General features: G+C 44.4%; 1 protein-coding gene across 3 annotated transcripts; it reads left to right on the top strand.

Moving 5' to 3' along the window:
• Window positions 1-341: 341 nt before the first annotated feature.
• LOC120055828 (retinoic acid receptor RXR-gamma-A-like) lies at window positions 342-51,999 on the top strand. 3 transcript variants are annotated; one of them, XM_039003818.1, is made up of 10 exons: window positions 342-550; window positions 34,911-35,206; window positions 41,087-41,234; window positions 42,142-42,321; window positions 42,458-42,615; window positions 49,678-49,807; window positions 49,985-50,117; window positions 50,306-50,397; window positions 50,648-50,753; window positions 51,256-51,999. In XM_039003818.1, exons 1-10 carry the CDS (start codon window positions 520-522, stop codon window positions 51,401-51,403), a joined length of 1,422 nt encoding a protein of 473 aa, XP_038859746.1. In that variant the 5' UTR covers window positions 342-519; the 3' UTR covers window positions 51,404-51,999. The 3 variants fall into 3 exon arrangements, with proteins under 3 accessions (XP_038859746.1, XP_038859747.1, XP_038859745.1); XM_039003819.1 differs by having other exon boundaries at window positions 344-550; window positions 34,925-35,206; window positions 42,455-42,615; XM_039003817.1 differs by having other exon boundaries at window positions 344-550; window positions 42,455-42,615.
• The last annotated feature ends 8,949 nt before the right edge of the window (window positions 52,000-60,948 follow it).

Below are 60,948 nucleotides of genomic sequence, written 5' to 3'. Positions count from 1 at the left end.
TGAATCAATGGGATTCTCATTCAATTCTAATTCAATGCCGTTATTTTAAAGCACAAACTATTTCCATGTAATGTTCTTAATATTGGTGATAAGACAAATAGTAAGCAATTTTAAGATGTTTTAACCCATATCTGCAATTAAAATGTCATACAGTATGTGCACTCTTTTAAACAGTTGGATTTATAAATCTTCAATTTGAGCTTTTATTCTCTCTCATAATAAAATACATTGACAGGCTGCGCGAACTATCAACATCTGTCGCTGTATTTAGTGGACGGTGGCTTTGCATGGTGTATCTGTGTCGGCAGATTAAGCAAATAACGTTATCATTTTGGAGAATCCCATTTTTCAGTCACCTACTCCACTTGGCCCCTCCATGTGTGGTAGTCCAACCAGGCAACTGAGAAGAGAATCAGTCAAGCCGGGAACGGCGTTCACAAAGATGCTGCTCTGACGGCTAAACAAGAACATCCATCGTTGAGAGAAAAAACGGACGACAATAATAACTCCCATACAGTTATGGATAATACTGAATCGTGTCTACATCTAAGTAAGTACGCTTTTCCTCACTCTTTAAAGTCTTCGGACACGAGCGGCAGGCTATAACCCGCATAGGCTGCTCTTGCAGTTAGTTATCCTGCGTTGTTTGGGCAATAACGTGTCGTTTGATAAACGGAATTATTTTTGCACAGCGGACTTTACACCCGCTGGCAATAAATCATGCGTGGCAATGTTATTTATCTATGTAGTTAACACTTGTCCCGCGCCTAATATATAGGTCTATTGACAAGAAGGCAGTGCCAATGCACAAGTCAGGTGATAACTTATCTTAGTCTCGGTCAGGGTTTGGCACTTTAATTGCGCTTATGTAATTTATGGCTATTTTAACGCGCTTCTTGTTAAAACTGCTGGGTCTTATTTATGGGTCTGGCTTGGCAAAGAAGTGCTTATCCATGCGACAGAATGATACATTCACCCACCTCACCGCTGTTCTAGAGGCAAGTTAAACAAGACCACCGTGAGAGAGTCTGACTTTTTTCACTTCACACTTCTCTTTAGTAGGCTACACTTAATTGGCCGAAATTGTTCTGATTGAATCGTCATAATACCTTCTATCAAATAGCCACGAAGTGCCCACACCACAAGCAACGAATACGCAGCCATGTGGTCCCAAAGACCTCTTCTGTCTTTGTATTGGAAATACGTATTATTTTCTATTCAATATTCTATTCTATTGCATGTCCTCGCATGATACAGCCGACTATATGGTTCCCTTATGCGTATTTCGATTTTAGAGTTCTGAAAGTATAAGTCATGGTTACACTACTATAACACCACCTATTGTCAATAAATAATTCATTCAAGGAAAACCACACATTCAAATAAAACCATGAAGAGTGTAGCCATTTACATTTGGGGATAATTATCAGAATAAACATGAATACGTGCATACATTAAACGGCAGCCTACTATTATAGTATGAATTATTCTGAAAGTCTCCAATACATTATTTCCTCGTGCATTTTATGTATGTGTAATCACATGCTCATATTGCTACAGAGGCCTCCTTTTACTTCACTGGTTCTCTCTCTCTCCCACCCCTCTCTCTCTCTCAATTCAAGGGGCTTTTTTGACATGGGAAACATATGTTTACATTGCCAAAGCAAGTGAAATGGATAAACAAAACTGAAATAAACAGTAAATATTACACTCACAAGTTCCAAAATAATAGAGACATTTCAAATGTCATATTGTGTCTATATACAGTGTTGTAACAATGTGCAAATAGTAAAAGTACAAAAGGGAAATGGGAATTTACAATGGTGTAGTGTATGTTCTTCACAGGCTGCCCTGTTCTTGTGGCAACAGGTCACAAATCTTGCTGCCGTGATTGCACACTGGTATTTCACCCTATAGATATGGGAGTTTATCAAAATTGGATTTGTTTTCGAATTCTTTGTGGGTCTGTGTAATCTGAGGGAAATATGTGTCTCTAATCTGGTCATACATTTGGCAGAAGGTTAGGAAGTGCATCTCAGTTTCCACCTCATTTTGTGGGCAGTGTGCACATAGCGTGTCTTCTCTTGAAAGCCAGGTCTGCCTACGGCGACCTTTCTCAATAGTAAGGCTATGCTCACTGAGTCTGTACATAGTCAAAACTTTCCTTAATTTTGGGTCAGTCAGGTATTATGCCACTGTGTACTCTCTGTTTAGGGCCAAATAGCATTCTAGTTTGCTCAGTTTTTTTAGTTAATTCTTTCCAATGTGCCAAGTAATTATCTTTTTGTTTTCTCAAGATTTGGTTGGGTCTAATTGTGTTGCTGTGTTGGGGCTCTGTGGGGCATGTTTGTTTGAGCAGAGCCCCAGGACCAGCTTGCTTAGGGGACTCTTCTCCAGGTTCATCTCTCTGTAGGTGACGGCTTTGTTATTAAAGGTTTGGGAATCACTTCCTTTTAGGTGGTTGTAGAATTTAACGGCTCTTTTATGGATTTTGATAATTAGAGGGTATCAGCCTAGTTCTGCTCTGCATGCATTATTTGGTGTTTTACATTGTACACAGACAATATTTTTGCAGAATTCTGCATGCAGAGTCTCTCTCGCTCTCTCTCTCTCTGTCTCTCTCATGTGAACAAATCAGTGTTAGGCAAGTTTGTCTTTATGGGTTCATCCCCGTTGTGTCTCCTCTGCAACAGTGGACTTTGCTTTATTTGAACTTTGCATTGGTCAGACTCCTGCTCTTATCCCACTGGGCACAAACTGGTTGAATCGATGTTGTTTCCACGTCCTTTCAACAAAATAAATCAATGCGATGATGTTGGATAAATGTGGGAAACTGATTGGATTTGCAAAAAGTCGTCAATGTAAAGTAACTTCTGGATTTTGTATATTTTTTTCACCTACAGTAAATCCAATGACATGGTTGAAAGTCTTGTTGATTTCACGTTGAATTTCCGCTAGTTGACAACTCAATAAAATTACAATCAAAACGTTGAAATGATGTCTGTCCCCAGTGGGATGTGTGTATCAGTGAAGAGGAAAAGGTCCACCGGGTCTACCTGGATAGTCCAACCAAAATGAATATGTGAAAGACATTCAGCAGCTCCTGTAGGACATTGAAAGTTAACTTAGAAAAATACTTTACTAATAAAACCAAAACGTCAATTGATTGATTTAATTGATTAGACAACTAGTAGCACGTATAATCATCATTTTGTGGGTGCTTATCTTTGTCCTATTTCACACATGTACACATGTGTATTTAACACGTGTGAATTGGAAATGTGTTTTTGCGTATCCCAACTCTCCCTGAGACACCCCCAGAGAGTGGGGTCACTGTCACGTTCCTGACCGGTTTTCTGTTATTTTGTATGTGTTTGACGGTCAGGGCGTGAGTTTGGGTGGGCAGTCTATGTTTTCTGTTTCTATGTTGGTTTAAAGGGTGACCTGATATGGCTCTCAATTAGAGGCAGGTGGTTTTCATTTCCTCTGATTGAGAGCCATATTAAGGTAGGTGTTTTCACATTGATTGTTGTGGGTGGTTGTCTCCTGTGTCTGTGTTATGTTACGCCACATTGGGACTGTTTCGGTTTTGTTTGTTCGTTTGTTCGGTTTATGTAGTCTGTTCCTGTTTTCATGCGTTCTTCGTTATACGTAAGTTCTTATGTTCAGGTGCGTCTACGTCGTTTGTTGTTTTGTAGTTAATCAAGTATAGTTCGTTTTGTGTCTTGTTTAAATAAATAATATGTCATCACAAGAAGCTGCATTTTGGTTCAATCCTTGCTCCTCCTCTTCGGATGAAGAGGAGGAGGAAAGCCGTTACAGAACCACCCACCTTTCCAGAACCAAGCAGCATAAGTTCGAGCAGTGGAATACGAAACAGGAATGGACATGGGAGGACGTATTAAACGGCAAGGGTTGCTACACATGGGAGGAGATCCTGGCTGGAAGGGACCGCCTCCCATGGGAACAGCTGGAGGCACTGAGGAGAGCAGAGGCAACCGGACAAGGGAACCGGAGATATGAAGGTACGCGGCTAGCGAGGAAGCCCGAGAAGAAACCCCAAAAATTTCTTGGGGGGGGGGCTAAGAGGTAGTGGGCCAAGGGCAGGTAGGAGACCTGCGCCCACTTCCCAGGCTAACCGTGGAGAGCGGGAGTACGGGCAGACACCGTGTTACGCAGTAGAGCGCACGGTGTCTCCTGTACGTGTACATAGCCCGGTGCGGGTTATTCCACCTCCCCGCACTGGTCAGGCGACGGGGAGCATACAACCAGGTAAGGTTGGGCAGGCTCAGTGCTCAAGGGAGCCAGTACGCCTGCACGGTCCGGTATTTCCGGCGCCACCTCCCCGCCCCAGCCCAGTACCACCAGTGCCTACACCACGCACCAGGCTTCCAGTGCGTTTCCAGAGCCCTGTTCCTCCTCCACGCACTCTCCCTATGGTGCGTGTCTCCAGCCCAGTGCCTCCAGTTCCGGCACCACGCACTAAGCCTCCTGTGCGTCTCCAGAGCCCTGTACGCACTGTTCCTTCTCCCCGTACTCGTCCTGATGTGCGTGCACTCAGCCCGGTGCCACCAGTGCCGGTACCACGCACCAGGCCTATAGTGCGCTTCGAGAGGTCAGTGTGCCCTGTCCCTGCTCCCCGCACTAGGCTTGAAGTGCGTGTCTCCAGTCCGGTGCCTCCAGTTCCGGCACCACGCACCAGGCCTACAGTGCGTCTCAGCCGGCCAGAGTCTGCCGTCTGCCCAACGGCGCCTGAACTGTCCGTCTGCCAAGCGCCGCATGAACTGCCCGTCTGTATTGAGCCTTCAAAGCCGCCCGTCTGCCATGAGCCTGCAAAGCCGCCCGTCTGCCATGAGCCTACAGAGCCTTCCGCCAGACAGGAGCCGCTAGAGCCTTCCGCCAGACAGGAGCCGCTAGAGCCTTCCGCCAGACAGGAGCAGCCAAAGCCTTCCGCCAGACAGGATCAGCCAGAGCCATCCGTCTCCGCAGCGCCATCTGAGCCATCCGTCTCCGCAGCGCCATCTGAGCCATCCGTCTCCGCAGCGCCATCTGAGCCATCCGTCTCCTCAGCGCCATCTGAGCCATCCGTCTCCCCAGCGCCGTCTGAGCCATCCGTCTCCCCAGCGCCGTCTGAGCCATCCGTCTCCCCAGCGCCGTCTGAGCCATCCGTCTGTCCCGAGCCATTAGAGCCGCCCGTCTGTCCCGAGCCGTCAGAGCCGTTAGTCAGTCAGGAGCCGCTAGAGCCATTCGTCAGTCAGGATCTGCCAGAGCCGCCAACCAGACAGGATCTGCCAGAGCCGCCAACCAGACAGGATCTGCCAGAGCCGCCAACCAGACAGGATCTGCCAGAGCCGCCAACCAGACAGGATCTGCCAGAGCCGTCAGCGAGCCATGAGCGTCCAGAGCCGTCAGCCAGCCATGAGCGTCCAGAGCCGTCAGCTAGCCATGAGCGTCCAGAGCCATCAGCTAGCCATGAGCGTCCAGAGCCGTCAGCCAGTCATGAGCTGCCCCTCAGCCCAGAGCTGCCATTGATCCAGAACTGTCCCTCAGTCCAGAGCTGTCTCTCTGTCCGGAGCTGCCCTTCAGTCCGGAGTTGCCCCTCTATCCTGAGCTACCTCTCTATCCTGACCTACCTCTCTGTCTTGAGCTATCTCTCTGTCCTGTGCTACCTTATCCTGGTGCTGCCCCTTATTTTAAGGTTACCAGTTAAAGTAAGTGTGTGTAAGATGAGGGTGGTTATTCTAAGGGGGAGACGTAAGCTGGGATTGACTATGGTGGGGTGGGGACCTCGCCCAGCGCCTGAGCCACCACCGTGGTCAGACGCCCACCCAGACCCTCCCCTAGAGTTTTGGTGGTGCGTTCGGAGTACGCACCTTGAGGGGGGGGTTATGTCACGTTCCTGACCGGTTTTCTGTTATTTTGTATGTGTTTGACGGTCAGGGCGTGAGTTTGGGTGGGCAGTCTATGTTTTCTGTTTCTATGTTGGTTTAAAGGGTGACCTGATATGGCTCTCAATTAGAGGCAGGTGGTTTTCATTTCCTCTGATTGAGAGCCATATTAAGGTAGGTGTTTTCACATTGATTGTTGTGGGTGGTTGTCTCCTGTGTCTGTGTTATGTTACGCCACATTGGGACTGTTTCGGTTTTGTTTGTTCGTTTGTTCGGTTTATGTAGTCTGTTCCTGTTTTCATGCGTTCTTCGTTATACGTAAGTTCTTATGTTCAGGTGCGTCTACGTCGTTTGTTGTTTTGTAGTTAATCAAGTATAGTTCGTTTTGTGTCTTGTTTAAATAAATAATATGTCATCACAAGAAGCTGCATTTTGGTTCAATCCTTGCTCCTCCTCTTCGGATGAAGAGGAGGAGGAAAGCCGTTACAGTCACGGCCAGGGTTAGGCAGTATCAACGGCGAACCTGGAGTAATTAGCGTTAAGTGCCTTGCTCAAGGGCACATCGACATATTTTTTTCACCTTCTCGCCTTTTGGTTGCTGGGCCAACGCTTTAACTGCAAGGCTACCTTTGTATTTTTATTTAACCTTTATTTAACTAGGCAAGTCAGTTAAGAACAAATTATTATTTTACAATGATGGCCTACCACGGCATACTGCTGGGCCAATTGCGCTATGGGACTCCCAATCACAGCCGGTTGTGACACAGCCCAGGATTGAACCAGGGTCTGTAGTGACACCTCTAGCACTGAGATGCAGTGCCTTAGACCGCTGCACCACTCGGGAGCCCTACCTGCTACCCCCCAATACAATGGCAGAACACATCTTAGTTGAGTAGGAACCAGCCATGTTGGCTCTATGGTCACGACTGTGAGTGTGCTGATCTCTTCTTGCAGTCAAAGAGAATGAGAAGTCATGTGGCCAAGTCATTAGGGTTTTTACTGTCAATGGTGATTAGGAAGGCTGACTTGGGATCAGCCCTTTTAACAACACAAGGCTACTAATACTCTCGTCCACTGACTGAGCCTCTCAGAGAATGCAAGAGAATGGTTTGAGGCTATACGATTACTGAAAATATGCATTTAATAGCACAATTCATGCGTTTCAAACGACTTGAAGGTGTATTTAAGCTGCATGTCAACTATCGTGTAATCTTATGCCAGGCTATCTGAGGATAACTTCACTATTAAATGCTACTCTTATTTTCTTTCGGCCAAAATATGACAATACTGTTGGGATTGTAACAGCAGAACTAGAACCAACAGGTTAGTCCGCAACTCTAAACCTGAGTAGTAGAATTTGTAATAGACATATCCTCTCAAATCAAATTTTATTGGTCACATACACGTGTTTAGTAGATGTTATTGCGGGTGTAGCGAAATGCTTGTGTTTCTAGTTCTGACAGTGCAGCAATATCTAACAAGTAATATCTAACAATTTCACAACAATACACACAACGCACACAAATCTAAGTAAAGGAACGGAATTAAGAATATATAACTATATGGACGAGCAATGTCAGAGTGGCATAGACAAATATACAGTAGAATAGAATACAGTATATACATATGAGATGACTAATGCAAAATATGTACACATTATTAAAGTGACTAGTGTTCCATTTATTAAAGTGGCCAGTGATTAAAATCTCTCTTCATGAGTTATTACACCATTGACATCCTTCTCAGTGCTGACCAGGTTTGTTAAAAAAAAAAGCAGGGATGGGCAACTTTGATGGGGGTGGGAGCCACAACAAAAGTGGAACTCATCATGAGGGACCGCAGTGGCTCGTGGGTCTGCGTACCCACATCCATATATGCCCTCCACCTTGCGAGCAAAACATTTTAGCGGCCCCCCTCGTGACAGCGAAGAGAATTTTGCAATTTTATAACTTATTTCATGCAGTTCTACTAATTTTGCCATTGGACGGAGAGAAAAATGTGCAGGTTTACAGCTAATTTCCTACAATTCTACACATTTTGCAGTAAGGTGGAGGCAAATGTTTGCCGTTTTTATACGATAACTGATGATCAATGGGCACCACCTAGATCGGTAATTCAAACATGCTCACTATAAGTTTAGATAGCTGGCTGCTAGACTAACTTACCAATCTAAAAAAAATAATGCCGACATGGGCTAATTGAGTGACTGCTGATACGATAACTGATGATCAATGGGCCCCACCTAGATTGGCAATTCAAGCATGCTCACTACAAGTTTAGATAGCTGGCTGCTAGACTAACTTACCAATCTAAAAAAAATGCCGACATGGGCTAATTGAGTGACTGCTGATAAACAACCAAATTTCAAAATTGCACCTTGTGTATAATATTATTCTAACTCTCAACGGTAAGTTGAGACCACAGTTTTCTTTATTTTTACTATTTTCTACATTGTAGAATAATAGTGAAGACATAAAAACTATGAAATAACACATGGAATCATGTAGTTAACAAAAAAGTGTTAAAAATATATTTAATATTTGAGATTCTTCAAAGTAGCCACCCTTTGCCTTGATGACAGCTTTGCGCTCTCTTGGCATTCTCTCAACCAGCTTCATGATGTAGTCACCTGGAATGCATTTCAATTAACAGGTGTGCCTTGTTAAAAGTTCATTTGTGGAATTTCTTTCCTTCTTAATGTGTTTTAGCCAATTAGTTCTGTTGTGACAAGGTATGGGTGGTATACAGAAAATAGCCATATTTGGTAAAAGACAAAGTCCATATTATGGCAAGAACAGCTCAAATGAGCAAAGAGAAATGACAGTCCATCATTACTGTAAGACATGAAGGTCAGTCAATCCGGAAAATTTCAAGAACTTGCAGTTGCAAAAACCATCAAGCGCTATGATGAAACTGGCTCTCATGAGGACCGCCACAGGAAAGGAAGACACAGAGTTACCTCTGCTGCAGAGGATAAGTTCATTAGAGTTACCTGCACCTTAGATTGCAGCCCAAATAAATGCTTCACAGAGTTCAAGTTCACAGACACATCTCAACATCAACTGTTCAGAGGAGACTGTGTGAATCAGACCTCTATGGTCGAATTGCTGTAACAACAAAAAACACTACTAAAGGACACCAATAAGAAGAAGAGACTTGCTTGGGCCAAGAAACACGAGCAATGGATATTAGACCGGTGGAAATCTGTCCTTTAGTCTGATGAGTTCAAATTAGAGATTTTTGGTTCCAACCACTGTGTCTTTGTGAGACGCAGAGTAGGTGAACGGATGATCTCCGCATGTGTGGTTCCCACTGTTAAGCATGGAGGAGGAGGTGTGTTGGTGTGGGGGTGCTTTGCTGGTGACACTGTCAGTGATTTATTTAGAATTTAAGGCACACTCAACCAGCATGGCTACCACAGCATTCTGCAGCGATACGCCATCCCATCTGGTTTGCGCTTAGTGGGAATATCAACAGGACAATGACCCAAAACACACCTCCAGGCTGTGTAAGGGTTATTTGACCAAGGAGAGTGATGGAGTTCTGCATCAGATGACCTGGCCTCCACAATCAACTGACCTCAACCCATTTGATATGGTTTGGGATGAGTTGGACCGAAAAGCAGCCAACAAATGCTCAGCATATGTGGGAACTCCTTCAAGACTGTTGGAAAAGCATTCCTCATGAAGCTGGTTGAGAGAATGCCAAGAGTGTGCAGAGCTGTCATCAAGGCAACGGGTGGCTCCTTTGAAGAATCTAAAATGTTAAATATATTTTTGGTTACTACATTATTCCATACAGTATGTGTTATTTCATAGTTTGATATCCTTACTATTATTCTACAATGTAATGAGTAGGTGTGTCCAAACCTTTGACTGGTACTGTATATATATATCTTTTTTTGTCCGCAGGCCTACAAGTTTCCCATCCCTGATAAAAAGGTTGTTACATATATGTAATTTTGAAAATCACAGGGAAACGATGTAGTAAAACATTTAGACGCAGGTTTTGAAACAGATGTCACTGAATTATACTCAGCAGCAGCATAATAAGAAGAGGATATGAATAAGTCATTCAGATTCCTCGGAATTCTAAAAAAAAAGTCCCCCAGTTATACTTTGTTCACTATTTATAAATATATAACACTAGCACATTTCCTTCCTACTTACACCCTCTTAATTGCCCCGAAACTGCATAGAACTTGGATGGCAGCGTGATTTCATTACTAGTGTTCTCTGTAGTACTCATTATCATCAATATCAGTGGTGAGACTTCCTAATATCACTGAATAAATCAGCCTCAGTTCATATGGGGCTTCACACCGCAGACAGACAAGACGGGTGGATGGGTGACAGCAGATGAGCAAACATATAGATGGACAGACGGATATAGAAGAGAGCGACTTAAAAATATCTTCAATAGACCAAGTTAGGCTGTGTCTGGGGAGAAGCCACATGAACTGATGTTGATTCCTTCAGTGCTATAGAATGTACAGTGTCTGTAGCACAAGCGGTGCTCAATAAATGTAGTATCCACTTCTGCCTCTCCTCCAGGGAACTAAGACCTGCCGGGAGAGGAGCCATAGCTCTCCCTTCTCAATACCTCTCTCTCTCGCTTTGTTTCTCCCTCTTCCTCCCTCCCTCTCTCCACAGACACAGAGGGATCCAACGGCCCAACATGGGGCTAATGTTTCATTGACAATTATTTGATGATGTCCCTTAATGGGTAGTACAAGACCCGTGTTGTTTTGGGTCCTGGGCGCTGAGAGGCCCTCTATGTGCTGCTGTGTTTGGAAAGGGGTTAGGAGATAAAGAGAGGGAAGAGAGTGGGGAGATCAGGTGGCACCTTCAGTCCTTCTCTCTCTCTCTCTCTCTCTCTCTCTCTCTCTTGCTTGGCATTCAACAACACACCTGTTTCTTATCAGCTATCAGTATGTAGCTTGGTACTTGTCGAATCTGTGTGTGTTTGTGCGTGCACGTGTGTGTGTGTGCGTGTGAGAACGCTGTAGTTGTGTGTGTCTGTGTTTCATTCCCTCCGTCCGCCCAACTATGTCTTATGTGTGTTAGTATCTAGTTTAATTACCCAGAACCCTCTGCTTTCTGTCCAACCCAGATCCATCCCATAGGAACAGCCTCGGGTCTCTGTCTGTCTTGTCGTCATTACCTCGTTCCTACCATGCTCTATGGTTTCCAATGCGCTTGTTGCTGTGGGCTCCACTCCTCCACCTGACTCATTGTGTTTGGATGCTATAACCATCCTCCTCAATCCTACATACACCGTTCTGTTCTTCATTTTTTCATTTTATTGTAATTCGTTGCCCCTCTCTCTCCTTTGCTCTATCTCTTTGTCTTCCTTCCTTTCTTTTTTTCTTTCTGAATGGGGAACTCAGAAATAGTCGGGACAGAAATAGTGTCAGGGCCACTAGTGTCTGTGGCGACTGTTCTATACACTGGCAGGCTTGTGATTCTGAATCAGTTCCCTTATCTAATTGGCATTTTTTCTGCCCCAGTCTGGGCCAATCCTAGTGCTTCAGTATAGTGCAGCTCCACAGATAGAGAGGGGCTCGAGGTTGGCTTTACTCTTTATATAAACTTCATAACGTTGTAGCCTCTTGTAGGATGATTGGGGAATTCAATAGACTAGCCGGTATATCATATAAATAGTCACTATATTACTATGCCATACAGTAACTTCTTGTATTACAACATAACGTCTCAATGTAGAGATGTTTATCAGCTTGTTTTTGTTGTGCGAGTTCAATTGTGGTCAGACATAGCAGCCGGTTTCTTTGAGAAAAAGATAATTGACGGCACAGGAGCCCCAACAGAAGCGTGAAGCCTTGGAGACACATACAGTTATGTACAGTAGCTCTATAGATCAGCATCAATACACTGTGTCCTCCAGGACCCATCCCAAGATAATCCTCTTTAATCCTGCAACAACTGGCACAGTCCACCATCAGACCCCCCCCCCCCCCCCCCCCCCCGCCCTCTACGCAACACACAAAGGCAGCTACATAACGCACATTCACACACACTTACACAAGCACACACACACACACACAGGTACATAACACACACACACGTACACACTCCCTCTCCAAAATCCACAGACGGCAGGCCCGTCCTCTGCTACCCCCTGGCCACATGGCATATGACAGCCCCCTCACGCCCCTCCACCACTACTCCCCCTCATCACCCCCCTCTTCTCTGTTAATCAGTACATGAAATAGACACCAGGATGGAAATGTAAGCCTCCTATGCAGAGAGAGAGAGAGAGAGAGAGAGAGAGAGAGAGAGAGAGAGAGAGAGAGAGAGAGAGAGAGAGAGAGAGAGAGAGAGAGAGAGAGAGAGAGAGAGAGAGAGAGAGAGAGAGAGAGAGAGAGAGAGAGAGAGAGAGAGAGAGAGAGAGAGAGAGAGAGAGAGAGAGAGAGAGAGAGAGAGAGAGCCCCCAGCAGACCAGGGTTTCTGTACAGCAGGAGCCCTTTCGAAATGTAGCTAATGACTTTATGCATTGCAACTGATGTTACACCATACTTAGAAAACGGACTCAATAAAGATCCATGGAATGATGGTGAACATGTATGAAGTGGTGATTCGAACGCCTATTACCACATGCATTTGTAATCGCCTTATGTCACTGTCACATGTCCAAGGCTGTTTGTGTAAATACGTAAACAGCTGTAAGTTACATGTGTCATGCCTGTTATAATGACGGTGCCGCTAAATAGTTATAAAAAAACACAAATTTAGATTGGTATGATTACAGATGTAACGGAGTTGACATGTTTTAAATGTAATGGAGTTGACATTTCTCGCGTGATAATTGAACTATTAAAGAGTCAAACTACAATGTCGTGTAGGTAATATGATAACAGTCAATTGGTGCAGTTTAGTATGATACTCGAGAGGTACTCTGCCTGCCTGGTACTCTGCCTTGGTTACAGTACATTATGCCATATTATACGAGACGTATCCATATTATATGAGATCGAAAATGGAGTGCAGAAAAAGTGCCAACTTCGCATAGACTTCAAGTAGTCTCGAGCCACTACATACACAGTATATCAGTAGTTGACTCTATATTCCCATTAGTAACCATTAGCAACGTTACTGTGTCTTCCCATGTAATACTGAAGTGTTTTACCAATGAATGTGATGCTTTGACTTGGACTGAAAGGACTCGCTATGTCCTTTCTGTCTCCTCACATACTTAGGCCATGCAAGTTAATGATGTCTGCTTGGCTGCATCTTCTGTCATTTCAACAGAGAAAAGTCTGCAAGAGACTTCAATGAAAAAGCAATCCAAGGCCCCACTGGGTGTTTGAGACCCGACAGGATAGAATTCCCTCCTTTTCTAGGCTAAATCCCTGAAGACACATAACAGGGATAGAGACGGTGTGTGCGTGCGCGTGTGCATGCGTGTTTTTTTTACTTGGCGAGAGGTCTTCATGGATCAACCTGTACCCGAACACCGAGACCCTAGCAGGTCCGGATCCAGAATTGTAAATAATGTCACGGGTCTGGGTCAGATCTGATATGATTGTCACGGGTCTCGTTAAGTGTCCAAAAGGATCAATATAGATTCGAACCCGACTACTGCAGTAGAGAGAGAGAGCGAGAGAGAATGTGTATAATTTATGCTGCTGCTCTATGCTTTTCACGAGAGTGTGTAGCTTGTTGTTGTTGTTGGCCAATCATAAATCATCAAAGCGGCAATAGGCTACAGTCATAGAGCCAACCGTGTGTGGAAAAAGTTAGGCGATAACGTTACAGTATTTAATCAATAGAATTCGAAGTTAAAGGAGAAGGATAGGCTATAACGACCAAGAGTGTCACGCTCGTCTGATGAAGACGGAGTGGACCAAAGCGCAGCGTGGTACGTGTTCATGATATTTTATTCAATCAGAACACTAGAACAAAAATAACAAAGAGAAAAACGAACAGTTCTGTAAGGAACTAAACTATACAGTAAACAGCTGCCCACAAAACACAGGTGGGAAAAGGCTGCCTAAGTATGATTCCAAATCAGAGACAACGATAGACAGCTGTCCCTGATTGAGAACCACACCCGGCCAAACACAAAGAAATAGAAAAACATAGAAATAAAGAAACTAGAATGCCCACCCTAGTCACACCCTGGCCTAACCAAAATAGAGAATAAAAGCCTCTCTATGGCCAGGGCGTGACAGTACCCCCCGCAAAGGTGCGGACTCCGGCCGCAAAACCTGACTCTAAAGGGGAGGGTCCGGGTGGGCTTCCTTTGCGGCGGCGGCTCTGGTGCATGACGTAGACCCCCCTCCGCCTCTGGCTCCCCCCACTTAGGTGGCGCCTCTGGTGCGGGGACCCTTGCCCCCGACCCCGGACTGGGGACCCTCGTTGCGGGCCCCGGACTGGGAACCCTCATTGCAGGCCCCGGACTGGAGACCGTCATTGGAGGATCCGGACTGGATACCGTCGCTGGAGGCTCCGGACCGGGGACCGTGGCTGGAGGCTCCGGACCGGGGACCGTCGCTGGAGGCTTCGTGCCATGGATCCTCGCTGCAGGCTTCATGCCATGGATCATCACTGGAGGCTTCGTGCCATGGATCCTCACTGGAGGTTCGTGCCATGGATCATCACTGGAGGCTTCGTGCCATGGATCATCACTGGAGGCTTCGTGCCATGGATCATCACTGGAGGCTTCGTGCCATGGATCATCACTGGAGGCTTCGGGCCATGGATCATCACTGGAGGCTTCGGGCCATGGATAATCACTGGAGGCTTCGGGCCATGGATCATCACTGGAGGCTTCGTGCCATGGATCATCACTGGCTTCGTGCCATGGATCGTCACTGGCTTCGTGCCATGGATTATCACTGGAGTGAGGAGACGTATAGGCAGCCTGGTGCGTGGAGCTGCCACATGGCTTACCAGGCTGGGGAGACATACAGGAGGCCTGGTTCTGGGAGCAGGCCCAGGACTCACCAGGCTGGGGAGACATACTGGAGGCTTGGTTCTTGGAGTAGGCACCGGATACACTGGGCCGTGGAGGCGCACTGGAGGTCTCGAGTCTGCACAACCCGTCCTGGCTGGATGGTTACCTTCGCCCGGCAAATGTGGGGCGCTGGCACAGGACGCACTGGGCTGTGCAGACGCACCGGAGACACAGTGCGCAGTGCCGGCGCAGGATATCCTGGGCCGAAGAGACGCACTGGAGGCCAGGCGCGCTGAGCTGGCACCATCCGTCCTGGCTGGATGCCCACTCTAGCCCGTCAAATGTGGGGAGCTGGAATGTAGTGCACCGGGCTGTGAACGAGCACTGGAGACACCATGCGCTCCACCGCATAACACGGTGCCTGACCAGTACCACGCTCCTTACGGTAAGCACGAGGAGTTGGCTCAGGTCTGAATCCTGACTCTGCCACAATCCCCGTGTGCCCCCCCCCCAAAACATTTTGGGAGTGGCCTTCCAATCTTTCGTGCCAGCCGTGACCCTGTGTAATCCTGGGCCCTTTTTCTCGCTGCCTCCGCCTTCCTCGCTGCTTCCACCTGCTCCCACGGCAGGCGATCCTTTCCCATTCAGGATGTCCTCCCATGTCCAGTCTTCCTTACCACGCTGCTTGGTCCGTTTGTGGTGGGTAGTTCTGTCACGAACGTCGTCAGGGAAATGACCGGACCAAGGTGCAGCGTGGTGAGCGTAGATTTCTTTTTATTATGAATGTCGCCAACAAAAACAAGAAACAACAAAAACGAACGTGACGCTTACTAGGGCTATACAGGCCACTAACAAAGTCAACTACCCACAACTAAGGTGGCAAAACAGGCTGCCTAAGTAGCCCTGATTGAGAACCATACGCGGCCAAAACATAGAAACAGAAAACATAGAAATAAAGAAACTAGAATGCCCACCCTAGTCACACCCTGGCCTAACCAAAATAGAGAATAAAAGCCTCTCTATGGCCAGGGCGTGACAGTACCCCCCGCAAAGGTGCGGACTCCGGCCGCAAAACCTGACTCTAAAGGGGAGGGTCCGGGTGGGCTTCCTTTGCGGCGGCGGCTCTGGTGCATGACGTAGACCCCCCTCCGCCTCTGGCTCCCCCCACTTAGGTGGCGCCTCTGGTGCGGGGACCCTTGCCCCCGACCCCGGACTGGGGACCCTCGTTGCGGGCCCCGGACTGGGAACCCTCATTGCAGGCCCCGGACTGGAGACCGTCATTGGAGGATCCGGACTGGATACCGTCGCTGGAGGCTCCGGACCGGGGACCGTGGCTGGAGGCTCCGGACCGGGGACCGTCGCTGGAGGCTTCGTGCCATGGATCCTCGCTGCAGGCTTCATGCCATGGATCATCACTGGAGGCTTCGTGCCATGGATCCTCACTGGAGGTTCGTGCCATGGATCATCACTGGAGGCTTCGTGCCATGGATCATCACTGGAGGCTTCGTGCCATGGATCATCACTGGAGGCTTCGTGCCATGGATCATCACTGGAGGCTTCGGGCCATGGATCATCACTGGAGGCTTCGGGCCATGGATAATCACTGGAGGCTTCGGGCCATGGATCATCACTGGAGGCTTCGTGCCATGGATCATCACTGGCTTCGTGCCATGGATCGTCACTGGCTTCGTGCCATGGATTATCACTGGAGTGAGGAGACGTATAGGCAGCCTGGTGCGTGGAGCTGCCACATGGCTTACCAGGCTGGGGAGACATACAGGAGGCCTGGTTCTGGGAGCAGGCCCAGGACTCACCAGGCTGGGGAGACATACTGGAGGCTTGGTTCTTGGAGTAGGCACCGGATACACTGGGCCGTGGAGGCGCACTGGAGGTCTCGAGTCTGCACAACCCGTCCTGGCTGGATGGTTACCTTCGCCCGGCAAATGTGGGGCGCTGGCACAGGACGCACTGGGCTGTGCAGACGCACCGGAGACACAGTGCGCAGTGCCGGCGCAGGATATCCTGGGCCGAAGAGACGCACTGGAGGCCAGGCGCGCTGAGCTGGCACCATCCGTCCTGGCTGGATGCCCACTCTAGCCCGTCAAATGTGGGGAGCTGGAATGTAGTGCACCGGGCTGTGAACGAGCACTGGAGACACCATGCGCTCCACCGCATAACACGGTGCCTGACCAGTACCACGCTCCTTACGGTAAGCACGAGGAGTTGGCTCAGGTCTGAATCCTGACTCTGCCACAATCCCCGTGTGCCCCCCCCCCAAAACATTTTGGGAGTGGCCTTCCAATCTTTCGTGCCAGCCGTGACCCTGTGTAATCCTGGGCCCTTTTTCTCGCTGCCTCCGCCTTCCTCGCTGCTTCCACCTGCTCCCACGGCAGGCGATCCTTTCCCATTCAGGATGTCCTCCCATGTCCAGTCTTCCTTACCACGCTGCTTGGTCCGTTTGTGGTGGGTAGTTCTGTCACGAACGTCGTCAGGGAAATGACCGGACCAAGGTGCAGCGTGGTGAGCGTAGATTTCTTTTTATTATGAATGTCGCCAACAAAAACAAGAAACAACAAAAACGAACGTGACGCTTACTAGGGCTATACAGGCCACTAACAAAGTCAACTACCCACAACTAAGGTGGCAAAACAGGCTGCCTAAGTAGCCCTGATTGAGAACCATACGCGGCCAAAACATAGAAACAGAAAACATAGAAATAAAGAAACTAGAATGCCCACCCTAGTCACACCCTGGCCTAACCAAAATAGAGAATAAAAGCCTCTCTATGGCCAGGGCGTGACAGGAACGGGTCTAGTTATCATCGGTCCGTTCGGAACGGGTCTCTATATTGTAAAAAGGAATTGATGCATATTGGGTCTGGATTTTTTATTTTACCATTATTTAACTAGGCATGTCAGTTAAGAACAAATTCTTATTCACAATGACGGCCTACCGGGAAACAGTGGGTTAACTGCCTTGGTCAGGGGCAGAAGGACAGATTTTTTTACCTTGTCGGCTTGGGGATTCGATCCAGCAACCTTTCTGTTACTGGCCCAACACTCTAACCCATTGGGGCTGCTACCTGCCACCCCAATGAGATATTGCCGTTTTGGAACAGGACCCGTGAAGGTCTCTACAGTGTTTCAGGAAGCTGCACGCTCTCTTGGGACTGACACCATTTTAACATGACATTGAAAATCCTCTCCTGTCTTTCATACACATTATATGTAATAATATAACCATATTTCTGCTTCTACATTATATTATACATTTGATTTTGGGGTAGCCTATATTATCTGAAACAGTGTATTTGATATGTTCACCAAGGCATATGTCTTTGCACAGTATGTCTTTGCACAGTATGCTCTGCAATTATTTTATGTTTGAATATACACCAACTTAGTGAAATGACATTAGTGCTGCTCTCCTACCAGCTGTGTTTTTCAGTTGACTTGCAATTGCTCTGTTTGTTTTGCTGTGTATAAAGCCTTCATCTGTAACATAATGGCCCAGCCACTCTGAGATGAGATGTTGCCTCTGATAGAAGCCAGGGCCTAACAGACTGTTCATCATCAACTATTCATTCCCTACACACACATTGACAGCTGGGCGTGCTGTAAATAACCAGGTTGGAGATGCTTACAGGGGGTAAGAGGATTATACGGTCCCTGATTGATCCGACATCATCTTAATTTTGACAGGAATGAGTGGGCTCTGTCTCCACACACAATACCAGGGCTGGTCTAGGATCAGGTTTGCCTCAGATAATAATGAACTTCTACTGAGAGGCTTTGTGAATATCCTCAGGCCAGACCAGAGCCTTACTGGCCTTACTGGAAGTAAGCTTTATGTGTCATCTTTTTGAGTGTGGACCCATCACACCTTTTGTTTGGCAGGGCCCTATACTACAAATGTATTTGAGGAGTTAGCGAGGTAAAGTTGGTCAACTCTGAGTTCAACTTGGGATGATTGGTACCAATGAAAGTGGCTCACCTTTTAGTCAGGTACATTTCTGTGGCAACGAGTCCTTCAGAACTAACCTGCTCCGGAGCAGGCTAACTCAGGGCTAACTACATTTATCCTGAATGAAGTGTCTGAGCCACGAGTTGAGGACCACTTCAGTCAGATTCCCTCCCTCCAGCAAAGATTGCATCATCATCATCTACTTCATTTGAGGAAGACAACATTTTATTAATTTGTATGATTCAATGCAAATATTTTATCGATAGGAGTGGGGGTAAAAGGTGCTCGTGCATTGATAACCAAAGTAATAAAATAAAGATTGCACTTCTAAAAGTCTATTTCACACCGTAACCTGCTGAATTTGCAAGTTAACTTTAATTCAATTTAGATTTCGGGCACAAATGAAAATGACTTGCCAATGCATTGATGTTTAAGCATTGTCTCAATGAAGAGTTTGGTGATCGACTAGCCACCTGTGACATGCACGCGCAGTTAGCCTGCTAGAGCGGCACAGCGGTCTAAGGCACTGCATCTCAGTGCAAGAGATGTCACTACAGTCCCTGGTTTGAATCCAGGCGTGTTTTTGGTTTTACTATCCTTGTGAGGACCAGAAGTCCTTACAAGGATAGTAAAACAAGGAAAATTCAGACAATTTGCCGGTCCCCACAAGGAAAAAGGCTATTTTAGGCTTAGGGGTTATGTTTCGTGTTAAATTAGGGTTAGGGTTAGAATTAGGGTTAGGTTTATGAGTTAGGGTTAAGGTTTAGGTGAAGGGTTAGGGAAAATAGGATTTTGAATGTGAATCGATTGTTTGGTCCCCACAAGGATAGTAAAACAAATGTGTGTGTACTTATGTGTGAGAGTGAGGGGCCTCTTTCCTGTTGGAATGTGACATTGAGCAAGCATTAATATCACAGGGGGGGGGGTGTGTAAAGAGAGAGAGTGTGAGTGTGTATATGTGTGTGTGTGTACCACTCTACAGCTGCTTGTAACACACACATGATCGTGTGCTGCCAGCCCGTTGTCTGCATTGGAAGGGTCAAACCCCCTGCAGAACTCAGAGGTGATCGGCTGCAGACATGAGAATCATAACAGGTGTTGAAGATTCCAGAGGAAAAATGGAAAGCGACTTAATAGACGTTAGCCAATCAGAGTTGGAAATGTATGGAAACTACCAGTCCCTGATGCTCCTTCCTGGCTTTGACAGTGAGTAAAATACAGTGCCTTCAGAAAGTATTCATACTCATTCATACCCATTATTCATACCCATTGACTTATTCCACATTTTGTTGTGTTACAGCCTGAATAGATTTTTTTCTCTCACCCATCTACACACAATACTCCATAATGACAAAGTGAAAACATGTTTTTAGAAATTTTATCAAAGTGTTCACACCCCTGAGTCAATACATGTTAGAATCACCTTTGGCAGCGATTACAGCTGTGTTTCTGGGCACTCAGTCCACTCAGGAACATTCAATGTCGCCTTGGTAAGCAACTCCAGTGTATATTTGGCCTTGTGTTATTGTCTTGCTGAAAGGTGAATTTGTCTCCCAGTGTCTGTTGGAAAGCAGACTGAATCATGTTTTCCTCTAGGATTTTGCCTGTGCTTAGCTCTATTCAGTTTTTTTTTACCCAAAATAATCCATAGTTTTTGCCAATGAAAAGCAAAATAACATAACATAACACGATGCAGCCACCACCATGCTTCAAAATTGGAAGAGTGGTACTCAGTGATGTGTTGTGTTGGATTTGCCCCAAACATAGCGCTTACTATTCAGGACATTTTTTGCTATATTCTACTTGAGTACCTTGTTGCAAACAGGATGCATGTTTTGGAATATTTTTATTATGTACAGGTTTCCTTCCTTTCACCATGTCATTTAGGTTAGTATTGTGGAGTAATTACAATGTTGTTGATCCATCCTCAGTTTTCTTCTATCACAGCCATTCAACTCTGTAACTGTTTTAAAGTTACCTTTGACCTCATGGTGAAATCCCTGAGCGGTTTCCTTCCTCTCCGGCAACTGAGTTAGGAAGGACGCATGTATCTTTGTAGTGACTGGGTGTATTGATACACCATCCAAAGTGTAATTAATAACTTCACCATGCTCAAAGGGATATTCAGTGTCTGCTTACCTATCTACAAATAGGTGCCCTTCTTTGCGAGGCATTGGAAAACCTGCCTGTTCTTTGTGGTTGAGTCTGTGTTTGACATTCACTGCTCGACTGAGCGATGTTACAGATAATTGTATTTGTGGGGTACAGAGATGAGGTAGTCATTCAAAAATAGTGTATCCAAAAAAAAATGGTTGGGGCCAACGCGACTCATGGTTTTCACAAGAGCACCACTCTCTGCGTGAACGTCTTGCACGATACCAGGGTAAACGTCCTGATCATACTCCACCACACACCACTTTCCGATCAATGCTTCACTTAGATCTTCAATGGGCTGGACGGTGCTTTGAGATGAGTTGGAATTTTCCATCTTGGTCTGCCTCTGTTTTTTCGACCAGAGTCACAGTCTGTGGGCTGAAACAGCTGCAGTGATGTGGAAAGGAACAGAAGCAACTGAGTATCCGCCAAGTTATCTCTCCTGGCCTGTAGGTGACCATCTGGAAACACAGGAAATTCAAAAAGTTACGCACATTCTGAATATGTAATGATAGCATAGTCTAGTGATACAGAGTGTAGTGATAATATGTTTGTATAACAAATGTGAGATTCAACATAAAATAACCCAGAACTATTACCTGGTATATCTTCATTGTCCCATGGATTGTCTTCAGGTGATCTGGTAGGAGGGCCTCCATGCTCTCTATCTCCTCCTCTAAGATATAAAAGAGCTTGATAGCTGATCTTTTGACAGTTCCTCAAATATAGTTTTTCCATTTGGGAGGTCCTTGCCACAATTCCATCTGCTCTTCGTTTCACAGCTGCTCCTACCCCATCAGCTGGGCCTTTTCCATGTCCAGCTTCTAGGAAATTCCCTGTTACTCTCTGGAAGCCCATTTCAAAGAGAAGGGTGGAGAGAGTATAATCACTCACAAAGTGTACAGCAGTAGCCGATGGGCAGAGCTCAGGGAAGTAGGCCAGTGTTTTTGAGAGATGTGCCCAGATAGCAGAGGGGTCATGCCGCATAAAAGAGCTCAGTGAACAAAGTGAAGCTGTATCATTTGTGGCATATCCAACACAGGTGTGGAGGGTCACCTGCTTGTGAGAATCACCAAAGTGAACTGCCTGGATTTCACTGGTGTATTTACACAGCTAGTTCTCTGCAAAGTCGATGTGAACAATGATCTCCTCTTCCCCCAGAGTGTCTTTTAATTCTCTCAGTTTGGAGTATTGGTGTCGAATATTGTACACGTGTTTCCCCAACTTCTCTTTCAATCCTTTGGAGAAGTCCTCCAGTAGAATCTGCAGTGTGCCACACACCTTTTCTTTTACTGTCAAATGGTCAGTGAACTTCTCCATGTTTCCCTCTTTGTTTTTCTTCTCTCTCTCTTCAGCTTTGTTTTCCCACTCAAACCACCATGTCTGCTCACCAGCATCAAAGTCAGATGTTTTAAGCTCTTTGGCTTGGCAAAGGGAGCACTCTATATACCTGCACTCTTTCTTCAGGTTCTCACAGCTCAAAGACTCAATACCTTTCTCATTGTTGCTGCAGCGGATCTGTAGTTTGTCCGCCATGAACTGGAGGTCGGCGTGGGTTTTGCAGAGACATGTGTCCCTATCTTAGACAGCTGGCTTGACAACCCAAAAAGGACTTATTTTGCAGAATTCACAGTAGGAAATTTGAATCTCTGAATATTCCCTCTTAAACTTCTGATAAAGGTTCTGAATTGTGCCATTCAAGAAGAGCTGCTTTTTCTTCTTGTTCCTCGTTAGTGTGTCCTTTTCTCCTGTTGTTGCTCTACTGTTGTCATCACGTTCATAGAATCTAGTGATTTTCTCTCCTGTGGCAGTGCTAATTCTGTTACACTGATTTTTCCTGGAGTATTGAAGACTTGATGGCCTGTTTTCATTTGCCCTCATTGCTTTTGCTGAAAATCCTAATTCTCTGTTTGCGGCTTTGACCAGGCCATACTTTCTCAGGATGTTGCGTCTGAGCATTTTTGAAGCCACTTTTTATACTTTTGTTTTAACTCTGCAATGATGGCATTTTGAAACAATAAAATCCTTCTCATTATTCTTCAGAGTTCCCTTCATTTGCTGTTTTGTCTTTGTCTTTGGGGAATCTTGTCTCTCCATTTTGTTCATCAGTCGATCGATCATACCTTTTTTTGTATTTCTCAGCTTTACCTAAAGCATTATCAAGTTGAACATTTGTCATACCTAGATCTCTGTATGCTTTTGAGCGACCGCTTTCAACCTTTTTCCTTCCAGCAAGTATTCGACTTCTCATTCCTGTTGCAGACGATGAGGAAGGGGTAACAGGGAGTGCATCAGGGGCAGGTAAATTAGGGGCAGGTATGTTGGCCTCATGTTCTGGCTGCAAGTATTCTGGTGACTGAGGTGGTGTGTTGCCTGATAGATAGGTCTCCATTGCAACTGTTGTCTTTAAAGTCTGTCTTCTATTCCATTGGTTACATTTCCATCGCCTTCTCTGGCATCTTTGTTCTCGCTTTGTAAGCTCAGAGATAGATTTAGATAGATCACTTCTCCCTTCTCTTTTTTCTTCCAGTATCTCTCTCTGTCTTTTTGCAGATGTTCCTGGTATCGTATAGGATACTTTTTTGTTTCTATATGTCTGTGTCCTCTGTGCTGTTTTATGTGGCATCTACAACTTCGTTTTCAACGTGTGCACACCTTGGAGCATTTTCTAGATTAAATACATTTTAAACATTTTAAAATAAGCCTAAAGTTTAAAAAAATAAGATCATGGGTTTTTGTCAACTGTCCACTGCAGTCATGTGCTTCTGTGTCATAATATGTTTCCATTAAACTAAATTAACATTCTCTTGAAAAACTTTATTATATGAGGAATTTGTCCTCAGTGGTATAAATGACACAACAACCAAATTACAGGTATATTTTGTGTAACAAAACAATATAAAAGGATATACTCACAATAAATATTGATATAGATTTTATTTAATTGACTCTTTCTGTAGTAGATAACATAATATAATGTGTAATTATTAATGTTTTCTCATCGAAAACATAATAGAAGCTTAAAAGTCTGGGTCAGGGACAAGGGCAAAATAGTGAAATGGGGGTATAAAATGCATCTGAAAAGTAGCTAAAATACTTGATAGAGAGGTGTTTAAAAAAGTCTGGGGTGACATACAAATATTTATTTATTTTTGATAAAATCCCCAAAATTGACCCGTTACTGTGTAACTCCGGTAGGGCAACATCTGAAAAATAGCCCAGTTGGTAGTGTGTACCGGTGTTCGACCAGTCGGCGAAAGCCAACATCACCCATGACAGAGAACGGTTGATTGTCAAGGGCAATGAATTCCATTATCTTGGCTTTAATGGATTTCGCCTTTGAGTTACTCTTTCAAATGACTGCTCGACTTGTTGACTGCTCGATCCACACAGCAGACATTGTGGGCTAGGTTAGGAATGCTGTGTTGCACATGTAGCGCAACATTTTACGTGGCGTCATTACGTCATGTACCTACGTTATATAGGTATGCACGTCAGCTTTGACATCGGTTTTTAACATCGGCGTTAAACTAGACATCGGGCCGATACCGATGTTGGTATTTTTACTTAATATCGTCCGATTCCGATATGTTCACCGATATATTGTGCATCCCTACACCTTGATGTCCTTTGGGTGGTGAACCACTCTTGATACACACGGGAAACAATTGAGTGTGAAAAACCCAGCAGCGTTGCAGTTTTTGCCACAAACTGGTGCGCCTGGCACCTACTACCATGCCCTGTTCAAAGGCACTTCAATCTTTTGTCTTGCCCATTACCCTTACCCTCTGAATGGCACACATACACAATCCATGTCTCAATTGTCTCAAGGCTTCAAAATCGTTCTTTAACCTGTCTCCTCCCCTTCATCTACACTGATTTGAAGTGGATTTAACAAGTGACATCAATAAGGGACCATAGCTTGCACCTGGATACACCTGGTCAGCCTATGTCATGGAAAGAGCAGGTGTTTCTAATGTTTTGTACACTCAGTGTAGTACAGGATCGTGTACTTTGACTTGGAAGGCACTGACAGTAGCTAATGCATGGATGAATGTACAGTCACTAGTGAACGTCTACACCCACCTTGTACAGTCGTCATAATCTAAAAAGGGGAATAAATTGCTTATTTTTCCATTACTTTATAAATTTTTATATTTATTTTAAAGGCAGCAAAATATGAAGACTGTACAAGAGGTGTGTAGACTTTATCTAGGCACTGTAAGTATGTGGGCATGTGTTTGTTGGCGCACTGTAGAAAGGCTGCCTGACAAGATCACACTGTGATCTTTGCTGAACCCGAGGTGCTGGGTTCTGTCTTCAACAAAATGGAAAGCTGTGAGTTGGTGACTTTTGACCTTTGTGACACGGTAGGCAGTTGGTGAAAGTGAGACTGTGTGTGCATGCGCGTGTGTTTGTGTTTGTTTACGAGAGAGAAAGAGACCAGAAGTACATACATGCATAAATACACATACACAACAGTCACACACAGTTCTTTTCTTGGTTCTGTCTAAATATACATTGTGGTTTCCTGCATCTGCTTTTGCAGAGAAACTGCTGTACCTAAAACTGTTACTACACAATATGAGGAAGTGCCTTTTTCCTCCTTTATCTTGTCAAAGATCATACCCCCAAGATATGCTAACCTCGCTCCATTACCAATAACAGGAGAGGTTAGCATGTCTTGGGGGTATGATCTTTGACCCTCTATAACTTTCTCACTCATCATTATTAATAACTCATTCAGGACTATCCGTAATCATGGTAGCATCCACATTAATGTCGAAGTATTTAGAAACATATTATATTCTTATTGACAATACAAGTGACTTCAAAACGACACAATACATTATTTACCATTCATTTATATTGGGCACAAAATAATCTGAAAACACAACCAAAACGAACTGCAAATGCATCCAACAACTTTGTAGAGTCACAAACTTGATGTAGTGATTGTGTGCTAGGAATATGGGACCAAATACTAAACTTTTGGTGACTTTATTTATAAGAATCTTGAGGGGTGTGAATCATTTTGACCCCTACCTTTTTGAGAGAAAAAAGTATTACTTCTTAAACAAGATATATTTCTATGAGCAATTGTATGAGTATAAAATAATATTATTCCCCAATTTTTTGAGCATGCAATATAGTTCAGTATTTGAATGATTTCTTTTGTACAGGCATTATTGCTCGTCTTTATCAAGGGTGTCAATCATTTCAGACCCCACTGTATATGTATGTGTGTGAGAGGGAGAGAGAGAGGATTTGTCTGCATACAAAAATCAAGTAGTCAGTCAACACTGCCACACAAAATGTCCAAACCCCCCTAATACATGCTAGTATCAGTCCCCTCTGTAGGCTGGCGTCCGTGCGCTTCCACTAGCCCTGCTGGTCCGGCTGACCTATCCGACTCTGTCCTGTGTAACACGAGAGAGGTCGCTCTACCCAGGACCCTGCAACCATGCCCTATGCAAATGCCACCTCCTGTTAGCCCTGTGACGTACAGCTCTGCTCAACAGCCCAACCTTAAAGTGTTGGGGCCTGAAATGTCAACCTGTCATTCTATACTCCCAGACGAGGAGAGACAGAAAGAAGACCATGGCTGCACTAAAACGTACATGCATGCAAATAGATTTGATAGATTCTTGTTGCTATAACATATGCAAATAGTTTTGATAGATTATTGTTGCTATAACATATGTACATAGATTTGATAGTTGATAGAGCCCTCTCTCTTGGATTATGTTGCTGTTGGCTTGGTGTTGTTGATATTATAATTTTTTATGACGTAGGTTTAGTTTTTTTGGGGGGAGGGGAAAGAACCTTCTGTTGTCTGTTCATTTTGTTCTCATACATTCATGCCAATTGCATATCACCCCAAATTCATAGTATTAAAGTCCCACTTTCCTTATGTATGCTATTGTTTGTTGTTATGAAGGCTAATGTTTGTTGTTATGTAGGCTAATGTTTGTTGTTATGTAAGCTAATGTTTGTTGTTATGTAGGCTAATGTTTGTTGTTATGTAGGCTAATGTTTGTCGTTATGTAGGCTTATGTTTGTCCAATAGGCCAGAAAAGATCTGTGCTGTTGTACTATGGCTGTTACAGTGACCGTATTACGAGTCATGAAGACAGTCAAATTCCACCTGACCACCATAGTGTCCTCAAAGCTCATCACGAAGCTAAGGACCCTGGGACTTAACACCTCCCTCTGCAACTGGATCCTGGACTTCCTGACGGGCCGCCCCCAGGTGGTAAGGGTAGGTAACAACACATCCGCCACGCTGATCCTCAACATGGGGGCCCCTCAGGGGTGCGTGCACAGTCCCCTCCTGTACTCCCTGTTCACTCATGACTGCATGGCCATGCACGACTCCAACAACATCATTAAGTTTGCCGATGACACAACAGTGGTAGGCGTTATCACCAACAACGATGAGACAGCCTGTAGAGAGGAGGTCAGAGACCTGGCCGTGTGGTGCCAGGATAACAACCTCTCCTTCAACGTGATCAATACAAAGGAGATGATTGTGGACTACAGGAAAAGGAGGACCGAGCACGCCCCAATTCTCATTGACGGGGCTGTAGTGGAGCAGGTTGAGAGCTTCAAGTTCCTTGGTGTCCACATCACCAACAAACTATCATGTCCAAACAGCCCAAGTCAGTCGTGAAGAGGGCATGACAAAGCCTATCCCCCCTCAGGAGACTGAAAAGATGTGGCATGGGTCCTCAGATCCTCAAAAAGTTCAACAGCTGCACCATCGAGAGCATCCTGACTGGTTGCATCACTGCCTGGTATGGCAACTGCTCGCCCACCGACCGCAAGGCACTACAGAGAGTAGTGTGTACGTCCCAGTTCATCACTGGGGCCAAGCTTCCTGCCATCTAGGACCTCTATACCAGGCGGTGTCAGAGGAAGGCCCTAAAAATTGTCAAAGACTCCAGTCACCCTAGTCATGGACTGTTCTCTCTGCTACCGCACGGCAAGCGGTACTGGAGCGCCATGTCTAGGTCCAAAAGGCTTCTTAACAGCTTCTATCCCCAAGCCATAAGACTCCTGACAGCTAATAAAATGGCTACCCAGACTATTTGCATTCCCCCCCCCCCCTCTTTTACACTGCTGCTACTCTCTGTTTATTATCTATGCATATTCACTTTAACTATACTCTGTACCGGTACCCCCTGTATATAGCCTCGCTACTGTTATTTTACTGCTGCTCTTTAATTATTTGTACTTTTTTTTTTACTTATCTATTTTTTACTTAACTTTTTTTTTTAAACATTGTTGTTAAGGGCTTGTAAGTAAGCTGTAAGGTTGTATTCAGCGCATTTGACAAATAACTAGGGTTGCACATTTTGTGGAATATTCAGAAGTGGAAACTTTCCGTGGGAATTAACGGGAATATATGGGAATTAACGGGAATATGTGGGAATTAACGTAAATATATGCAAATAATATTAATACATTTACATTACATTTTAAGTCATTTAGCAGACGCTCTTATCCAGAGCGACTTACATTTAACCTTTTTTATTTAACTAGGCAAGTCAGTTAAGAACAAATTCTTATTTTCAATGACGGCCTAGGAACAGTGGGTTAACTGCCTTGTTCAGGGGCAGAACGACAGATTTTTACCTTGTCTGCTCGGGGATTTGAACTTGCAACCTTTCGGTTACTAGCCCAACGCTCTAACCACTAGGCTACCCTGCCGCCCAATACCATTTAAATGTAGATGTTTTTTGAATTGGATATATCTACCATATCATATGGAGACAGAAACATAAACCTTTTACCTTATCATAATTAGACATAATTGCAAATGATTACATCCTTCCAATAGAAATAAAAAAAACAATTTAGTTACAAATTGAACTTTAATTAAATGAGTTGACTCTTCACATGGGATGATTTCACTGAACAACAAAAGAAAGGGAATATTGGATGATCCCCAATGATCCATCGCATCTCCCAAAAATGTTTTCAACATACATCTGTAAAATGATAGTCTAGAAACTAAAGCTTTGGTTGTCTTCCTCTCAGGCTTCCATGTCTTCTCCCTGGACCTCCTCAATGTCCACCTCTTGAACATTAGACTCTGAGCCCTCATCTTCACTGTCACTTTCCAACCTTGTTGATGATGGCTCGTTGTCAGGCTCAGAAAGCCTCAGATTTGCCCGGATGGCCACCAATTCTTCAACCCTTGTATTGGTCAGCCTGTTGCGTGCTTTGGTGTGTGTGTTCCCAAAACAAGGACCAGTTGCGCTCTGAGGCGGCTGATTTTGGTGGGATTTAGAGGATGATGGAGGCAACAGGGGAAAGAACCTCAGATCCACAAAGTCCCTTCCACCAGGTGGCTGATGAGATATGTTGGCACGACTGCCATATTGCATCTCCATCCCAAAGCCCTTGCTTGGAAGTGTACTTCACCAGACTGCCAAGAACCTGGCCCTCATTCAGGCCATGGTGGCGAGACACGTTAGTGATGACACCATAGGCCTTGTTGATCTCTGCACCAGATAGGATGCTCTTGCCAGCATACTTGGGGTCCAACATGTACGCTGCGGCTTGTATGGGCTTCAGGCAGAAGTCTTCACGCTTTCTGATTTATTTGAGAACTGCAGTTTTCTCTGCTTGGAGCAAAAGTGAAGTGGGCAGTACGGATTTCTTCTCTTACATCTGCAAGCAGAGTCTGAACATCAGACAGGATGGCATTGTCTCCCTCAATCCGTGCAATGGCTATTACTGTAGGTTTCAGGAGTTTCAGGCTGCTTACCACTCTCTCCCAAAATACATCATCCAGGAGGATCCTCTTCATGGGGCTGTCCATATCGGCAGACTGTGATATGGCAATTTCTTGGAGAGACTCCTTCCCCTCCAAGAGACTGTCAAACATGATGACAACACCACCCCAACGGGTGTTGTTGGGCAGCTTCAATGTGGTGCTCTTATTCTTCTCACTTTGCTTGGTGAGGTAGATTGCTGCTATAACTTGATGACCCTTCACATACCTAACCATTTCCTTGGCTCTCTTGTAGTGTATCCATTGTTTTCAGTGCCATGATGTCCTTGAGGAGCAGATTCAATGCATGAGCAGCGCAGCCAATGGGTGTGATGTGAGGGTAGGACTTCTCCACTTTAGACCAAGCAGCCTTCATGTTCACAGCATTATCTGTCACCAGTGCAAATACCTTCTGTGGTCCAAGGTCATTGATGACTGCCTTCAGCTCATCTGCAATGTAGAGACCGGTGTGTCTGTTGTCCCTTGTGTCTGTGCTCTTGTAGAATACTGGTTGAGGGGTGGAGATGATGTAGTTAATTATTCCTTGCCCACGAACATTCGATCACCCATCAGAGATGATTGCAATACAGTCTGCTTTCTCTATGATTTGCTTGACCTTCACTTGAACTCTGTTGAACTCTGCATCCAGCAAATGAGTAGATAACGCATGACTGGTTGAAGGGGTGTATACTGGGCGAATAACATTCAGAAATCTTTCCCAATACACATTGCCTGTGAGCATCAGAGAAGAACCAGTTGCATACACAGCTCGAGCAAGACATTCATCAGCATTTCTCTGACTACGTTCCTCCATTGAGTCAAAAAAACTTCTGATTCCAGGAGGACCATGAGCTGTTGAATTGATAAGGTGTCTGATTCATCATTTTCACCTCGAATAGAAGTAGAGGGACTTTTGTCAGAGGCTGCTTGTTGTGTGCGCTGAGGGAACTTTATGCACTTGGCCAGATGATTCTGCATCTTTGTTGCATTCTTCACATATGATTTGGCACAGTATTTGCAAGTGTACACAGCTTTTCTTTCTACATTAGCTGCAGTGAAATGTCTCCACACATCAGATAGTGCCCGTAGCATTTTCCTGTAAAGATTAGGAAAAAAATTGTTTAAAAAACCCAAATACAATTCCATGTACAGATAAATAGTTAAGCAGTTAGATTAAACAACTTCTTTGTAAGATAAATGTTTTAAAATGAAACATGTATGGAAACAGGTGAATTAACACTCCTCAGTTAGCAGGCTCAAGCAAGCTAAAACCAACACGGTAGCAAAAACGAACTAGCAGAAATTGTTAACAAGTTAGAAATGATTTAAACAACACTTTGCTGTAGGCTACTATTTACTAGTTAACAAAAAAATTATGTGTTATATAAAATATATTCACCCCACCCAGTATTGTAATCAAAACTTACCAGAAAGCATGTAGTCCTTTGCGCAGACAGTGTAGTAGTTTGGGCTCAATAGCATCTCATTAGTGTGCAAGATCTTGAGAATCAGCAGTACATGTGATGGAAGAGTGCACTGCACATGTGATGGAAGAGTGCACCTTGCATGTAGAGGTTTGCAATTCCATTGAATTGGGGATAGTTTAAACAAAATCTGCCACAAGACCTAGAATTGCCTTGTGTATCCCACAAAAAAAAGGTTCACTGTTATAAAGCTAACTTTTTTGATGAATTTAAGCAAAATTGCCAAAATTCCTGGGCTTAACTTCCCATGGAAAATTTCTGGGGAAAATTCCAGAAATTTACCGGAAAGTTTCCGACCCTTTGCAACCCTACAAATAGCATTTGATTTGATTGGATTTTAACCGTTTAGACTTCTCCAAGCTCCGATGCTGCTGATGGTCATTAGTAGCCTACCAAACTTGCTAACTGCCTGGTACTCAGCACCCTATTGTCCCTCTAATCACTCTGACATCAATGCAAATGTTATAAAAAATCTAATCAAACACAATGAGAGCCCATGAGCTCATGTTCTATAGGCTAAGCAATTGCGTGAGAAAACAGAGTGATGGCCTCTATTAAAAAGAGGAGGATCCCATCAGCTTTCTATAGGCAAGGCCTACTATATTTATTTCTCAACCTTCCTAATATTAAGCACATTGCTTCTCTTTAAAACAAGAGTATAGCCTACCTGGCTGGCATGAAAATGAACCATGGGAAAAGTGTCCTCCATTCACTATTGAAGTGCATTGATGACTTTTTTTTTTACATCTACTGCCCCTGTTTCGAGACAGGTGCATGATAATGGTCCATTCTAAATAAAAAAATGTTTACACATATATTATTAAATCAAGAATAGTGTGATGGGTGACAATATTATCCTATCACTTGTGAATGATATATTATCACTTGTGAATGATGCCCAACAGCACATGCTTTTTTTGGCGACTTTTTCAAATCATAGTCGCAGCCCTCATGTAGCCTAGCCCATAGGCTTATATGTTTTGATAAGGTTTGTATCACAACTAAAGTGGCCAAATAACTTCTTAAAAAGAAGCACATTAAATCTGCTTTACAATGGGTGTAGAGTCTAACTGGCATACATACTGTACGTAGCACGGGAGTTTCAAGTTTGGGGAAGATAATTTTCACCATAAAAATGCACCTTTATAATAAAAGCATTACATGCATACATGCATTTGTGGACACATTTGAGAATGGTGTTTTCCTGCCAATGGAACACTCGCGCTTATAGCCTACTGCCGTGTGCGCATTGCTGCGCTTCTAATGTGAAGAAATAGCCTAATACTTTATCAACATTTTAAGCGAAACATTCTCATCTGTTGCGTCAGGCTCATTGCTTAAAACTGTTTTTTTTTTATGCTAGTGGTTGTATTAATTTGGGATCTATCTCATCCCACAACTGTTCCGGACTATGTTTGGAGTATTTATTTCTCGCACAGAATAGAACAGGTCAACTTTTGTACTATGGGGGATAGTAGATTGACATAGGCTAGTGATTTTGCTGTTCGTTAGGCCTACTCATCTTGTTGGCTGATGAAAAGTAAATGTGGACAGTTCTTCCAATATCTTCAATATGCACCTCGGATTGGATAAAGACGCGCTCAGTTGCATCCTCGATGTGTGTGTCTTCACTTGTAGCCTGTGAGAAAGACCCGATCACGTGACGAAGAGCAATGTGAGTGAGAGGTGCTTCGGCACGCAGCTGGGAGAAGGGAATTATAATTATTATATTCAGCTCAAGGGTACAATGGCCACCGGCCGCAAAAGGCATGGATGTTTTTAGGGGGCATTACGGTCACACAAAGGGGATGCAGCCGGGAAATTCGAGGCATTATCAAGTGCTTGTCAAATTGTGAATGAGAGACTGATGAAGTGTGTACAGCCTGCACAAAAAACAAAGCAGAGCTCATGCCTTTCATGCATCTTTTTTCAAAAAAAAATTCAAGTCTCATCATGCAGCCTTAGAATGTATAAAACATCTAAACATATAGCCCAACATTTGTATCACAACTAAAGTTACTTAAATAACTCTAAATTAAGCATATATGAGTACCTGTTTCTTTGTTAACCACTCAACACAGAATAGCGCACTCCTTCAAATCGTTTGGAGAAAATATGCTTTCTATTTTATTCAGCTTTGTTCAATTGCATTCTTCATACTATAAAATAATCTAAAATAATGCTACGGAATTCTAAGCAAATCTTGTCTGCTTAATGAACTAGTGTAGCCCACAGCCATATGGTACTGTATAGCCAGATCAAGGCCTAACATAAGAACAATGCTGAGTATGTTATTCTGTTCTTCTGAAATAGACTACATTTTCTTCATATCACGTTGCTTTAGAACTGTCTAAAATAAATAATGGATTTATTGTGATGGTGTAGACGTTCCCAAAGTCTGCATCAGTGGCTTGTAGGCTATGCGTGGAAGACGAGAGATGCTAAATGTGTTTATGTTCTTTAACGGTCAATTACCATGAGACCAGCAGTTATTTGCTTGACAATCACCGGCTGACAAAATTTCATGACCGCCGCAGCCCTATGTTGCACTTCCCTCTAGGGTCCCTGTAACATCCCCCTAACATTTTCTCATGTTGATGCATAATGGGAATACGCAGGGCTCTTATGACCTTAGAAATCTTTTTTGAATGATCAGATCAGTGTAGCCTGTCTCTGCACTGACCTTCTTAAGGCTGTTCTGGGGCTGTATGGAAGTTCCTTACGCAGGCTTTCACCGTGCACTGACCCCCAGGCGCCCAGCTACTTCAGGTTACATCAGGTTACATCACAGTGCATTAACAGCTGAATTAGTGATAAGGTTAAATGGAGAGATTCACATTTTGGATCCCTGGCTGTTGTGCTGCAGAATGAGGACCCAAAAGCGACGTAATAGTAACAGAGTCTTTATTCCAGAATAAAACAAATAATGATTCTCCTGGATACTATCCTCTCGTCAACAGAGAGGAACGACTGGAGACGCGACCACAGACTGCAGGTCGCTTCAGGAAGGCACTGGCCGTAGCTGACATTGACACCTGCTCACACGCAGCATCTGAAGAAGGCAAAGAACACGACAGGGCGGAACAAGGACACAGGAACAGCAAACGTCAAACAAGAATCCGACAAGGACAGAAGCGGAAAACAGAGGGAGAAATAGGGACTCTAATCAGAGGGCAAAATAGGGGACAGGTGTGAAAGAGTAAATGAGGTCGTTAGGAGAATGAGAAACAGCTGGGAGCAGGAACGGAACGATAGAGAGAGAGAAAGAGGGAAAGAACCTAATAAGACCAGCAGAGGGAAGCACAGGGACAAGACATGATGAAAGACAAAACATGACACTGGCTGTCACTCAACCACTCAGGAACCTCGGTTGCTGATGTGGGTCTAGTTAGTTGTTATGCATGTTGCTATGTTAGTTGTTATGCATGTGTCCTAATTCATCGTGTTCTGGTCTGATTGCCCATTCCACTGTCTCTGAACCAGGAGCTTATAGAAGTATGATTTATAGAACAGTCATGAACAATTTCTCGTCATGTGGAAATTATTGTAGTGTCTATTCTACAATGTACATTTCTAGCTGCAAAATCCTAAACCCTATTGATCCTACACCTATGTACAGTAGAATGTCAAGTGTGCTGAAAACAAGTATCATCTCCTTATTGGTTGGCCTGTCCCCTAACTCCCTTCTCCTCTCTGATTGGCTGTTTTCTGCTCTGATTATAGATTCTTCTGTTCAGGTCTCCCACCTGAGCTCCACCCCCTCACAGCCCCTTAGCATCATGGTGGGCCCCCCTCACCCTCACCACCATCACCACCCCTCCGTCATCAGCACCACCATCAACCCCGGGCGGCCCCGCACATCCCTCATAAGCACCCTGGGCTCGCCGTTCAATGGGCTGGGCGGCTCGCCGTACTCCGTCATCACGTCGTCCTCTCTGGGCTCGCCAGGTGTCTCCATGCCCCACACGCCCATGCCCCACACGCCCACCATAGGCTTCAGCACGCTCTCCAGCCCACAGGTAAGAGTCAATGTATTCACACACACTAATTAATGTGTTACATAAGGAGATGCATAAAATACTATATATCAAAGTCATAGTGTAGCATCATAGCATCACAAATATGTGCCAAAAGATAATATATGAAAAATATGATACGTGCATTTAAACAGCTATGTGACTCACTGTTGAGTTGGGTGATATTCTGCTTGGAGCACATTAAGGCCTTCTAGGTTACTTGCTGAACGCAAACACACTGAACGTATACAAGGCTTTACAATAGGAGAATCAATGCACCAAAGTATTGTAGCTTTAGGAACTACTGCAGCAGATCCATTTTGATCCTCCATTTGAGTCTCTCAATGTCTTAGGCTCGCATGCCAAGCTTACTCTCCTTCACCCAACTACAGTAACTAACCTTCCCTGCAATGTATACCTATACCTGCTGCTAAAGTAGTCTCAGACATTGTATTTTAGTGTTGGCTCTGCATCCCTCTAGCAGAATATAGAAGGCTGGTATGCAAGGCTAGCCTGACCCAGACTCATTCATGTCCATGGACTGCAACTCAATCAGAGGCTGCCGTTGCCGTACAAATATGTTCTCGTTCTATTCTGCTGCTCACTTCACTGGTCCTCACTCAGTTAGTGAGACACTTACTCGGATTCTAAGTCCCAAATGTATAACAAATGGGGAGAATGGAGGCCTAGTCTTGTCTACTTACTCTTGTGAATTTAAAAGTTAATATTTGATTCACTTAGTTTAAAAAAAAAACATGAATGTTCTGTCCTGCATTAAAGTAGAATCTAGACCTGTCTCCTGTGTTGCTTTTCTGACCGTCTCTGCCTGTACCACTGGTTGGGCCTCTGCTTGCCCTAGAGGGGATGAGCCGATTTGTATTTGGCTGTCCGACTTGGAGCTAACTGAGCAAAGCTAACGAGGCGTGATGGCTAGTGAGTCAGAGGGACATATCATTGCCCCAGCCTGCTAAGATGAAGTCTGGAAGGCTAGCTAGATAAAAAAGAACACAAACAGAAGTCATCCTTCAGATCTATTAATTGCCATACAACCAAAGGTTGTGCGATTGGATTTTCTTCATACCGCTAATAGTGCAGCTCCCTTTTGGTCTCAAGGAAGTAGACATAATGTTTACATTTTAGTTCATTGTCTGGCACATTCAATGAGCCAAGCAACACAACGTAAACAATTACTCTTTGGATCAACCTAAAAATTGCAGGGTTAGGCATTGATTTGGAGGCCCCAGGCAGAGGCCAATCTGAGACCACCCACACAAAAGTTCTGCTAAATTAGTTTAATAAGACATATCATTTCATTGTCAAAATGTATTACCTTTTAATGTCAGTCTGAGCCCCCAGAGCTGTTCGGAGCCGGCTCGAAGGATATTGAAAATGCACTGAAAAGACTTTGAATTCCTTTCACCAGTAAAGGTCTTTGCATCACCACATATATGGGGGGGGTTGACAGAAGGTACTTGACAGGTTAGAAACTGAGCTTATTCCCTCCACTTCTGATATTTAACCCTTATATACACCTTACACAGAGAGAGAAAGATACAGAGAGAGAGATGCAGAGTGGTGCAGCGCTCTAAGGCACTGCATCTCAGTGCAAGAGGCATCACTACAGTCCCTGGTTCGAATCCAGGCTGTATTACATCCGGCAGTGATTTGGAGTCTCATAGGGCGGTGCAGAATTGGCCGAGCATCGTCCGGGTTTGGTTGGGGTAGGCCGTCATTGTAAATAAGAATTTGTTCTTAACTGACTTGCCTAGTTAAATGAAGTATAGTTAAATAGAGAGAGAGACAGAGACACTTGCTAGTGGTTAAGAGTGTTGGGCCAGTAACCGAAAGGTCGCTGGTTCAAACTGACTAGGTGAAAAAAAATCTGACTGTGCTCTTGAGTACAGAGAGAGATAGATGCACTTCTGCCATCAAAGACTGTAGAAGAAGGACCAGATAGTCGACAAGAACTTACACATCCTTACACATTTTTTTTTAGAATAGTTATTTTACTTTAATCCGAAAGTGTTGAGTTTTATTGGTCCTAAGGGTTGAGAAGAGAGCGGTAGAGGAGGAGTGGAGGAGGGAGACAACAATTCAAAGACCAGATGAGGTGGGATGAATGAATACTCACCCTGGTCAGTGAGCAGAGGCAGCAGGTCAGTGGAGTAGCTGAACTCTTGAAAGGAAGTTTGAGAGCCACCTTCACAGGCTGAAGGGTCATGGAGGCCCTGGACAAACTCGGCCGCAGGCTCTCCTCCACCAGGGTCATGTTGGCAGTGACCTCATCAGGGAGGAACACAAACATACTGACATCATGCTGCATCTGAACAATCTGCCGAGAGAGAGAGAGGGAGGGAAGGAGAAAGAGGCAAGGATAAAACAAAGAAGAGGAGAGATCAGATCAATTGGAAAATATGTTTGTAAGGAGTATTTTTCATTTTTTATACCAGGCTGTGAGAACAAATAAACTGTGTTCTTACTGTACAGCCCAGGTCTGAGTTGAAGCCCAATTTCACTGAGTAATGGTCCTGGTTCATCATGGCAATATGGGGGAGCGCCTCCCCATCTAGTTGGAAGTACTCCATCCCTCTACTTTGATTGAAGTTATCCATCTACACACACACACACACACACACACACACACACACACACACACACACACACACACACACACACACACACACACACACACACATGTAAATAAGAACCGGTAGGTGGAAGGTGAAAACAACTTCAGGAGATTAAATAAGGACTTGAACCCCAGCCCTCTAGTACCTTTGAATTAGGCAACACCCAGAGCAACCAAGCCAGCACTTCCCAGGGGCTTTGTCAGGATGCGATCCACCTTGCCGTCAGTCTGGTTGATTGCGTCAATGGTTGTGATTGTTTTCAATCTTTCCGCCATGTGGCGCCAACTCTCCCATGTTTTCCACATGCTCAGTACAATGCTCATGTGCTTTCAAATTGGTCCCTATATTCTTCCAGTAAGGAAAACCATCCCTTATGAAATTTGTCTCTTAAAAAAAATAATAATACGACAACAAAAACAAAAAGCTGCATCAGCTCTACCTGAATACAATGTCCGTGTGATTTTTTTCTCTCCATTTTTCATAACTTTTTCATAGTTGTCACAACTAAATCAGTGCTAGCTAGGCTAATGCTAGTGGTTATTGAAGTGCTAGCTAGGCCTGGGTCTGTCTCTGGGCTCGTCGTCGTCGTGTCCTCTGCCTCGACGATGATGGCAGTATTATCAGCGGCACCTGTCTTCTTACTAAAGAAATGCATTAACTTAAGTCATGTTTATGTTACAATGTAGTCTTCTTTTTCTTTTCTCTGCCCCGCTCTTCTGAAAGCGGCAGTTTTTGCTGCAGAAAGTCACGTTTGCAATCATATCGTGTGAAACAATGCCTAGAGTGGCGCATGGGAGGGCCTCAAGCGGATATTTTTTTTGTTTGTTTGTTTTTTATGCCCAGGTCATGAGGCACCTTGATGATGTGAGGCCTGAGGCAGTTGCCTCTTCGGCCTAATGGTAAGTCCACCACTGGTGCTAGGGTTAAGGTAAGGGTTAAGTTTAGAGTTAGGATAAGGGTTAGAGCTAAGGTTAGGATTAGTAGATAGTTAGTTGAAATGTTACTGATGGACTATCCAAATAAGTAAGTAAGTCGCCTTGCATGAGCAAGCTGGAATGGCTCATAGGAGCAGGAGCCTATCTCCTGTTTCTGTAGGGTGAAGCAGCTTGATGTACAAGTACACCCCCTGAACAGGACGCTAGTCTATCGCAGGGCCTTACACCCAATCTCTTTAATGCTGAGTGCCAAGCAGAGACACATTGGGTCCCATTTTTACAGTTTTGGTATGACTCGGCCGGGGATCGAACTCAAACCTTCCAATCTCAGGGTGGACATTCTAACCACAACCACTGAATAAAGAAAATAATTACAAACTATATACACTGAGTGTACGAAAACATTAGGAACACCTGCTCTTTCCATGACATAGACTGACCAGGTGAAAACTATGATCCTTATTGATGTCACGTATTAAATCCACTTCAGTCAGTGTAGATGAAGGGGGGACACAGGTTAAGCCTGGAGACAATTGGGACATGGATTGTGTATGTGTACCATTCAGAGGGTGAATGGGCAAGACAAAAGATTTAAGTGCCTTTGAACGGGGTATGGTAGTAGATGCCAGGCACACCAGTTTGAGTGTGTCAAGAACTGCAAAGCTGCTGTTTTTTTTAATGCTCAACAGTTTCCTGTGTATATCAAGAATGGTCCACCACCAAAGGACATTCAGCCAACTTGGCACAACTGTGGGAAGCATTGGAGTTAGTCAACATGGGCCAGCATCCCTGTGGAACGCTTTCGACACCTTGTAATCATAGCTACGGGAAGTAGGGATCTGCAACACCCCCTGAATTGATTTTGTGGATCTTTTTTTTCTTTTCTTCTCGCTAAATAGTGCGCTGGGCAAAAAAATCATAAACCCCCACAGCCAAACATCTTCCCGCGGCTATGCTTGTAGCCCATGCTCCGACAAATTGAGACTGTTCCGAGGGCAAAAGGGGGTGCAACTCAGTATTTGGACGGTGTTCCTAATATTTTGTACACTCAGTGTATATACAACCCATTTTTCATGTTTTACCAAGTAAATTTTTCACTTTTGAATAAGCTATCCAAATGTCTTCATTTGGGCACAGTGAATGAATAATGTATAGGCTATATGAAGTATTCAGCAAGGGTCTCACATGCGTAATGCATGGCTGATATGTGTGGGGTGAGAGGCATGGGACGTGATGTGTAGACTAACAATGTAGGTCATCTGTAAGTGTGTGTGTTTGTGCATCCTTGTACATCTGTGTGTGTGTGTGTGTGTGTGTGTGTGTGTGTTTGTGTACACAAGATGCCTATCTATTACAGCACATACTTACTATATGCATGACTTACCCTCACTAGCAGGACAATGCATTATTAGGAGGACGTTCTCGTAACTTTTTAATCCGCTGTGGTTCATAATGATCAGACCTGGGTTCAAATAGTATTTGTTCCATTTATTATACTTCAGATGTGCTTGATTGAGCTTACCTGGCACAATGGAACCAATGCAATAGTCCTTACTGTAAAACCCACCCCTCTGGCACTCTAGACAGGCTCAATCAAACACAAATACTTTATTAACCCAGGTCTGGTAATGATGCTTTCCTTTGGCCCGGAGTAGCTTATTCGGTTTCCTTAATGACCAACTACCTCCCTCTGCTGCTCTCCTGTGGAACTGCATGTACCATAGTTCAAATGAGTGTGTATTCAGCTTAGTTAGAATTCTATCTGGTATGGATTACATCAGCCTTACAGTTACCATTTTGTGCCCTTCCTTGAGGGCCTTCTGTAAATGTTTGCTATTGGCACGACATTATATTAAGGACTGTGTAGAGAGAGTAAATCATCCAAATTAACAGGTACTTCCTTACCGGGATAAAAATCAGATCACATGACATGACAAAGGAAAACACTTCAGATAAGGTTGTTAGGGAGGTAGGAAGTGTTCAGATAGGGAGGTATGCACATAGACAGAGAAATTAACACAAGCACACACACACAGACAAACACACACACACACACACCGACACACTGAGGAAGGCGCTGACTGTATACTGTATAGCTAATGCATGCAGTATACAAAAGACCACTTGAGGTGCTTGGTTCTGTCTTCAACTAAAATGGAAGTCGGTGACTTTTGACCTTTGTGACACCGTGGGCAGTTGGCGAAAGTGAGCCAGTGTGTGTGTGCGTTTGTGTTTATGTGATATGAACACCCCCCCACCCATTCACACACACACACACACACACCATTAACCCCCTCTCTGTCCCCTGTTCTCTGTAGATAAACTCTCTGAACAGTGTGAGCAGCAGTGAGGACATCAAGCCTCCTCCAGGCCTGGCTGGACTGGGTCACATGAACAGCTACGGCTGCATGAGCCCAGGGTCCATGTCCAAGCACATCTGTGCCATCTGTGGGGACCGATCCTCAGGTAAAACAGCAGACTACATTATAGCTAGGCCCAAGACTAAGGCCCAAGACTACGGCCCAAGACTAGACAATACCACGAGAGCTTGGGACTAGAAGGTTCCATCTGCAAAAAAGAGAATTCAGAGATAATTGGGTTTAAAGTTGCAAACCCCTTATTGGTTTGAATGTGTCAGCAATTTTTATCTTGTATTCTTTTGAATTTACTAAGACAAATGGGGGTATTTAGAGTACTATATTGGTAGAGAACATTGAACAGAACAAGGCTATGTTAATAATTCAATTTTGACAAAAATGCAGATAGAGCCTTATAGTCCCAAGCTCTCGAGCTGGGTACCAGAGTTTTTCCCTTGACAGGTTGGATGGTAAGGAAAAAACTCTGTCCCTACTACTAGTATTACTAGTATACCATACCCCCTTCATCAACATACTGTACCTACAGGATAACTAAGCCAAATGAACATTTCCACGAGAAATGCTACAATAGATTATTTCCACTCACTAACGCCAGATAGTATATTTAAGCAATAAGACACAAGGGGGTGTGGTATTTGGCCAATATACCACGGCTAAGGGCTGTTCTTACGCACGACGCAACGAGGAGTGCCTGGATACAGCCTTTAGCCGTGGTATATTGGCAATATACCACAAAACCCCAGAGGTGCCTTACTGCTCTTATAAACTGCTTACCAACGTTAGTAGAGCAGTAAAAATAAATGTTTTGTCATACCCATTGTACACGGTTTGATAATCCACTGCTTTTAGCGATTCAGCATTCAGGCAGTTTATAAAGCTCCACAACTAAGCATACCATCCACACCAACACTGAATCACCCCACAACAGCAGCTCATGTACAGTAGGAGCTGATCTGATCAAGATAATCATTCTATTTCCTGTTCCTTTCTTCCAGGGAAACACTATGCCGTGTACAGCTGTGAAGGCTGTAAAGGCTTCTTCAAGAGAACCATCAGGAAGGACCTCACCTACACGTGTCGAGACAGCAAGGAGTGCCTGATCGATAAGCGCCAACGCAACCGCTGCCAATATTGTCGCTACCAGAAGTGTCTGGCCATGGGCATGAAGAGAGAAGGTGTGTGTGTTTGTGTGTGTGTGACTCCCCTGTGTGTGTGTGTTTCTCTATGCAGGCAGGTGTGTGTGTGTACTGTGTTAGTGTATGTAAGTGTGTGTGACCCCCCTGTGTGTGTTTGTGTTTCTCTGTGCAGCAGTGCAGGAGGAGCGTCAGCGGGGCCGGGACAAGAGTGATAACGAGGTGGAGTCAACCAGTAGTTACAACGGGGACATGCCGGTCGAGAAGATATTGGACGCGGAGTTGGCCATCGAACCCAAGACTGAAGCTTACATGGAAGCCAGCACAGGCAACTCTGTAAGCAAAGCTCTGTCTCTTTGTCTCTCTCTCTCTTTCTGTCTCTCTCTGTCTCTCTGTCTCCCTCTCTGTCTCTCTCTCTTTCTGTCTCTCTCTCTCTCTCCCTCTTTCTGTCTCTCCTCCTCTCTGTCTCTCTCTCTTTCTCTCTGTCTGTCTCTCTCTCTCTCTCTCTCTCTCTCTCTCTGTGTCTCTCTCTGTCGCTCTCACTCTCTCTCTCTCTGTCTGTGTCTCTCGCTTTCTCTCTCTCTCTCTGTAACTCTCTGTGTGTGTCTCTCTCTCTCTGTCAATTCAATTCAATTTGCTTTATTGACAAAATGTACCTATTGCCAAAGCTTACTTTGGATATTTACAATATTAAGATAATAAGAATCAATTTTCAACGGGACAACAGTAACAACAATAACCAAGGGTCAAAATAACCATACATTCAACAATAACAATAAGCATACAGTAGAGGACATGTGCAGATTGATTGGTCTGTCAGACACTGTCCCTCATCTTATGGCAGGCAGCAAAACGTCCCACAGGATGGGTAACCTAGTCTCATCAGAGAGTCTTTGAAACCTTGTAGAAGGGTTTCAAATTTGGGGAAATGACACTCTAAGTATTTTAGATTTTTTACATTTTGTCAGGAAATGCAGCTCTGTCTCAGGTTCTGCTGTGGTGCAGTGGTTGCACAGCCTTTCCTCTACAGGGAGCCAGGTTTTCCTGTGTCTCAATGGCAAGGCTGTGCTCACTGAGCCTGTACTTTGTCAAGGTTTTCTAAGGTTTTGATCAGTAACCATGGTCAAATGGTTAGCCACGGTGTACTGACGATTTAGGGCCAGATAGCACTGCATTTTGCTTTGTGCTTGTGTTTCCCAATAAGCAATTTAGTTTTGTCTGTGTTGTAATTTGTTTTATTCGGATTGATTGGATGTTCTGGTCCTGAGGCTTCAGTGTGTAGTAGAACAGGTTTGTGAACTCAGCCCCAGGACCAGCTGGATGAGGGGACTCTTTTCTTTGCTTAGCTCTTGGCATTGCAGGGCTTGGTAATGATATGAGAAGGGGTCACTGTATTTTAGATGTTTCCAAAACTGAATTGCTCTTTGAGTTTTTATTATTAGTGGATATTGGCCTAATTCTGCCCTGCATGCATTGTTTGTAGTTTTCCTCTGGACATGTAGGAGAATCTTACAGAACTCTGCATGCAGGGTTTCAATGGGGTGTTTGTCCCATTTGGTGAAATCTTGTATTGCAAGTGGACCCCACACCTCGCTGGCATAAAGTGCAATTGGTTCAGTGACACATTCAATTAGTTTTAGATATTAGATATAGATATATCTATATCTATATTAGATAATATATATTTCATTTTGAATTTGTTTTATAATGGCGTAGAATGCCCTGCGTGCTTTCTCTCTCAAATCATTCACTGCATCATTAAGGTGTCCAGTTGAGCTTATTTTTAACCCTAAGTAATTGTAGTGTGTGTAGTACTCTATATACTTTGTACCAACTGAGAACTTTGGTCTAATTCCCTGGAGTCTGGATCTTCTCTGGAAAATCATTATTTTTGTCTTTTTGGGGTTTACTGCCAGAGCCCAGGTCTGGCAGTACTGCTCTAGCAGGTCCAGGCTCTGCTGTAGGCCATGTGCTGTGGGTGACAGCAGGCATTTGGTCATTTGCGAAGAGTAGGCATTTAACCTCTGAATTGTGGAGACTAACACCACCACATTTTTCTAGAATAGTGGCCAATTCGTTGATGTAAATATTGAAGAGTGCAGGGCTCAGATTGCAACGCCCCTGGTTAAAGAATTCTGTTTTGAATCCGTTTTGAATCCAAAATAGGTGACCTATGTGATTCGTGTAGATCCGATGAGTAAAGTTTGGGGGGGTTGGATCCCTACTGGCTGTATCCAAGGCTCAGCCAATCGTTTACATAACAACAGAATGCAGCGCAGCACCTGACTGAAGAAATAAGACAAACCAATTTACTAGTTACAGCAGCGCTTCCACTGAACGATAACGAAGAGGTACAGTGTTGCCAACTTAGCGACTTTGTCGCTATATTTAGCGAGTATTCAGACCCCTCTAGCGACACATTTCATTAAATCGACTAGCGACAAATCTAGCAACTTTTTCTGTGGTTATTGGAGACTTTTGGAGACTCTGACGTGAAAGCACGTATCATTCTTACTCTTCTCAACGAGCAGCGGGTGCTGCCGTGGGCCCCACCCCCGTCCCAAAGCACTCACGGGCGGCCCAGTCCTCGTGCAGCAGTCCCTCCCAGCTGCAGTCAGAGCAGGAGATGTTCACCCCTCCGCGTCCAGGCTGCAAATGAATCGCGCAAGCGGGAAGCCGCCACTGGCTTACATTCAGGGCGGGATGTAAATGTAAAATGTTCTTTGTCTAAAATAAATCATTGCACAAAAATAAATCATTACCTTTGACTCACACAGCCTCAGTCACTTACTCACCTTGTCCACTGTGTGTGTGTGCCTCTCTGTGACATAAGCTAAAGATCTAGCTGGCTAGCTCATCGTGTCTCAGTCTAAACTGTACACTCAAAAATACAGAAAGGAGTGGGAATCAAACCCTGAATTCAAAGGCTGGTTGAAGCCATTTATTGGAGATGATACACGGGCATACTGCCTGTATTGTAAGGCTGATTTCTACGCCAAACTTAGTGATGTAAAAAAACACATGACAACTCAAAAACATACTCAAAAGGAAAAGCCTTATAACAGTTCCACCCAAAACAAGCTGCCATTTATGGTTTAAAAAAATTACTCTGCAAAAAAGGCTGAGGCCACCATGGCATTAGCTATCGCTGAACACTGTTCCATGCTGACATGTGCTCACATTGGAGAAGCAATCTGAGCTGCTTTCTCAGACTCCACTGCTGCTACCCACTTCAAAATGCACAGGACAAAGTGCACAGAAATTATTAATGGTGTTCTAGCACCATACTTTCTGAAAAAGTTGGTCGCAGATGTGGGTGACCAGCGTTTCAGCCACCTCCTCGATGAGTTCATGGATGTAAGTGTTTCTAAGTACCTGGGGGTTGTGATAAGGTACTTTAGTGACACCGAGCAGACAATTGTATCATCATTTCTGGGGCTTGTTGGGTTGGAGGGAGGCGATGCCAAATCTATAGCCCGTGCTGTTGTGGCTTTCCTCGAGAAGCGTTGTCTTAAAAAAGAGAAACTCCTGGGGATAGGGCCTGACAATGCCTCTGTTATGACGGGATTAACAATGGGGTCCATAAAGTGCTGAAGGAGGAGTATGGCCTCAAGTATCTGGTTCTTATTCGCTGTATGTGTCACTCTCTACAGCTTGCTCATTTGTAGTTCTAAACATATTTAGGGTGTTATTTACTCACTTTTTGTCTCTCCCACAACGTTATTCCTCTCTCCTACAGCTTCCATCACAATTACATGCACATGGCCAATTATGCAAATTAGGCAATGACGTCATTTAGCGATTTTTAGAACAGCCAATAGCTACTTTCCTTACTGAGGAGTTGGCAACACTGAAGAGGTAACGTTAGGTGAGAAGCCTGACTACAGAGACGGGGTGAGAAGGTGATGAAGTGTACTTCATGAGCTGTAACCGAAAAACTACTGGCATTTGGAAAGTTTGAGGTGAGGGAGAAAGTGTGGTGGAACAAGTATTAGCATTGTTAAGTATCTTGCTAGCTGGATCGAATTCTCCGTTAGCTAGCCAGAGAAATGTTGAGCAACATTAGCCAACTTATCTGATCAAATAATTTAGTTTACATGGTGTGAAAATAGCTTGCTAATAAAGTCAGACAGCTAACGTTAGCTAGCTAACATTACAACATTAGATGAGCTAACATTAGTAACCTAACCAATTCGCTATAGTATTAACTGGTATACAACTCCTCAGTTCCTCAAGTTATAATGCGTTAGTTGATTACTGGATCCTGGCAATCTGTGTGAAATGTTAACTAGCTAACGTAAACTCACGTAAACTCGGACATCGCCTTGGTCCGTACAATTGCCCTTATTTTAGCGCCCCAAAAACGTAATACTTCCAGATCAACTGTAATGTCAATACCATTGTAAAGCACAATTTCTCCCCTTTCCAACAGAATCAATTACATGACCTAAACACTGCCCGTTTCTGCATAATTCAAGTAGGCAATGAGCCCCGTCGGGTCTTTTTAAAAATGGCGGGTGGGGAAGCGAAACTAATGCGTGATAGTGAGAAGGAGAGATGTCATGTGGGAAAATTGCTTTTTTTCACTCGATCTGTCCAACTTATCACCTTATCGCCTCTAAAATGTAAAAATAAATTTAAAAAAAAAACAAAAAAAAAACACTATAAAGAGTTTATATAATGTGTCATTACATACCTATTTGAAGGTTTGTGTCGAATTTGAATTGGGTTTTTAGGGCGGTGCTAAAGTGATCTTAGAAGTAAACAGCAGCTTTGAGAATGATGATTGCATGCAATGATGATGCAAAAAAATGACTAGGTATCCCCCCTTACCCCTGTCACTGTCCATTTCTTGTTTTTAAAGGATGAGAGAAGTGCTACACCTGGTGGAGAGAGATTGTAAGACATAAATAGTTGCTTTATGCATGCTGTACGTTACGACATGACATGTCACGATGTAACGGAGGGTCCGTTTTTTCAACTTTTCTCCAATACTATAGAGCCATTACCATGTCGATCAACGCTTGAATAGAAACCTAGTTCAAAACCCGTGATTTTGAAGTCAACACAGTCGCTACAGTCCCATTAGTTTTCTTTGTAGCCTCGTTTGAATGTTGCGGTTGCGCAGATTTGTACAGAATGGGGTGAGTTTACGTTAATGCAAGTTGATTACTGGACCCTGGCAATCTGTGTGAAATGTTAACTAGCTAACGAACTAACCACTATCTGTTAACTAATGTTTTCCCTCTACAGTATGTGGTTAATTTTCAGAATGAGAGAGTTAGGTGAAAATGAGACGTTGCTTGTTAAACAAGTGGATTCAGGGATCAAGTGTAGCTGGAGCTGGACCTGGCTTAAGCTGGATGCCACTATAGAGGTGAAAGGAACACCACACACTTTCCCTCTTTCCCACTTTTGCTGGCACATTGTAGAACAGATGTCCACAGGCAGAAAGTGTACAATGTAATAATGTGCAGTGTAGCCCAAAGATATTGCTTTTGTTGTGTTGAACTTCACAGTAACACGTGTGAGTGAGGGGGGATTATAATTTGTTTTACTCAGTGAACGTTATTTTTGCGCACATGTAGCCTTGTGCACTTGATCGATGTCTACTATAGTGGCCACTATAATAGAGCAAAAATAGAATGCCTGTTTGTTTCATTATATTTCTACTTTAAGATGTTTTTTTCCCAAGTGCAATATTTAGATGTGTGTGTGGTCACAAGCGTTCTATTGTAAAGGCTGTCATGGCTAACTGCAATATTAATGTATTGTTTTTTTCCCCTCAAGACTTGACTGTCATTTGCAGTAAAGTCTAGGCAACCAATAACATTGGATTGCTTTCTTTACATGTTTTAGCTGTGAGTTAGGTTCACAATAACCACTTGTTATTTTACACACAGAGACTGATCATGTAGATCATATTCTTTGTTGTTTAATTAGTTTAAAACCTGTATTTACCCCTAGCAGGGATTTATTGCATGTTTCAGTGCAAAAAAAAGCAAGTGTCACCTTTTTGGGCCCTCAGCAGTTTGCATCCCTGAAGTATACATTGATTTAATTATGTCATATGTTTTACCCCCTACACCACGTTCAATAACTTTGTAGAACAGTTGTGTATGCCAAACGGAATCAAATGCTTTTTGGAAGTCGATAAAGCAAGCGTATATTTTGGTATTATTTATATCTATCAGGGTGTGTAGGGTGTAAATATGATCAGTCGTGTGATGTTTTGGTATAAATCCAATTTGGCTTTTACTCAAGACATTGTGCTTATTAAGGAAGTTTAGAACTCTTACATTTATAATACTACAGAAAACCTTCCCCAGGTTACTGTTCACACAAATGCCTCTGCAATTGTTAGAGTCAAATTTGTCTCCGTTCTTAAAGATTGGGGTTATGAGTCCTTGATTCCAAATGTCAGGGAAATAACCTACACTCAGTTTTAATATAGCCAATTGAAATTTTGCACTAGTGAGTTTGAGCATTTCATTTAGGATGCCATCGCATGCTTTTTTAAATTTGAGGGCCTGAAGTTTCTTATAGAGCTTCTGGTCAGTAATTGGGGAGTCTAATGGATTTTGATTGTCCTTTATAGCTTTTTCTAATCCATTCAACCTCTCATGAATTTGGCATTGTTCTGCGTTTGTGTCATTTTGAACGGTGTTGTAGAGTGTTTTAAAATGGGTTGTCCATATGTCACCATTTTGTATCGCTAATTCCTCTTGTTTAGATTTTTTTTTTTTTTTTTTAATTTTGCCAGAAGTTGTTTGTTTATGGACTCCTCAATTAGTGCCAGCTGCTTGCTCTCTCTCTCGCTCTCTCTCTCTCTCTCTCTCTGTTTCTGTCTGTCTCTCTGTCTCTGTCTCTCTGTCTGTCTCTCTCTCTCTCTCTCTCTCTGTCTCCCTGACTCTTTCTCTCTCTGACTCTCTCTCTCTCTGTCTCTCTGTCTCACTCTCTCTGTGTGTCAAATCGTATTCATTGTTCTAAATGCTCGTGGTCACTCTACACATGTGACTATTTGAATGTTGTAGAGTGTCATGTAAATGGATCATAATACAGAAACCCCAATGTCAACTCTTTAAACAGGTGTCTCTGGATATAGTGCTTTTTGGTATGAAACAAGTGTGTCGGATATGTCGCATAGCAGAAAAACCCATTCGAAAGCACATATAAAGTAAATGTTTTAAAAGAACAGCCATACTTCATACACTTAGAAAGGGACACCCATGAGCATTCATTTCCGATATAAAAAATTAAAATGTGAAAAATGTGCATTTATTGCATTTTGGAATCAACCCCCCCCCCCCCCCCCCCCATTTGTTCCACCTATACTCCGTTTCCTCTTTCATAGCCGATTTACTGAATGTTACATGTGTGTCTTTGTCTATCTGACAGAAGAACGACCCGGTCACCAACATCTGCCAGGCAGCAGACAAGCAGCTATTCACCCTGGTGGAGTGGGCCAAAAGGATCCCCCACTTCTCTGAGCTGCCCCTGGACGACCAGGTCATCTTATTACGAGCAGGTAGGCTCCAGCTACAGCACAGCTCACCAACCAGATCACCATGGATGTTGACTTACCATAGTGCTTTACTTGCGGCAGTAAAACAGACACGCCCTCACCCCTCTGGACAAGTACATTGTTCTAGTCACAATCCAAGTTAAGCTCACCAGTTAACCGCTGTGCATCTCTCTCTGTCAGGCTGGAATGAGCTGCTCATCGCCTCGTTCTCCCACCGCTCTGTGACAGTGAAGGACGGGATCCTCCTGGCCACGGGCCTCCACGTCCACCGCAGCAGCGCCCACAGCGCAGGAGTGGGCTCCATCTTTGACAGGTCTGAGAAAAATACCTTTGTCATCTTCTGTAACACGGTTAAAAATCCAGCCCTGGTATTTCTACAGCAGTAGACATGTGTGTACTGATAGTTTGTTGAGCATCTATAGATGGACTGACCAAAATAAAGTGTTACCGTATTTGTTTTTCCTATAAAATGGTCTTTTCTTCTCGTGTTGTGATCTCCAGAGTGCTGACGGAGCTGGTGTCTAAGATGAAAGACATGCAGATGGACAAGACTGAGTTGGGCTGCCTCCGAGCCATCGTCCTCTTCAACCCAGGTAACTACAATCAACGAGAAATACAACAGAGGAGGCTCATCTGGAGAGGAAGAGGAGAGTGGTCGTCCTCGTTCATTTGAGCATTCACGATATTCATCCAATAGGCCAATCCATTTTTTTTTTTTTACATTTCACCAGCCACCATGTATTACAAACTCATTACAATCACACTTCAGGAATATATACCGTATTTGACATGGACTGTGTGCACAAGAGTAAGTTCCTGTCTGTGAATGTTCTCTGCTTCCAGATGCCAAGGGCCTGTCTAATCCTACAGAGGTGGAAGCCCTGAGAGAGAAGGTGTACGCCTCGCTGGAGTCCTACACTAAACACAGATACCCAGAGCAGCCTGGCAGGTCAGTCTCACACCGTCAGCTTATTTGACTGTCTGTTCCTTTCACGCCCGATCATGCACACTAATGTCCAGTCATTCAGCAGTATCACGTGTCTCACTCAAAGGCTCTTCCTATGATCCTGCAGCTGTTGAAAGCACAGGAGGTTGGTGGCACCTTAATTGGGGAGAGCGGGCTCGTGGTAATGACCGGAGCGGAATTAGTGGAATGGTATCAAATAGATCCAACACATGGTTTCCAGGTGTTTGATGCCATTCATTTTTTCCGTTTCAGGCCATTGTTATGAGCCGTTCTCCCCTCAGCAGCCTCCATTGGTTGAAAGAAACTAAATAGAGGCTCTAATTTCTTCATATTCCTTCTCCACTTTAAGACTTTAAGATGATATGTCATAATTCATCTTTATGGTTTGTGTGTACCATTAGAAATCATGAATAAGCTCTGAAATGACACCCCCGACTAGAGTAATCAAACCTCCCTTCTCGCTTTTATCTCCTCTCCCGGTCAGATTTGCCAAGCTGTTGCTGCGTCTGCCTGCACTGCGCTCCATCGGCCTCAAGTGTCTGGAGCACCTCTTCTTCTTCAAGCTGATAGGAGACACGCCCATAGACACGTTCCTCATGGAAATGCTTGAAGCGCCGCACCAGATCACATGACACGAGTCGTACCCATTGTAAATACCCCCTGAACCCAATTCTCAGATCCCCTAGCTTTACCCCGGAGTACAACTGCTATGAAATCAAACTTGAGAGTTCTTAACTTGCATATTTTGTACCAACCACAATTAATAATGTGAAAATAAAACGTTTCTATTGGTATTTTAAGAAAATGCAACACTGTAAAAGGTGAATTCTAAAGAGGATTTTTTTTGTAAATAGAAGAGTATTAATTATCAGATCTAGCAACAACTGAATACAACATGAAGTCTTATTTTATTCAGTGATGAATAGTATGAAATACAATGTCACTAGCATAGAATATCTGTGGAAATTTAAAAAAAGACGACTTTGAACGTGATGCCCTGTCAAGTCATTGTGCCTTGCCTTCAACGTTTATTCTTAACCTCAATTTGATTTGATTTGAATTGCAGTTCGAAAAGAGAACACAACAAAATAACTCACATTCTATACATGTGTGGGAGAGAAGAATCCCAGCAGAGTTTATGAACAGAACCTCACCCTTCAAATAATCCAGATGTCTGTTTTTTTATGCGATACACTTTTAATAAAGTCAATGGTATGCGGTAACATCATGTTCGGCGTCCTATCGTAAATCTCCTTTGCATTTGTGAAGTAACCTATCAAAAGAGAGCGCAAGCAGCGTTGGAAAGCATGAGTATGGGAAATGCGTGGAAGTCCCAAACAGTAGTAACACATGGAACCCCAGTTGATTTTATAACGCCAGTGGACCAACCAACAGCTCTCCTATTTGCCATACCTCCATTTGTGTTTCATTAGTGAAACTGTAAAATACTAGCTAATTACTCTTCTGAAATTAGAGAGGTGTCTCATAAACAGTCTGGGTTACACACAAAGTAAGGACACGTGTGTATCGCTAACTACTGCTCTTGTAAGTTACAACATTCAAATGCAATAATGGAGGGTACATAATATTTCATCAGTATTTTATACATTTCAAAGGTCGTAGTGGAATCCTTCTTTCAAGAGTAGTGGCACATTTCACATTTTTACAGACGCTCTTATCCAGAGCGACTTACAGGAGCTATTAGGGTTAAGTGCCTTGCTCAAGTGTACATCGACAGATTTTTCACCAGGTGGGCTCGGGGATACGAACCAGCAGACTTTGGTTACTGGCCCAACGGTCTTAACCACTAGGTTAAGACTGCCACCCATACAGAAATACAGAGGTCCCTCTGCATTTTAACTACTGAATTTTAACTACTGATCTAAGACTAGTTTCTTGATCGTCATATCCAAATGCCAGCCATATTCTTTAGATAGGACCATTTTGCTGACCTTGGTCACATGGAAATAGGCTACAAGCTGGGCCCCAGAGTTTTTCACGGTTATGTCACGAGGTCAGGAAAAACTCATGGCCCACCAGCAAGGCAGACACACAGGCCACACTGAACGGTGCTGTAAAGTATAGCAGCTCGGGTAATTCAGATTGACAGGAACCATGGGCTGAGCCTGTGACCTTCCCCTCCCCCACCACTGTGAGTCCAGTCCGGAGGCAGACAGAGACAGACGTCATGACAAGCTGTGGATGCCTTGCCAGCCAGTGTTCCTGTGGTCCTGTGTTCTGGAGGCTGAACAGACTAAGACTCTGGGACAACTTCAAAAAGTATTGTCTGTAGGCAGGCAGCTGGGTAGTATAGCCTAATTAGCCCTCCAACACACAGCTTCTACAGACCACCTTTTACAAGACTCTGAATTGTTTTTATTTTTTTATCTTTATTTTGACAGGGAGTCCATGCTGAGACCAAGGTCTCTTTTCTAGGTAAGCCCTGTATAGCACCACAATACACATCAAAAAGCACATCCGTATACACAATAAAATACACGTTATTATACAAAACAATACACAAAAAGCAAAACACAATCATAAAAAACAGACACATTTTCCAGTATAAAGGTCCCCTAACAACCGTCTGAAATGCCCTAGAAGACCCAATTCCTCCAATTTGAAAATGCATTGTAGATCATTCCACACGCAAGGCGCAAGGAAGCCAAAGGCTGATCTATCTAACTCTCTAGACACCAAAGGAGTCTCCAGAGCTAACCAACCCTGTGAACGGGTTTTATAACTTATGATTTTGAATCTTAACAGTGATGTCATGTAAGTCGGAGGTTTGTGGAGCAGGGCTTTGTAAACAAAAGGAGCGTAATGGTGTGATTTAGGTGACTTCAACGAGGTCCAGTCAACCTTCTGGTAAAGAATACAGTGATTAGTAATAAAACTGTCTCCTGTGATAAAAACGAAGGGAGCTATGAAAAAACGGCAGCTGCACTTTGATAACTAGTACCACCAAGAACAGGTAGAAAGGTTGACTGCACAATCTGCTTCCTGCTGACTAGAGAGAGACAAGATCTGTAAAAAAAAAAAAAAAAAGTATAAGAGAGAATCAGTCCTTTTGAGGTCAACAACCTGTAGCATTCAGCGTCTTTCATATGTTAACCTGCCGTTGTTGGGTCTAGACGTATTCGATCTCGTGAAATCATACACAATTCGGAGTTGAAGATTGTTGTTTTTGGTCAAAGACATGTGTTCATGTGAAGCCAAGAGCATGTGCTAAAGCATGTGTGTAGAGTGTGGGTGTGTTTAAGAGTGCTCTTTGAAGCGCTCACTATTTTCATTCTTAAAACATACGGCCTCGTACAGACGGTTTGAATAATGTCTACAACATGTTCGTAGGAGGGGTTGAAGACATTACCTCAGAACAGAACCAGGAGAGAATAATGTTCTTTCTTGAATGGACTCTTTTGTTCCAAACACTCCACAAGCATCAAAAGGTCGGCCACCTCACAAAGAAGCTGCTGCTTTAATTAGCACTTGTTTTTTCAATCACGAATGGTAGTGAGAGTAACTGCTGTGTTGGGGTACGCCTCTCATTGTTATTGTAACAAGACCAAATGACTGGAAGATCTTGTGTTGTACAAAGACCTACTCTGAGAGAGATGAAGGCCACAATAAAGGTGTGCTAAATGATATACGTTCAAGTCATAGCACACAATTCAGTTGCTAAATTATCACTTGGGTCCGGGAGATTTTCCTGACCAGATGACCTGACAAGGGAAAAACTTTAAGAGCCCACTTCACGTGGTCAGGACAAACTCAGTGCCCCAACTATCACATTATAGAGGATTTAAATTTGCCTAGTAACGGTGCATCATGTTCCAGTGAGTTACTGGAAAGAACACTATACTCCAGCCAAAGAATATAGTTAAAATATCACGTAAAAAATCTACATCTGTTATTTTTGTTGCGTAATACAGTATTATCATATTGTTCAAGCCCTGAGAGTGAAAGCTTGACCACGCTCTGCGGTACGACCACATTGTGAATCACATGAGAAAAATCCAACATTTTAACCATCTGAGCTTATTTGGCGAACTTTAATAAAGATAATAGCAACCAATTAAACGTGTAGTTGTTTGAGTCCGCACAGAGTTGCGGGAACAACCATGCAGGTCTGGTTAACAGAAAGAACGTGGTGTGTTTTTGGGGACCCTTGTAAAGGCAAGGTCGTCACCTCGCTGTGATGTCATCGTTGTCTATGGCCACAGATGCTCTTCCAGTTTTTAATAGCACGCCTCAACACGCCTGGCCAGTCTAGTTCTACTTCCTGTGAGTGCGTAGGAGGTCTCTGCCTCATTTTGTAGTTTTAATTGGGGCTGTATTTGGACTAATTAAAAATGTCCCGCCCTAGCTGTCACTCCAAAAGCAGCCGTTCACACTATATAAAGGCCATTGGGAGTTAGGGAGAGCAAGGTGAGTTGACTGGAGTTGACTTGTGTGAAGGTGATTGGCTTTCTCTTATTTTCAGTTTATAATCTTATAATTATTTCTATGTATTTCAGGGACCTAAGAAGATGAATATGTGAAGAGAGCGCATTCTTGTTTAGTTATGGTTGAACCATTGGAATGTAACTTTGTAACCCTCCGTTATGAATAAAATCAAAGAGGAAGATGTTTTTTTCCCCCTAGAAAGGACAAAGAAAGGCATTTCATGTGCTTGTTTCTCTATTCTAGTTGAGACTGAAACTCATGATGACTGCATCATCGCTGCTGGCTGCCCTCGTGGTGGTGACCTGCGCTGCTCTTTTGCCATTCTCTGCTGCTCAAAGTAAGAAGCCATTGTCTGGTACAGGGGCCACATTATGTGCTGAATGTATGTGACACTGTCAATGTCAACAGTTCTGTAAGTCGCTATGGACCTTTTTTATGGTAGTACTAAATGTACAGTAATTGTTGTTTCTGAGCTCATCCCCTATTACTGTGACCCCAATCTGCAGCCAGTTGCAGTGGTCGATGTGGTGACCCGTTCGCTCGTGGTCAGCCCTGCCAGTGTGACGCAAGCTGCATCACTCACGACGAGTGCTGCAAGGACTTTGAGGCTCTCTGCACTTTCGGTAAGACTGATGCTATTACTATGATATTACCGTTGCCATAATACAATTCTCAATTATTTCAATGTAATTAGGATGGTTATTCATTAAACATTAGAGTCTGCATATATGCATGGATGTAAACATGTGTTGATGTACCTGAAACTCCAACTATGTGACATGTCATCCATCAATGGTGTAGTAAACAGGACCAAAGTGTGTGTTGGTGAATATCATGGTATATTTCTTCTCTCTTGCAGGTGAGTCGTGCAGTGGTAGGTGTGGTGAATCGTTCAGACGAGGCATGCTTTGTGAGTGTGACCCAGGCTGTGTCCGCTACGACACCTGTTGCCGTGACTACCAGAACCACTGTGGTATGAACAACAAATATCTTTATGAAAAGACTAATTACAGAATATCAACACTTCGTCATGATATCTGAGTTAGTTCAACTTAACCAGTACAATGCAACCAATAATAATAATTGAATTCGTCTGTCCCACAGAGAACAGGTCTAAAGAACAATGCCTATGTAGGAAATTATTAATAGTGAGTTGAGGGGTCGAATTGAATGGCCCATGTTCTAATTGTTTAAAAAAATGCATGTACAAATATCACAATATCAAACTTTCTTCTGTTTTAGATGCCACTACAACTCCACCACCAACTCAGAGGATCAAGTCGGATGCCAAGAAAAAGCCAACAGGTTCAGTTACTATCTTTGTCTTTGTAGCAAAGTAACTGCATGGATCAACAGCTCTTGTGTACCCTGATTATACTGTAGGCCAAACAGTCTCTGGATGCTAGGTTAGAGTGGGCCATTTTAAACAGTAGAAACATTAGCTTATTGCAATGCATTTTCTTTAGTGCCTCCCAAGAACAAACCCATCAGCGAGACAGAATTGAAGAGTCTCAAATCTCCCAAGAAACCTTCAAACAGCGAGAGTGAGGAAAGCAGCCAAGGTACGTGTGTACCTGCCATGTTGTGCATTTTAGGCGGGGCCCTGATTTTCTACTGACCGTATGACTGCCAGGAAAAACTCAGGGCACAAGTTATGGCTTTCCATTGGCTGTGTGATAACCAATGGCATAGAAAGGTTTCAGAATCCTACAATAGACTGAGGGAACAATAGTGTAAATCGTCAAATAATTTAAACAAGGCAATGCTTGTGGACTGGAAGAGCAGCTAGCCTCCATTTGGTTACATGGGTTGATCAGTGACTGCATGTGAGAATGTAACCCATAACAGGCCTCTTTAGGCTATTGGCAGGGTTGCGTAGGTTACTTTCTAAATGTAATTTGTTACTCCCCAACCCTGGCTATTGGTGTATGGAGGTCAGATGAGATAAAAGCGATAATTGTACTGTTACTTGCAACAGTTTCCAGGGGCTGAGCATGTGTATCTCTATGCCCTCTGCGTCTCAGTGTATCTCTACGCCCTCTGCGTTTCTCAACCGTTGTTCGATTTATTGTGTTTTTTGTTGTGTTTTCAGACCAGAGCCAGACCATATACCCTTCTCCATCCGACCTCTTCCCTGAGACTCAGGACTATGGTAAGTTTAGGCTATTGGTGGTGCTCTTGTCCATCATTGACACTGTCAGAACACAGCAACAGAGAAGTGAAGAGATTGAGGACTTTGTCTGTAGACAAGGAGCTTGTGCTGAGCAACACAATTGATTAAGAACAACAGCTACCAACATGCTAGACTCAGTCATTGTTTTATTTTTTTCTATGGTAGGTTTACCCCGCGGATTCCTGTAACCTGTTTGTGTGTTTCACACAGATACCAACGGCCCTTACCCTGGATCCAGCAGCCCTAAGAGCCAGAGTGACTATTCTCGTTTCTCTGAGGACCCAGCTTCCCCTTTGAGCCCTGACTTCTACCCTCTGACTGACAGCTTCAATGTTCCCAGCTCCACCACCCCAGCTACTGTCATGGATGGTGAGAGCTCATGCAATTGTGAAACATGCAATATGGCAAAGGGTTTGATAAAAGTATTTTCTGAGAAAGTGACAGAAAGGCTGGTTATTATTTATGTTTTGAAGTAGTCGAGCGACACTGGCAAAGTTCTTAATGCATATCAGTAGACTTAGGAGAAATCCAATGTTTACTCTGAGTGCTGATGCATTGTGTAGTATTTTGTATGCCAGCTTGTGTTTGTTTGTATGTACGTGTTCTAACATCCTTCATCTTTCCTCCTGTGAAGCTCTGAGTGATGCAGCCACCAGTCTCTTGGAGGGCATCTCCCCCCTCCTCCCTACACCCATGGCCACCACTCCCTCTGCCCTGCCTTCCTTCACTGGTCAGCTCCCTGGATCTGCTAACTTCCCATCCACTGGCTTGCCCATGCCCAGCCAGGGTGGACCCTCAGCGGGTAACGCTGGCCCCCGGGCCCTGTTGTCTGGACCTCCCCTGCTCCCTACTCTGGCAGATATCGCCAAGGCCTTGGGGCTAAAGAACCCCATCACTCTGGCAGACATAGCCAAGGCCATGGGGCTCAACACTCCCAATGACCCAATCACTTTGGCAAACATAGCCAAGGCCTTGGAGTTCAACAACCCCAACGATCCTAAACCTCCCCAAAACCCCAAGAACTCCATCCTTCTGGCAGACATAGCTGAAGCCATGGGGCTTATCTCCCCCAATGACCCAATCACTTTGGCAAACATAGCCAAGGCCTTGGGGTTCCAGAGCCCCAACGACCCTAAACCCCGGCAAAACCCCAGCTCTCTGGCAGACATATCCAAGGCCTTGGGGCTCAACTCCCCCAATGGCCCCATCACATTGGCAAACATAGCGAAGGCCTTGGGGTTCAACGACCCCAACGCTCCTAAAACCCCCCAATACCCCAACAACCCCATCACTCTGGTAGACATAGCCAAGGCCTTGGGGCTCAATAGCCCCAACGACCCCATCACTTTGGCAAACATAGCCACGGCCTTGGGATTCAACGACCCCAACGCTCCTAAAACCCCCCAATACCCCAGCTCTCTGGCAGACATAGCCAAGGCATTAGGCTACAACAACATCAACGACCCCATTACTTTGGCAGACATAGCCAAGGCCTTAGGGCTCAAAAACCTCAAAGACCCCATTACTTTAGCAAACATAGCCAAGGCCTTGGGGCTCAAAGACCCCAGCACTCTAGCAGACATAGCCAAGGCCTTGGGGTTCAACAACCCCAACGACCTTAATCCCCCCCAGAACCCCAGCTATCTGGCAGACATAGCTAAGGCCTTAGGGCTCAATAGCCCCAATGACCCAATTACTTTGGCAAACATAGCCAGGGCCTTGGGGCTGAATGACCCCAACAAACCCATCACTCTGGCAGACATAGCCAAGGCCTTGGGGCTCAATGACTCCAGCAAATTGGCAGACATAGCCAAGGCCTTGGGGGTCAAGAACTCCAACAAACCCATCACTCTGGCAGACATAGCCAAGGTCTTGGGATTCAAAAACCCCAAAGATCCAAACACCCTCCAAAGTCCCAACACTCTGGCAGACGTAGCCACGGCCTTGGGGCTCAGTGACCCTAACAAACCTATCACTCTGGCAGACATAGCCACGGCTTTGGGACTTAATGACCCCAGCACTCTGGCAGACATAGCCAAGGCCTTCGGGGTCAACAATCCCAACGACCCTAAAAGAACCAACACTCTGGAAGACATAGCCAAGGCCTTGGGGCTCAACGACCCCAACAAACCCATCACTCTGGCAGACATAGCCAAGGCCCTGGGGGTCAACAACCCCAACGACCCTAAACCCCTCCAAAACCCCAACAAACCTATCACTCTGGCAGACATAGCCAAGGCCTTAGGGCTCAAAAACCCCAACAACCTCTTTACCCTGGCTGACATAGCCAAGGCCTTAGGGCTCAAAACCCCCAAAGACCCCATCACTTTAGCAAACATAGCCAAGGCCTTGGGGCTCAAAGACCCCAGCACTCTAGCAGACATAGCCAAGGCCTTGGGGTTCAACAACCCCAACGACCTTAACACCCCCCAGAACCCCAGCTATCTGGCAGACATAGCTAAGGCCTTAGGGCTCAACAGCCCCAATGACCCAATTACTTTGGCAAACATAGCCAGGGCCTTGGGGCTGAACGACCCCAACAAACCAATTACTCTGGCAGACATAGCCAAGGCTTTGGGTCTCAATGACTCCAGCACTTTGGCAGACATAGCCAAGCCCTTGGGGGTCAAGAACTCCAACAAACCCATCACTCTGGCAGACATAGCCAAGGTCTTGGGATTCAAAAACCCCAAAGATCCAAACACCCTCCAAAGTCCCAACACTCTGGCAGACGTAGCCACGGCCTTGGGGCTCAGTGACCCTAACAAACCTATCACTCTGGCAGACATAGCCACGGCTTTGGGACTTAATGACCCCAGCACTCTGGCAGACATAGCCAAGGCCTTCGGGGTCAACAATCCCAACGACCCTAAAAGAACCAACACTCTGGAAGACATAGCCAAGGCCTTGGGGCTCAACGACCCCAACAAACCCATCACTCTGGCAGACATAGCCAAGGCCCTGGGGGTCAACAACCCCAACGACCCTAAACCCCTCCAAAACCCCAACAAACCTATCACTCTGGCAGACATAGCCAAGGCCTTAGGGCTCAAAAACCCCAACAACCTCTTTACCCTGGCTGACATAGCCAAGGCCTTAGGGCTCAAAACCCCCAAAGACCCCATCACTTTAGCAAACATAGCCAAGGCCTTGGGGCTCAAAGACCCCAGCACTCTAGCAGACATAGCCAAGGCATTGGGGTTCAACAACCCCAACGACCTTAACCCCCCCCAGAACCCCAGCTATCTGGCAGACATAGCTAAGGCCTTAGGGCTCAACAGCCCCAATGACCCAATTACTTTGGCAAACATAGCCAGGGCCTTGGGGCTGAACGACCCCAACAAACCAATTACTCTGGCAGACATAGCCAAGGCTTTGGGTCTCAATGACTCCAGCACTTTGGCAGACATAGCCAAGCCCTTGGGGGTCAAGAACCCCAACAAACCCATCACTCTGGCAGACATAGCCAAGGTTTTGGGATTCAAAAACCCCAATGACCCTAGAACCTCCCAAAACCCCAACACTCTGGCAGATGTGGCCAAGGCCTTGGGGCTCAAC

Source organism: Salvelinus namaycush, chromosome 11 (assembly GCF_016432855.1).
Source record: "Salvelinus namaycush isolate Seneca chromosome 11, SaNama_1.0, whole genome shotgun sequence".
Lineage (NCBI taxonomy): Eukaryota > Metazoa > Chordata > Actinopteri > Salmoniformes > Salmonidae > Salvelinus > Salvelinus namaycush.
This window is presented reverse-complemented; position numbering and strand designations above follow the sequence as displayed.

Coding starts and splice junctions, on each gene's coding strand:
- LOC120055828 (XM_039003817.1), top strand. CDS start 520: ATGGATAATACTGAATCGTGTCTACATCTAA. Junction 42,616..49,677: donor AAGCCAGCACAGGCAACTCT/GTAAGCAAAGCT, acceptor TCTATCTGACAG/AAGAACGACCCGGTCACCAA. Junction 49,808..49,984: donor GGTCATCTTATTACGAGCAG/GTAGGCTCCAGC, acceptor TCTCTCTGTCAG/GCTGGAATGAGCTGCTCATC.